Genomic DNA, 72,089 nt, shown 5'->3' with positions numbered 1-72,089 from the left:
ATGGTAGGGCAGGTATTGGAAAGTCACAAGATCACTTTTCATGAAGATGAGTTGCCACCAGAAGGGTGAGTCACAACAAAACGTTGCACATCACCGTGCAATGCGAAGATTATTTTATCACTAGGGTCCTGATTGATGGAGGGTCCAGCCTCAATATTTATCCGTTGGTAACACTCAGAACATTGGGAAAGGATCTGCATAAGATCAAGGACGGGGCCATCAATGTCAAAGCTTTCGACCGTTCCTAAAGATCCATCATTAGGGAAATCAGCCTGTGTTTGCAAATAGGGCCTACTTGGTTCGATGTTGATTTTCAAGTTATAGACGTGCCGACATCTTACAACTTGCTATTGGGACGGTCGTGGATTCATGCCATTGGAGCCGTAGCATCGACACTGCATCAGGCAGTGAAATTTGAGTGGAACCACCAAGAGGTGATCATTCACGGCGACGGTAGCAATCCCATATACATTCGCCAAACCATCCCAACGATCGGCAGAAGAAGAAAGATAGGCGGGAAAACCTATCACCACATCGAGCGAGTCAATTCCGTTGATAAAGACAAATGGTGGGACAACAAAATTGAAAGCATATTGAACTAGAGCGGATTTGAACCTGTCAAGGGACTTGGCAAGAGCCTCCAAGGAATCACCAAGCCTATCAATTTGAAGAAACATGGCACCACTTTCGGTCTAGGATACGAGTATACTTGGGAGGAATTCAACAACTGGTCGCCACCATGGCGCGGTCTATACTACCCGCTAGAGCAGCCAATACCACATTTGGAGAAGACTTTCCAGCCGGCCGATGTTATCTATGGGTCGGAAGAAGAGGAAGCACTGGCAGCAGTGAGGAATTTGTTCCTAGAAGATGATGACATGGATTGTTGTGTCATCTTCGAGGAGGAGGGGGAGGAAGGCCCTTCCATACAGGCCGTAAGCCGAGGGGCATGCCTCGACAATTGGACCATCAGAACCACCAGAGCCCGGAAAGCCTCGGGGTAGAAAGGCTGAACAAAGCATCATGCACTATCTTTTATTTTACTAGTTGATTTTCCTTTCGCATTTTTGAATTTTCTCAATAAGATCTTCCAATGTTCAAAACAGTTATGAAATTTATCAAAGCATTTCGGTTTCCTAACAAATCTTACTCTTATTATTTTCTCTCATTACTTTACTTATACAGCATTACTATTACCTATCTTGATGAACCAATGGGTGTGACATGCAATGAGACAACGCAACAAACGGACATAGATTCAAAGGAAGATGATATACCAGAAGATATTGTTAAAGAGGTTGAAAATTTTGAGAACAGACCTAAGTCCAACCTGGACAAGACCGAGATTGTTAACCTGGGAGATGCAGAAAATATCAAAGAAACTCGGATCAACGTTCTTTTGTCACCGACAGAAATGGAAGAATACACAAAATTTCTGAAGGAATATGAAGACATGTTCTCCTGGTCATATGATGACATGAATGGTCTAAGTACATCTATTGTGGCCCATAAACTACCAACTGATCCAACATGTCCACCGATAAAACAAAAGCTCAAAAAGTTTAAACCCAACATGAGTTTGAAAATCAAGGAAGAAGTCACTAAGCAGGTCAAAGCTAAGGTCCTCAGGGTAGTAGAATATCCGACATGGTTAGCCAATATTGTGTCGGTGCCAAAGAAGGATGGGAAGGTCAGAGTCTGTGTCGACTACCAGGATCTCAATCGGGCCAATCCAAAGGACAACTTCCCCTTGCCGAACATACACATCCTGATCGATAATTGCGCCAAGCATGAGTTGCAATCATTTGTAAATTGCTTTGTTGGATATCATCAGATCTGGATGAACGAAGAATATGCTGAAAAAACGACTTTCATTATGCCGTGGGGGATGTACTGCTACAAGATGATGCCATTCGGGTTAAAGAATGCAGGGGCCACCTACATAAGGGCCATGACTACTATCTTCCATGATATGATACACAAGGAGATTGAGGTGTATGTAGACGATGTCATCATAAAGTCCAAGAAAGCCACTGACCACATGGAAGATTTGAGGAAGTTCTTCAACAGACTAAGAAGATACAACCTGAAACTGAATCCCGCAAAATGTGCATTTGGTGTTCATGCCGGAAAACTACTTGGATTCATTATGAGTCACCGAAGGATAGAACTAGATCCATCTAAGGTCAAAGCTATTCAAGAACTGCCACTGCCAAAGAACAAGAAGGATGTAATAAGCTTCCTAGGAAGACTTAACTAGATCAGTCGGTTCATAACACAATCTACGGTCATCTATGAGCCGATCTTTAAGATGTTAAAGAAGGAAGTTGCTACCACATGTACTGATGATTGCCAAAAAGCTTTCGACAGAATCAAGGAGTACCTATCAACGCCACCAGTCTTAGTTCCGCTTGAGCCGGGTAGACCTTTATTACTCTATCTTGTAGTACTGGATGGAGCGTTCGGTTGTGTTATGGGGTAGCATGATGAAACAGGGAGGAAGGAGCAGGCCATCTATTACCTCAGTAAGAATTTCACCTCGTACGAGGCTCGGTATTCTCTATTAGAGTGCATCTGTTGTGCTTTGACTTGGGTAACTCAGAAGTTGAGGCACTACTTCTGTGCCTATACTACATATCTCATATCAAGAATGGATCCCTTGAAGTACATCTTTCAGAAGCCCATGCCCACTGGCAAGTTGGCCAAGTGGCAAATCTTGTTGAGTGAATTTGACATTGTCTATGTGACTCAGAAATCAATCAAAGGACAGGCACTAGCAGATCACCTTGCTGAAAATCCTGTGGACGGAGAATACGAACCCCTAAAAACATATTTTCCTGATGAAGAGGTATCATTCATAGGAGAAGACATTGTAGAATCCTATGATGGTTGGAGAATGTTTTTCAGTGGAGCGGTAAACTTCAAAGGAGTTGGCATAGGAGCAGTCTTAGTATCAGAAACCAGTCAGCATTATCCAGTGTCTGCCAAACTCAGGTTCCCCTGCACAAATAATATGGCAGAGTATAAAGCCTGCATCTTAGGGCTCAAGATGGCCATTGACATGAACATCCAAGAGTTGCTAGTAATTGGGGATTCAGACTTGCTTATACATCAGGTCCGAGAAGATTGGGTGACCAAGAACTCCAAGATACTCTCTTATCTGCATCATATGCAAGAGTTGAGAAAGAGGTTCACAAAGACAGAATTCCAGCATGTTCCCAGGGTCCAGAATGAATTCGCCGATGCACTGGCTACCCTATCATCCATGATATAACATCCAGACAAGAATTTTATTGATTCCATTCTGATAAAGATCTACGATCATCCCGCTTATTGTGCTTATGTCGAAGAAGAAGTAGACGGAAAGCCTTGGTTTCATGATATCAAGGAACACTTGGCAAAAGGAGAATACCTAGAGCTCTCAAACTCTATTCAGAAGCGCACGCTTCAGAGGTTATCCAACAATTTCTTTCACATCGGAGGAATAATGTACAGGAGGACTCCAGATTTGGGATTATTAAGGTGTGTCAACACAAAGGAAGCATCCAGGCTATTAGAGAAAATTCATGTAGGGACCTGCGGTCCACATATGAATGGCTTTGTTTTAGCAAAGAAAATACTCCGAGCTGGTTACTTTTGGATGACTATGGAAACAGAGTGCATCCAGTATGTCTAAAAGTGCCACCGCTGCCAGATATATGCAGACATGATAAAGGTGCCTCCAAATGAGCTTAATACAACAAGCTCGTTGTGGTCGTTCGCCGCCTGGGGAATGGATGTTATCGAACCAATCGAACCCGCCGCATCAAACGGGCACAGGTTTATCCTAGTAGAAATTGATTATTTCACCAAATGGGTTGAAGCAGCATCTTACAGGGCAGCGACTAAGAAAGTCATGGCGGATTTCGTCCGCGACCGTATCATGTGTCGGTTCGGAATTCTAGAGTCAATCATTATTGATAATGGCTCCAACCTCAACAGTGATTTGATGAAGTCCATATGTGAAACCTTCAAGATCAAACACAAGAATTCTACAGCCTGTAGAGCTAAGATGAATGGAGCCGTAGAGGCCGCCAACAAGAATATCAAGAAGATACAAAAAAATGATAGAGAAGCATAAGCAGTGGCACGAGAAGCTATCATTTGCTTTATTAGGATACCGCACCACAGTCTGCACATCAACAAGGGCAACCCCCTACATGCTAGTATATGGTACAGAAGTGGTCATTCCCGCTGAAGTGGAAGTCCCTTCCTTGAGGATCATACAGGAAGCAGAACTCGACGATGCAGAGTGGGTGAAGAATCGTTATGAGCAGCTGGCTCTTATAGATGGAAAAAGAATGAATGCAGTTTGCCATGGTCAGCTTTATCAGAACAGAATGTCCAGAGCCTTCAACAAAAGAGTCAAGCCAAGACAATTCACACCAGGGCAACTGGTATTAAAGAAGGTTTTCCCGCATCAAGATGAAGCCAAAGGGAAATTATCTCCCAACTAGCAGGGTTCGTACATGGTTCACTAGGTTCTAACAGAAGGAGCCCTCATACTTGCAAAAATGGACTGAGAAGTCTGGCCAAAGCCGATCAATTCAAACGCAGTCAAGCGATACTATGTGTAACCTTTATGCTTTCTTTTATGATGTAATTTGAACTACGCTTGACCTGATTCCTGTTTAAGAGGGGATACGTAGGCAGCCCTATGGGTTCGGTCACAATTCAATAAAATTTCTATTTCCCCCGCTATTGGAAACTGCGGCAGAATTTTGAGGAGGACCCTCGAAATTCCAAAGTCAATTCCAGACATTTATCATTAACATTCATCACGAGCAGCATCCCAGTAAACTGGGGTAGAATTTTGAGGACCCTTAAAATTCCGGAGCAAGCGAAGTTGCAGTCTTGAACCACGTCATAGTCGTCGATTCATCTAAAGAAAATTATTTTTAATTATGAATTTATGTTATGCTTTTACTAAACCATGCATGTTTATTACTAAAATTTCCTTGTTTAGCAACGCTACCCCAATGATACGTACAATATCACTAGATCAAAGCCGAGCAGGTCAAGCAAAGCCATCGAGGATACGAACTAACCTTTCCCCCTTTACAAACTCACGATTTTTCTTTGGATGCAATCACTTGAGTTTCAAAATCATCAAATATACTATACGTTCACTCACAAAGTTCAGGAATACAACTCTCCGAACCGTTTCACTTGCTCGCAACTGCTATCCGCACAACAGTGTCCCCAACAGGCACAATATCCCTAGCAATCACGATGCCGCAATCCGCTATCAACTAAGAAAACTCTATTGCCATTTGCCATTTTTACTTCCTACATAAGGTTACCATTCTGCCTTCCGAGACTAAGCTGTATCTCCATCTGCATTCTCTGCATTGCATAAGGCTACCATTCTGCTTTCCGAGGTTAAGCTTTACCTCCAACTGCATTTCTCTGTATTGCATAAGGCTACCATTCTTCCTTCCAAGGTTAAGCTTTACCTCCATCTGCATTCTCTGCATTGCATAAGGCTACTATTTGCCTTCCGAGATTAAGCTCTACCTCCATCTGCATTCTCTGCATTGCATAAGGCTACCATTCTACCTTCCGAGACTAAGCTCTGTCTCCATCTGCATTCTCTGCATTACATAAGGCTACCATTCTGCCTTCCAAGGTTAAGCTCTACCTCCATCTGCATTCTCTGCATTGCATAAGGCTACCATTCTACCTTCCGAGGTTAAGCTCTACCTCCATCTGCATTCTCTACATTGCATAAGGCTACCATTCTGCCTTCCGAGACTAAGCTCTGTCTCCATCTACATTATCTGCATTGCATAAGGCAACCATTCTGCCTTCCGAGGTTAAGCTCTACCTCCACCTTGCATGGATGAAAGATCGCCACTTCATTTACATCTTGCATCGACTGAAAGATCGCCACATTATTTACATCTTGCATCGACTGAAAGGTCTCCACTTTATTTACATCTTACATGGCTGAAAGATTGCCACTTCATTTATATCTTGCATGGATGAAAGATCGCCATTTTATTTATATCTTGCATCGGCTGAAAGATCACCACTTTATTTACATCTTGCATTGGCTGAAAAATCGCCACCTACTGCATCTCATAGTTTGAAAGATCCCCAAATCATCTGAAGGCGTCATTGTTCGGAGGCACCATTTTGAAGGAAAAATACTTGGTCGCCCCAAGCTTTTGCATATCATCATTCAAAAGCGTCATAGTTCGGAGGCATCATTCTCATAGCCCGAGAGCACCATTTCATGGCCTGCGAATCCTTATTATACGCTTCATGGCCCAGGACGTCATGGTCTGAGGATGTCATCCTAACCGTCCAAAGACAACATTCATGGTCCGACGGGAACTTGCATCACGTTTAAATTTCCGCACAATATACACTTGTATTGCTTATTTGCAGGTAAATAGGCAAGCAACGGCCTTCTCAGCAGGAGCTGTCCTGCTTCAATTCCCGCAAGCCCTATTAGACCTTAACCGCTCATCCCATTGCGTTCGTCCTTGAAAAACCTCCATCGGCATACCTCGTCGACGGATCCTGAACTGCATATGGCCTGATTCATGTAAGGCCAGGGATATGTAGGTAGCTCAGGAACTAGGGCCTGGTCAACCTTTTTAAACCATTTCGTTCGGTCAAAATTGGTCATCATATCTTTACCCGACAACTCTTTCATCCTTTCCGGGTAAAGAGGGCCATCTGTTGATACCTAATTTTTTTCTATATATTTTTCATATGCAAAATACTTTCAAAATAGCATATGTATGCATATATAACCACGTCCAAGTGTTTCATTATTTTTCCAATTTTTAAAAAGATTTTTAAATCAATTTATCGCCTTATTTTATCAGAAAAAAACCAATAATTATTTCTCACATTATCATTTTTGGTAACTCCTTTATTTAATTCTCATATTTATACCAAAATATAGTTAATGTAATTTTTTTCACAGATTTTACAAATTTATTTAGTATTTTAAAGTTAAATTGCATATAATTACAATTTTAGCCTATTTTAAGATTTAATTGCGTTTATAATTACAAAATTGGCTCCAGTATTTTTAGTCTAATATTTATATATTATTAATTAATTTAGTACCTTTAATTTATTTCCAGAAATTATTTTACTATTTTTCATAAAATAAATAAGGGAAAATGGCTATTTAAATGTTAGCCTGTTTTTATTTTGATTTTGGCCAGATTTGGCACCCCTAATCCAACAAAATTTCAATTTCAATGGACCGGCCCAATTCCTAAACTACACGCCCCTGATCCAATTAAGTTAACCCGTCCGGCCCCCCATTAAATCCAGGTCATTGATCAAAATGATCAACGGCCACAAACCCTCCTTTCCGTTTTTAATTTACCAATACCCCCAACCCTAAATCATTTTCACCTACTAGCAGCCTCTGAATCCTCCACTCTCTCAAACTCTCTCGAATCTTCTCAAACTCTAGCCACCTCATACCACCTCCGCCTTGAAAGCCACCGGAATCTATGGCTTCCAAGGCTATCGGAGTCCTACACCGTCCTCCTATGACTCCCACACACCTGATCTCTGAAGATTCAAGGCCTGACCTTGAAAGTTTGCACCCAGACCTCTGCCGATTCAAGATTCTAGAGTTATCGCTGGCATTGCTCCGGCATACCATGGTGGTTTGAGCCTGATTCCGACCTTTCCGACTCAGATCGGTGACCTTTCAAAGCCTATCTCACTTCTAGGGTTCTTCTAGAACCCTAACCCTTCGAGGTTTTCTCCGATTTCTTTAGATCCGTTGTGTATCTGTGCTCTCCTTGAGTTTTCAAATGATTTCCATAACTTTTCTTTCAAAAATTACTTTCAAAACTCCTTCATTTCCGATCTAGGGTTTTCTGAAAATGTTTAAGTGTTTCTCTGACTTTCTCTCCTTTTTCTTTTATGTGTATTTGCCTCTACTGTGTTCTTATATTTTCCTTTTACCACATATGTTCTTCTACTGTGTTTTCTATACCCCGTTCTTATATGTTCTTCTACTGTGTTTTCTATACTATGTTCTCGTATGCTCTTCTACTATGTTCTATTATGTTCTGCCTACTATATTTTTCGACTGTATTCTTAAGTATTTTTACTATTTTTTCCTTCTACTAAGCCTTGTTTAAGTTTCTTCTAGAAAACCTCTTAAGCATGCTTCTTCTACTGTTCTTATCAGTATTTTCCATTATGTTCTTTGAATCCTTCTACTATGTTTGTATGTTACTTTGCTATCATGTTTTCTCATGAGTTTCTATTGATGAAAGAAGCATGCAAGAGGTTTCAATTCTAAAACCTCTGAGTCTATTTCGACTACTTGCCTTCTTTTCTCTGTACTTGATTCAAGGTGGAAACCTTAGAATTTGGGGGTTCCGCCAAGTTTGATTTTACGATTTGCCTGAACTAGGGGTCTTATTTCAAAAACCCCAATGCTATTAGACCAATTCCTTGTTTTCATATGATTCTGACCTATTTACTAAACCCTTCTACTCTGGATTTTTCTATTAATATTAAAGTGACATGACAATCTTTTCTTTCATGCTTAACATGTCCGTGTGCTCCTTATATATGATAGACTTCCCTTTAAAGTGGCTTTTAAATTTGTGACTAGTTCATACTTCCCTCTGAATATGGTCTGATTGATTCCCTTTCCATTGTTTGCTGATTTCCCTTAAGTTAAAAACCTTTCCTATCTTTTTGACTCGGTTCATTCATACAAAATCCCTGACTGTTGATTTACTTGCTGTAAATTGATTTCCTTACCTTATTTATACAAACCATGTATTTCAAAATTTTGTTTTAAATAAAACTTTTATGTATTCACCCCTAATTGCCTACTTTGCACAAAGTGTTTGGTTAATTTCTTTCCTTAATTGGTTTCACCCGTTTGAATATGAATCCCTTAATTAAGGGAAACCTTGTGTAATTGATTGACAATCAGTTTTCAAACTATTTTCTTACCTTATTTCTGCCTGCTTTCTACGCTATAAAAGGGAACGACCTTTCTGCACTTCAGACTACACAATTCACAATCTCTTCTAAACTCTTACTCACATAATAGAACTCTCTCTTCTTGTCTGCACTGAGGTTTTTATCAAACTACTGCATTTTTCTCTACTTGTTTCTTTGAAACTAGTATGTCCTAATTTCAAATTTCAGCATCCCCACAATGTGTTTACTTACAGCTTTCTACATCTATGTCTATTTTACTACTTCTGCAGAGTTAAATACTTAAACTAGCATGTTGATTCCCTTTTGCTTGTTTCTGCTATGAATCCCTATTCCCTATTTCCTTTCTGTACTTTGAGTTACAGTTTAAAACATGGCAATATACAAGTTATTGTCTATGGATTGAACTTGATCCCTTAGGGGATCCTAACCTCTAAACAATGTGTTCTAGTAGGCTTATGGGTGTGCCAACATCTCCCATTGTTGGGTTATGCCCACTAGCCTGCTTTTTTACCACTTGTAACTCCTCATTCCCTATATCCCTATGAGTGTTGTTTCCCTTTCCCTTTCCCTCTTTCAGAATTCTGCACTTACACTCTCTTTTAGTTCCTAAGTTCTGCCTCCCTCTTGTGAGCCTTGCCTTGGGACCTTGAGTTCCCTCTGAACTTGGACACTCGAGGGCTCGACCTTCCACACTGCACTTTAGCTTAATATGGTGATACATTTGGGTCTAAGCACTGCCCGGCGTTCTTATGAAACTCTTAGGAAACTCTGATACACCCAAGTAGGAGAAAGGCTTTGAAGCATGATCTTTGGAGTTGGTTTACTTCATACTACAGACAGGAAGTCTAAATCAGGCTCTCATTGGTTGTAATTTTCAATTTCTGATGTATTTTTCTTAATTATATTTGGACTGTAATAACTTGTAATAACTTTTAGGGATGGTTAGTAAAAAGGAAAGGGTAACCATGCATGTAAAAAAGGGTAGATAACTTGCCTGTAAGATTCCTGCATTTTTCATATAGCTACCATGCCTATAAGATTTCTACATTTTTTCATATAGATAACTTGCCTATAAGATTCCTGCATTTTTCATATAGCTACCATGCCTATAAGATTTCTACATTTTTCATATAGCTACCATGCCTATAAGATTTTTGCATTTTTCATATAGCTACCATGCCTATAAGATTTCTGCATTCTCATTTAGTTACCACGTCTATAGGAACTTCAGCATTCTCATTCAGATACCATGAATATAGGGACCCTGCACTTTCATATAGATATCGTGACTTCTGCATATGCATGTAGAGAATATGTCTATAGGTTCTGAAAATCAACTACAATTAGATGTCATGCCTATAGGGTTTATGCATTCTTATTATGTCCAAAAGGTTGTTTTTTTTTTAAAATCAGCAACGCATATAAAGCATGCCTATAGGAACTATCAACCAAGTCTGAAACATTCCACTCGCTTATAAGTTTAAAACCAGTAGCAACAATGTCTAATGTCTACAGAATTTATGATCTTTTGTCAAAACTCGTCTTTCCTGAATAACTGACAACCTTTTCTAAAACCAGTAAACTTTATCTTTTCTGAAATCAGTAGACATCATGCCTATAGGTTTTCATCTAACACTTAGGCAAGCCATAGGACAGTTTATAAACTAAATCGGATTTTATTAAATACAACCAGCAGGCAGGCCTGATTCGGGCTTCTTATCTGAAATATGCAATAAATCAGTCTGCCCCAACCGTTAAATTAGACTATAATCAGTACGTGTAAGACATGCTAAACTATATGCTTTTCTTTGATTTAAGGAGGTCTGTTTGAGCCTTATTTGTTTATGTGCTTCCCCAAACTTGCTATATATATGTTTTTGCTTGTTGCCTTGTATTTTTACCTTTGAAACCACAAATAAACCCGACTTCTCCTTCCTTTTAGGAATATTAGTCCCAAGTACCTCCGGGACTGATAGGATTGAGGCGGGTAATATCATGCAATAAGTAAGCGAGACCATTCCGCGCTTTAATACCTCAACAGGGCGGAAAATGGTAGATATGGATATGATGACCACGCGATAACATTACGTGCAGCCCCTCACTGAGGAGTGATTACCGGATGTTTTGTGGGGTGATCCATATTATTTATAAACCTAGGACCCTCTTCCCTTTATTTGTTTATTTCATTGTTTACTTTCAAATTTCAAACTAACTCAAAATTTCAGCTTTTCTTTCGTTTCTTTTAACTTCATCTATTTGCAACCATTATGTGAAAACCCCCCTTATTTGAAAGCCTTACTTGCCTACATGTTATTTGTACTTAAGTCATAACAATAGTTTGGCTGGGAACCACACTTGTGGATCCTGAGGGGTGCCTAACACCTTCTCCTTGGGATAATTTCAAGCGCTTACCCAATCTCTGGTTGTTCAAATCAAACCTTTCTAGCTACAAAAGCTTGATTCTTAACCGTACCTATAGGCTCGAAATCATTAGGCACCACATTTTAACCCTTTGAATCCACTAGGGCCGTTGTTGAGAGCCACCCGCTCTGACTTAGCCCCGAATATAATCAACTCTACTAACTTTCTAGCACATGAATACCTTCACGGGGAAGCACCCGACAGAATCACTTCCCTTGAAACCCACATCTATACAAGGCATAAATCCTGAACCCTTCCCCAAGTCCGAACATGAGCCAATAAGGCCAACCATCGCACACCTTTAACAATTCCTTTGCTTAAATTACCACTTATGTTCTCTTCCCATAGCTAAAATAACCTATCAATATGCTACTACCCAGAAACCTCGCAGGTAGTTAACCATGCAACCCATCATAGTCGGTGGGACTCTCCCACTTAGCTTGAAGCCACCATTAGACAACTCTGGAATTCACCAGGATTCTTTATCTCTTATTGACATAACCTTGCGCAATCAATCGCCCAAATTCTCGGAATATTTCTGTATAACCCCTTATTTATACTCTAAAAAATCAACCACATTCGCACGACCGATCTCTCTTTTGTATAACCAATAGAATTCTTCGCAGAAGCTTCGCCAACCCTGCGACCGCCGATCTGCTCACTGGAGATAACCCACCTATGAAAATCACTTTCTGACATCTTCCAACGCTAATGCACGGGGTACAATCACTACGACATCAATAACCCATCCTGAGTCCGAGCTCACTCTCTAGCTGCACAAATCCATTCACCCCTCGTGGACATCAATTAGATGTGTGGCAACATCCTTCCAATTAAAAGTTATGTCGTATCCTTCTTCATATGAAGCAGCTCCTTTCCGTTATATCAAATCTCCTTCCACATAATAGCCCATGCTCAAAATTAAATCTGTAGGCCCCAATCACCAATCTCTAGAATTCCCAATTCATTCCAAACTCTCCTCAAGGTGTGTGGTCATCCTACCATAGAGCACATATGCAACTCCGCCACTCTCCCACTTTGGCGGAACTTACCCCTTTAATCGACTGCTCGACCTTTGCTTCTTATACTTGGCGCTCTAGAAATTTTAGCCACCGCCTGACACTTCCCACATGTTCTTCCTCATCCTTTGATGCTCAGTTGTTGCCTTAAATAAAATCTATCTTCGTAGCACTTGAACCCACAATCACTACTAACTTTAAACCTTTCTGAAGATCATCTTTCTCGAGAGGTCAACATTAGAAACACCGATTCGATCTGAACCACCGCACCTCGTGATCTCTGACAAACGTTTCTCCAATATTATTTTACAATATCTTACCCTAAAGGTGAATTGCAGAAGACCATAACATCGGCAAACTTAACACATACAATAGAGGATGACGGCACTACATCGCAGATGAAAATTCCACCATGCTCTAAAATACCAAGTCACGTTACCTCCTCTACCCAAATATGGACATTCATAGGCCAATTGTTTTTCCTTTACCGGAAAAAAAATATCAGATCTCTGAATTGTGCACTGAGTAGACTTCCCTTCAAATCATTCACCGCCCTGATACATAGGCAAGTACCCTACCATCAAGTCAATACTGTGCGATAATCAATCGTGAGCATCATAGCAACCTGTGCATAGCCTCCAAACTCTTAGAAGCATAACTACCGAGCCAAAATGATAGAAAAATCCTTCCGCAAGGCGACAACAATAGCCCAACCAACTATACCGGGAGAACAACCCGCACCACATTTGTAGTACCATTACGATTCTTCAATTCTTGATTTATACAAGCACTTTGCGTCGCATAAGATTGAGTTGGAAAGAAACAAAGGCATAAGCCTCAAAGTAATCAAATCTCACGATGAGGAATCAGTAAGGGAAGTGCTCCTAACAGCCCTGTAGCCTCCCGAAGATAAGTACAGACGTCTCTGTACCGATCCGCGAGACTCTACTAGAATTGCTCATGACTCGTGAGACCTAAGTGAACCTAGTGCTCTGATACTATGTTGTCACGACCCAAAATCCACTAAGGGTCGTGATGGCGCCAGACACCATTGTGAGGCAAGCCAACAACAAATAATTAGAAACTTCTAGTTTTAAAACTTATTGAAATTGTTCCTATTATACATTTAAACGACAAGTAATGAAATTCATTGAAAAAAAGAAAATGTCTTTAACCAATTTAATATTGAACAATCCTATAACCATCCCAGAACCCGGTGTCACAAGTGCATGAGCTACCTCTAGGAAGCAATATAATACAACAATCGTCTGGAATACAAATTGGACAGAAAGTAAATACAATAATCTGAAAGAGACTCTGCCGGCTGCGGGTCATCTCGAAAAGTGCAGCTCACCTAAGTCTATGTATCAACAATGCAGCTACGCCCACTAGGCCACTAGAAATGCATGTTCATGTGCAACAAAAATGCACAATAAGTGTAGCATGAGTACGAAAATAACGTGTACTAACAAGTATCCCGCCTAATCTCGAAGAAGTAGAGACGAGAGGTCAACTTCGACACTTGCTAGTGGTCTAATAATATATAGTAAATATGTTAGGGAATCATGAATTTATATAGCAATTATAACTCATAAAGCTGGAAAGCATGTAAACACTTTCTCAAATAATAAAGGATTTCCAAGATTTACTTTTCATTATCTTTATCATTTTATATCGGGCCAGGAAAGGCAAATATCAACATTTAAAATTCTCAGGCAAGCAATACAAGCATGCGTATATCATGTCGAGGACATACGCCCCGGTCCAACAATATTTAAACTGTACACTACCAGAGGGTCAAATGACACGAACCATAGGTGCATCTATTTAATCCACCGAGGCGTTCGGTTCCAAAACTAAACACACACAGACAGTCAACAGGGAACAACTATCCAAAGAAAGGCCAATTCTTTTTTAAAGATTTTAGAAAAATGAAGTTAATCTTTTTAGAAATTCATTTATTAATTCGATGTGGTTTAAGCAATTCAAACTGACAATAAGATATAAATATTCCAAGTATAGCATACTTTTGGGTCCTAGACTACCCGAACTTAAGCATAATAATAGCTATGCATAGACTCTCGTCACCTCGTGCGTACGTAGCCCCCACAAATAGGAGCACATAATCAATTATTTCACCTATGGGGATAATTCTCTCTTACAAGGTTAGAAAGGAGACTCACCTCGCTTCGAAGATCCATAATCGACATTCCACGCTCTTCCGAAGACTCGAATCGATGAACAAAACTCCAAAGCTAGAAATAATAATACCACTCATTCAATATATACTCAATTACCCCTAATGATCCAATTTATAACAATTCCTAACCCCGATCGAAAAGTTGACAAATACGCCCTCAGGCCCACGTGCCGAGATTCCAAAATTATTCGAAGATAAACTTTACCCATAACCTCACAAACTCAAATATGTAATTTACTGTCAATTTTATACCCAAAATCGTGGTCAAATTCCAAGAATATCAATTTTCTAGCTTTTCCCTCAAACCCCAAGTTTCTACAAATTTCATGCTCAAATCCGTACATAATCAATGTATTTAACTCAAGATAGGTGGGGATAGCTTACCTTATCGTTGATAATGAAAATCCCCTCTTGAAGCTCTCCAAAATCACCCCAAAGTAGAGAAAAATGGGTGAAATGAACTCAATCCCGCTTTTTAAAACATTCTGCCCAGCGACTTCCGCACCTGCGGACTCCTCGCCGCATCTGCGAGTCCACATATGCATAGCCCTAATCGCTCCTGCACCAATCACTACTTCTATGGTCTTCCCCCTCGTTTCTGCACTTGCGCAGATGCGGCCAACGCCCCGCTTTTGCAGTTCTTCCCTTGGCTGCCCCTTTTTCGCTCCAACAACTCCCAGACCGCTTTTACAGCTCCGCACCTGCGGCCACAACCTTGCAGGTGCGGTTACACCAGATACCAACAGCTGAAGTCTTTCCTCAAACTCCAAATTTGATCCGTTAATCATCCAGAATCCACCCGAGGCCCCCGGGACCCAAACTAATCACACCAACCAGTCCCAAAACACATTACGGACTTGCTCGAGGTCTCAAATCATATCAAACAATGCTAAAACCATGAATCACGCTCCAATTCAAGCTTTTTGAACTTTACATTTTCAAACTTCTACATTCGATGCGGAAACCCATCAAATCACGCCCGATTGACCTCAAATTTTGCACACAAGTCATATTTGACATTACGGACCTACTCTAACTTCCGAAATCAGAATCCGATCCTTATATCAAAAGGTCCACTTCCGGTCAAACTTCTCAAAACCCTTCTAATTTCTATCATTAGCCAAATGACTCCAAAATGACCTACGGACCTCCGAATTCACTTCCGATCGCGCTCCCAACTCCAAAATCACCATACGGAGCTACTCCCAGGCTCGGAATCCCAAAAGGACATTGATAACACTGAAATGCACTTCCACCCAAACTTATGAAATTTTCTTTCAAAATGCTAACTTCCACAATAAGCGCCAAAACGCTCCCGGGTCATCCAAAACCCGATCCAGGCATACGCCCAAGTCCGAAATCCTCATACGAACCTACTGGAACCTTCAGATCCCGATTCCGAGGTCGTTTACTCTGAAATCCAATCTTAGTTAATTCTTTCAACTTAAAGCTTCCGAAATGAGAATTCTCTTTCCAAATCAACTCCGAACTGCCCGAAATGCAATTCCGACTATGCGTACAAGTCATAATACCTGAAGTGAAGCTGCTCATGGCCCCAAACTGCTGAACGACATGCTAGAGCTCAAAACGACCAGTCGGATCGTTACATTCTCTCCCACTTAAACATACGTTTGTCCTCGAACATGCTAAGAACTATGTTAGGGTTGTTCGAAATCACTGTTTAACACCTCGAGCACCTACCCGTGCTACCACAACTCAGCTAGGGCACACTAGCTCGATCAATGTAAAGATATCCTTTTTCACTTAAGCAAATAAGCCTTAGAGCCCAATTCCTACATCCGGAATTCTCTGCCAGGCCTGTTCCAACATACGCTCACTGTATCAATAACTACCCGCATCACCAAAACATGACTGCATACCTCAGCTGAATTCACACCTTGCACCACTTTACTCACATGACCACAATAACATTCTCTCATCAAATTAGTCAAAATTCCACGAATCTGCTGCTCCCATTGCACCTCATGACCTACATAGGTCTTGCTCTAACTCTTACAATACTGCCAAGATGGAAGAGGTGTGTAGAAATTCATACCCAACTACCGAATCAACATATCATTGGGTTTATACTCCTGACAAGAACCATCACCTCATTTTCAACCAAATAATGGTCTTAGCTCCTTAATATACTTCATATAATCAGATTGCACTGATCCTAAGTCCAATGATCTCGTCTCACCCAGTACGAACTGCTCAGGCAATAAGCCACCCAGACATGATCAAAAGTCTTATATGATGCCACAATGTGCCAATAGGTTATGAACTCGAACGTGACAAAAGGAAAACGAACTCTGGAAGGAACTACTCAACTCACGCACTAATATGGACTTTCCTTAGAAAATAGGAAACCAGGCATACAAAAATAGCATATAGAAAACTATACTCAACATTAGACTGTTGCGGTGTACAACTCGATCCAAATAACATACCCATGGAGGCGTGCCACCCGATCCACACATAAAATTCACATAAGGAGATATACATCGAGCTAAATTGCTCATTGAAACAAAATACTGAATATCGGTCACAAGCACGCTAAGTGCATAATACCATCCCTGGGGAGACATATAGTGCCATAGGCTACAAAACTCAAGCACAACTAAGGTGCCATATATGATCTGAATCTCGAGAGCCATCTTGCACATATAACATCATCTCTACGTGGACCCTCAACACATAAGAAATTCACCAAGTCGTCTCACAACTCATACGACGCAATATATCATTACATGAAATAGCTGACGAGGAAATAGTACCCCGACTATTTGTCCAAAGGAGCGCATTGTTGAAATGAACACATCTGGCCTGATATATAGTCCATATTCATATTTAGATCCATCCACAGACCTCAAGCTGATTCTGATCACACTAAACTAGGCTAATAACCTTTCGAGGTCCATAATAACTCCTTTTTTCTCATAACACACGAGAACTACCATCATAATCGGGGTAATCCTCCACGGTCCACAACCCAATTAGTCGAGTGCCCACCAAGCATAAATTCTCAAATTAATGATATCACCACCGTCTTCATACTTGGTTTAAATTTTCAATCAATCAAGTGACTACATGTCACACTTATACAATCATCCTGTGGGCACGCTCCCACAACTTTTCGTAACAAACAACAAGTATGCGTATCCATACCACCAGCCACACTAATGCTGAGAAAGCGTTCAAGAATCCATAACCAGGATGTAAGGCCTTTTTCACAAAACACCGATCTCAGGTGACGCTGAAGACGATACTCACTTACTTTAAACATTGAAACTCCTTTACTGCTCATCCGAGCTCGTGACATCCTTGTCAACACCAAACTTCAACCTTGATCCTCACTTTAAATTCCATACCACCCACTGCATCCAACATGCCAATATATGATAGAACACGATTTTCGACATAACTCCGGAACCACTAATAGATTGATACTTCATCATATAGAAACTTTTCACTTAACTCATTTCAGGAGAACCATAGCAACACACAAGTGAATTCCCATAATCGTAGAATATGCAAATCTCTAAGTAGTGGTCTCAGCCACCATAGTCCTTCCGGGATTCACCTACACATAATAGGACATAACAGAAGAATACTCCTGAATAACATCAATTACGACGGCCAACCGGCCTCACACGTACCGTCACAAATCACTTGCATAACTTGGTCCCACTGCAGGAACTGATCACTACCACCAATATGCCAATTCAACTATGGCTAATCAATCCATCTACTTCAAATTTATCCTTGATTGCCTTAGAAATAATAATAACTCTATTCAACACATCACACCCTATCCACACTCATCCCGAGTGACCTTGAATCATAAGACCACACTGTCTCCAATCCCACAAACCGTTTTATACCTCCCTTGTGTGCACATTTCCATCCTCAACCAGTATGCCCATTCTGATAATCCCTCTATGAATCTGAAGTCTTTTCTTATTTTCCTCCCAAATGCTACACTGCGAGTCAAAACATCATAGAACATTCTGAGCCTCTTCTCATAAGCTGCTACAAAAACTTGATTCTTAACCGTACCTATAGACTCGAAATCATTAGGCACCACACTTTAACCCTTTGAATCCACTAGGGCCGTTTTTGAGAGCCACCCGCTCTGACTTAGCCCCGAATATAATCAACTCTACTAACCTTCTAGCACATGAATACCCTCACGTGGAAGCACTCGACAGAATCACTTCCTTTGAAAACCGCATCTATACAAGGCATAAATCCTGAACCCTTCCCCAAGTCCGAACATGAGCCAATAAGGCCAAGCATCGCACACCTTGAAAAATTCCTTTGCTTAAATTACCACTTATGTTCTCTTCCCGTAGCTGAAATAATCTATCAATATGCTACTACCCAGAAACCTCGCAAGTAGTTAACCATGCAACCCATCATAGTCGGTGGGACTCTCCCACTTAGCTTGAAGCCACCATTAGACAACTCTGGAATTCACCAGGATTCTTTATCTCTTATTGACATAACCTTGCGCAATCAATCGCCTAAATTCTCGAAAACTTTCTGTATAACCCCCTTTTATACTCTGAAACATCAACCACATTCGCACGACCGATCACTTTATTGTATAACCAATAGAATTCTTCGCAGAAGCTTCGCCAACCCTACGACCGCCGATATGCTCACTGGAGATAACCCACCTATGGAAATCACTTTCCGACATATCCAACGCTGCTGCACGAGGTACAATCACTACGACATCAATAACCCATCCATAGTCCAAGCTCACTCTCTAGCTGTACAAGTCCATTCACCCTTCGTGGACATCAATTAGATGTATGGCAACATCCTTTCAATTAAAAGTTATGTTGTATCCTTCTTCATATCAAGCCCATGCTCCAAATTAAATCTGTAGGCCCCAATCACCAATCTCTAGAATTCCCAATTCATTCCAAACTCTCCTCAAGGTGTGTTGTCATCCTACCACCGAGCATATATTCAATTGTGCCACTCTCCCACTTTGGCGGAACTCACCCCTTTAATCGACTGCTCGACCTTTGCTTCTTATACTTGGCCTTCTAGAAATTTTAGCCACCGCCTAACACTTCCCACATGTTCTTCCTCATCCTTTGATGCTCAGTTGTTGCCTTAAATAAAATCTATCTTCGTAGCACTTGAACCCACAATCACTACTAATTTTAAACCTTTCTGAAGATCATCTTTCTCGAGCGGTCAACATTGGAAACACCGATTCGATCTGAACCACCGCACCTCATGATCTCTGACAAACGTTTCTCCAATATTATTTTACAATATCTTACCCTAAAGGCGAATTGCAGAAGACCATAACACCGGCAAACTTAACACATACAATCGAGGATGACGACACTACATCGCAGATGAAAATTCCACCATGCTCGAAAATACCAAGTCACGTTACCTCCTCTACCCAAATCTGGACATTCATAGGCCAATTGTTTTTCCTCCGCCGGAAATAAAATATCAGATCTCTGAATCGTGCACTGAGTAGACTTCCCTTCAAATCATTCACTGCCCTGATACATAGGCAAGTACCTTACCATCAAGTCAACACTGTGCGATAATCAATCGTGAGCATCATAGCAACCTGTGCATAGCCTCCAAGCTCTTAGAAGCACAACTACCGAGCCGAAACGATAGAAAAATCCTTCCGCAAGGCGACAACAATAGCCCAACCAATTATACCGGGAGAACAACCCGCACCACATTTGTAGTACCATTACGATTCTTCAATTCTCGATTTATAACAAGCACTTTGCGTCGCATAAGATTGAGTAGGAAAGAAACAAAGGCATAAGCCTCAAAGGAATCAAATCTCACGATGAGGAATCAAGAAGGGAAGTGCTCCTAACAGCCCTGTAGCCTCCCGAAGATAAGTAAAAAACGTCTCTGTACCGATCCGTGAGACTCCACTAGAATTGCTCATGATTCGTGAGACCTAAGGGAACCTAGTGCTCTGATACCATGTTGTTACGACCCAAAATCCACTAAGGGTCGTGATGGCGCCGGACACCATTGTCAGGCAAGCCAACAACAAATAACTAGAAACTTGTTGTTTTAAAACTTATTGAAATCGTTCCTTTTATACATTTAAACGACAAGTAATGAAATTCATTGAAAAAAAGGAAATATCTTTAACCAATTTAATATTGAACAATCCTATAACCATCCCAAAACCCGGTGTCACAAGTGCATGAGCTACCTCTAGGAAGCAATATAATACAATAACCATCCGGAATAGAAATTGGACAGAAAGTAAATACAATAATCTGAAAGAGACTCTGCCGGTTGCGGGTCATCTCGAGAAGTGCAGCTCACCTAAGTCTCCGTATCAACCATGCAGCTATGCCCACTAGGCCACTAGAAATGCATGTTCATGTGCAACAAAAATGCACAACAAGTGTAGCATGAGTACGAAAACAACATGTACTCAAAAAGTATCCCGCCTAATCTCGAATAAGTAGAGACGAGAGGTCAACTTCGACACTTGCTAGTGGTCCAATAATGTATAGTAAAAATGTGAGGAAATCATGAATTTATATGGCAATTATAACTCATAAAGCTAGAAAGCAGTTAAACTCCTTCTCAAATAATAAAGGATTTCCAAGATTTACTTTTCATTATCTTTATAAATTTATATCGTGCCAGGAAAGGCAAATATCAACATTTAAAATTCTCAGGCAAGCAATACAAGCATGCGCATATCTTACCGAGGACGTACGACCCGATCCAACAATATTTAAACTGTACACTGTCAGAGGGTTGAATGCCGTGAACCATAGATGAATCTATTTAAACTACCGAGGCGTTCGGCCTATTCCGAAGTTAAACACACACAGACAGTCAATCAGTAGTCAATAGGGAACAACTATCCAAAGAAAGGCCAATTCTCTTTTAAAGATTTTAGAAAAATGAAGTTAATCTTTTTAGAAAGTCATTTATTAATTCGTTGTGGTTTAAGCAATTCAAACTGACAATAAGATACAAATATTCCACGTATAGCATGCTTTTGGGTCCTAAACTACCCGAACTTAAACATAATAGTAGCTATGCACGGACTCTCGTCACCTCGTGCGTATGTAGCCCCTACAAATAGGAGCACATAATCAATTATTTCACCTATGGAGACAATTTCCTCTTACAAGGTTAGAAAGGAGACTCGCCTTGCTCCGAAGATCCGTAATCGACATTCCACACTCTTCCAAAGACTCGAATCGATGAACAAAACTTCAAAGCTAGCCAATAATAATACCAATCCATCAATATATACTCAATTACCCCTAATGATCCAATTTATAACAATTCCGAACCCCGATCGAAAAGTTGACAAATACACCCTCGGGCCCACATGCCCGGATTCCAAAAAATTTCGAAGATAAACTTTACCCATAACCTCACGAACTCAAATATGTAATTTACTGTCAATTTCATACCCAAAATCGTGGTCAAATTCCAAAAATATCAATTTTCTAGGTTTTTCCTCAAACCCCAAGTTTCTACAAATTTCATGCTCAAATCCGTACATAATCAAGGTATTTAACTCACGATAGGTGGGGATAGCTTACCTTATCGTTGATGATGAAAATCCCCTCTTGAACCTCTCCAAAATCACCCCAAAGTTGAGAAAAATGGGTGAAATGAACTCAACCCCGCTTTTTAAAACATTTTGCCTAGCGACTTCCGCACCTGCGGACTCCTCGCCGCATCTACGAGTCCACATCTGCGGATCCCGCATCGCACTTGCGCCAATCACCGCTTCTGCGGTCTTCCCTCTCGCTTCTGCGCTTGCGCAGATGCGGCCAATGTCCCGCTTCTGGGGTTCTTCCCTTGGCTGCCTCTTTTTCGCTCCTGCGACTCCCAGGCCGATTCTGCGGCTCTGCACCTGCAGCCACAACCTCGCAGGGACGGTCACACCAGATACCAGCAGTTGCAGCCTTTCCCCAAATTCCAAATTTGATCTGTTAATCATTCGGAATCCACCCGAGGCCCCTGGGACCCAAACCAATCATGCCAATAAGTTTCAAAACACATTACGGACTTGCTCGAGGCCTCAAATCATATCAAACAACGCTAAAACCATGAATCACGCTCCAATTCAAGCTTTATGAACTTTCCATTTTCAAACTTCTACATTCGATGCTGAAACTCGTCAAATCACGCCCGATTGACCTTAAATTTTGCACACAAGTCATATTTGGCATTACGAACTTACTCTAACTTCCGGAATCGGAATCCGACCCCGATATCAAAAGGTCCACTTCCGGTCAAACTTCTCAAAAACCTTCAAATTTCTATCTTTAGCCAAAATGACTCCAAAATGACCTACGGACCTCCGAATTCACTTCCGATCGCGCTCCCTACACCAGAATCACCATATGGAGCTACTCCCAGGCTCGGAATCCCAAACGGACATTGATAACACTGAATTGCACTTCCACCCAAACTTATGAAATTTTCTTTCAAAATGCTAACTTCCACAATAAGCGCCAAAACGCTCCCGGATCATCCAAAACCCGATCCAGGCATACGCTCAAGTCCGAAATCCTCATACGAACCTACTGGAACCTTCAGATCCCGATTCCGAGGTCGTTTACTCTGAAATCTAATCTTAGTTAATTCTTTCAACTTAAAGCTTCCGAAACGAGAATTCTCTTTCCAAATCAACTCTGAACTACCCGAAATGCAATTCTAACTATGCGTACAAGTCATAATACCTAAAGTGAAGCTGCTCATGGCCCCAAATTGTTGAACGATGCGCTAGAGCTCAAAACAACCGGTTAGGTCGTTACAGAACTGACCTATTCTCCTTTAGCATAAGGAACCTTTGGTTTAACAGGAACAATAATCAGTAATACAACAATAACTTCTCCAATCACCTAGCAACGATAACAGTCCTCATGCAGGTATCAGGGTTCATATCCTTACTAGCAAGGAAGTGAATAAATATGATATGCTTCTCAAACCATTCACATCAAATGACATTCCCTTCACTTAGGCTTAATATTAATGGAGCTTCATCAAAAGACAAAGAAGGTATCAACGGCGTCACTAGAAACAGCAAAGCAGATTGTGTTGTCACGTGTAGTTATTCAATTTCGAGTTTGTAACACAAAAATCATTTTCTTATTTTTGGTCACACAAAAATCATTCAACTTAAAGTTTATCACACAAAAATCACTTTTTTTTGTCACATAAAAGTCACCTAACTTTAACTAAGTTAACTAAAAATAAATCCCACCTCAATTTTTATATTTTATATCAAATATTATGACATGACATTCCAAGATAGTTGGTTAGCTTAATAAACTATAGTATAAACGGTTTAATTTTAGAGACCTTCCCTATGTTTCCTCTTTGCAACACTAATCTCCTTTGTAGTTTACGAAATTATGCTTATTTTTTTGTTTTGATTATTTTGTAACAATTCAAAGGCATGAGACATATCAAACTTGTAAATTTGGAGTTTGATATTGAACTGTTTGAAGCTGTTACAACGAATTTTCTGCTAATTTAAAAGGTGTTTATAAAATTCACTAAACACATGAGTGTATTACCAAGGGAGAAATAGTCAAATCATATTTTTTTGCATTAATAATGAGTTAAAATATTATTACAAAGAAATCAAAACAAGAAAAGTAAACTTAATATCATTGGAGATTAATTCCAAATGTTATTTATTTATTTATTTTGGAGTGCCATGTCATATAAAAATTCAAGTGAAATTTGCTTTTAACTTGTAGTCAACGAGATATGCATGTCATGTTACCATGTAAGTTTCATTTCTTATTTTTAATGACAACTCAAACTGAATAGAATATGTGCTGCTTTGAACCTTTAGAGCACTCCTGGAAATCTGCGAACTTTAACCCATTATTAATTATTTAAGTGTGTGCACACAAAAAAAAAAGAAGATTCACATTGGTATAAAATAAAAGCAGTGCAGTAAAATGTAAATAAGAAGAGATAGAAAAAAAGGAAAAATGTTTTCTTCTTTCACTTTGGTGTATCTTTCCATTGCAATTACATGGCCTTTTATAGGCATAAAAAGTAAAGATGATGGACATAAAGTAGGAGATTTAATCATTAAGTTATTCACAACATGAACATCTAATGTAGCATCCAATGTACAAACTATTCATAACACTCCCTTTTGAATGTCCATGTAAGATAATGTGCCTCATTAAGAACTTACAAAAAAAAATATTGGGATGTACATAGTTATTAATAATATGCATTGCTTGCTGCCTCATTAAAAACCTTACCAGGAAAACCCAGTGGGACAAAACCTTGGTTAAGGAAAAGAGTGCAGCGTGTAGTTACTCCCCCTGATGAAAAATCACTTAATGTCTCGAAGACGACGCATTCCAATCTTATATATCAGCTTTTCAAATATTGAGGTTGGTAATGCCTTAGTGAACAGATCAGCCAAATTATCACTTGAACGAACTTGTTGTACATCTATTTCACCATTCTTCTGAAGATCATGAGTGAAAAAGAATTTCGGTGAAATGTGTTTTGTTCTATCTCCTTTGATATATCCTCCTTTCAATTGAGCTATGCATGCAGCATTGTCTTCATACAATATTGTTGGAATATTCTCTTTCGAAGAAAGACCACATGTTTGCTGAATGTGTTGAGTTATAGATCTCAACCAAACGCATTCTCGACTTGCTTCGTGAATGACTATTATCTCTGCATGATTTGAAGAAGTAGCAACCATAGTTTGTTTTGTCGAACGCCATGATATGGCTGTACCTCCACTTGTAAATAAATAGCCTGTCTGAGATCGACCTTTGTGTGGATCAGACAAATATCCTGCATCTGCATAATCAATCATTGATGGCTTGGATTCATTTGAATAAAATAAACCCATATCAATGGTCCCTTGGAGGTATCTGAATATATGTTTAATACCATTCCAGTGTCTTTGTGTTGGCGACGAGCTAAATCTTGCCAATAAACTTACTAAGAAAGCTATATCTGGTCGGGAATTATTAGCAAGATACATTAATGCCCCAATTGCACTAAGATATGGTACTTCGGCACCAAGAAGCTCTTCATCATTTTCATGAGGTCGGAATGGATCTTTCTTTATATCAAGTGATCTCATAACCATCGGGGTACTCAATGGATATGCTTTATCCATATAGAATTGCTTTAAAATCTTTTCGGTGTATGTTGATTGATGGACAAATATCCATCTTTCATATACTCAATTTGTAGACCAAGACAAAATTTTGTCTTTCCAAGATCTTTCATTTCAAATTCTTTCTTCAAACAGTCTACTGTTTTTGGAAGCTCCTCGGGAGTTCCAATGATATTTAAATCATCAACATACACGGTGATTATAACAAATTCAGATCCAGACCTTTTTATAAAGACACAAGGACAAATTGGATCATTCTTGTACCCTTCTTTCAACAGGTATTCACTCAGGCGATTGTACCACATACAACCTGATTGTTTCAATCCGTATAAAGATTTCTGAAGCTTTATTGAACAAGTTTCTCGAAAACTTTTATATGCTTCTGGCACTTTAAATCCTCAGGTACTTTCATAAAAATTTCGTTGTCTAATGATCCATACAAATAGGTTGTAACAACATCCATTAGATGCATATCAAGTTTTTCTTGCACTGCCATATTTATGAGATACCTGAAGGTGATAGCATCCACTACAGGAGAATATATCTCCATATAATCAATTCCAGGCCTTTGGGAAAACCCTTGTGCCACAAGTCGCGCTTTATATCTAATGACTTCATTTTTATCATTTTGTTTTCGTACAAAAATCCATTTATACCCTACTGGCTTTATGCCTTCAGGTGTTCGAACTATGAGTCAGAAGACTTCGCGTTTTACAAGTGAAGTTAACTCTGCCTGGATATCGTCTTTCCATTTTGGCCAATCATTTCTCTGTCTACATTCATTAACAAATTTTGGTTCAAGATCCTCATCTTGTTGCATTATTTCAACAGCAACATTATAAGCAAAAATGTTATCGATAACAATATTATTTCGGCTCCATCTTTTCCCGGTTAAGACGTAACTTATTGATATCTCTTCATTCTCATTATTTTCAGGTACCTGGACCTCCCCTAAGGTCTTATCATTTGTTACGTCTTGGGGCTCTTCTTGAGCTACTACCTTTGTGTTATGTTTACTTTGATCACTTGCTCATTTTCTTCTTCGAGGATTTTTATCTTTAGAACCGATTGGTCTACCACATTTTAAGCATGGATTAGACTCATTTGCTTTAATTAATTGTCCTGCCGGGATATCAACTCGAATTGGAGCATTAGCAGCTGGAATATGTGACTTAGTCACCCTTGGTAGGTCAGTGAATGCATCTGACAATTGATTTGTAATATTTTTAAATGAATAATCTTTTGAACCTCTTGTTCACATTGATTTGTTCGAGGATCTAAATGAGACAGTCATAATGCATTCCAATCTATCTTCTTTTTCAGTTGCTTATTTTCTCCCCCTAATGTTGGATATACTGATTCATCAAAATGGCAATCAGAAAATCTTGCCGTAAATAAATCTCCAGTCATTGGCTCTAGATATTTTATAATAGAAGGAGATTCAAATCCAACATATATCCCCAACCTTCTTTGAGGACCCATCTTTATGCGTTGTGGTGGAGCAATTGGAACATATATCGCACAACCAAAGATCATAAGATAGGAAATATTTGGCTCCTGACCAAAAGCCAATTGCAATGGGGAGACTTTATGATAACTTGTGGGTCTTATCCGCACAAGCGCTGCTGCGTGCAAAATAGCATGACCCCATACTGAATGGGAAGTCTTGTTCTCCCAAGAATTGGTCTAGCAATTAATTGGAGGCGTTTGATCAATGATTCTGCTAGACCATTTTGTGTATGAACATGAGCAACCGAATGCTCAATTGTTATCTCAGTTGAAATACAATAATCATTAAAGGCTTGGGATGTAAACTCACCAGCATTATCAAGATGAATTGTCTTAATTGCATAATCTGGAAATTGTGTTTTTAGCTTTATTATTTGAGCCAACAATCTCGCAAATGCCATATTGCGAGTTGATAGTAAGCACACATGTGACCATCTTGTAGATGCATCTACCAAAACCATATAATATTTGAATGGTCCGCATGGAGGGTAAATGGGCCCACATATATCACCCTGTATACGTTCCAGAAATGCAGGGGATTCCATCCTAACTTTAATAGTTGATGGTCTAATAATTAATTTTCCTTGAGAACATGCAGCACAAGAGAATTCCTTAAATTGAAGAGTCTTCTGATTCTTCATTGCAGGTCCATGTGAATTCTCAATTATTTTACACATCATATTAGAACCAGGATGGCCCAACCGGTCATGCCAAATAATGAAATTATCTTGATTAGTAAACTTCTCGTTTACTAAGGCATGTGTTTCAATCCTGCTAATACTTGTGCAGTATAAGCTGGAGGAAAGAGCATGTAACATTTCAAGTACATATTTCTTACCGGACATTATTGTAGTAATATAAAGATATTCAATCTTTTCACCATTTGTAGTCTCAGTATGATAGCCATTTTGGCGAATATCTTTGAAACTTAATAAGTTTCTTTGAGATTTACTACAATATAGTGCTTCACCAATAGCCAAATTTGTTCCTTTTGGTAGTAATAAATTGGCTCTTCTAGAACCTTCAATTAATCTTGTACTACCGGATATTGTATTAACATTCGCTTCTTTCATTACCAAATAAGAGAAATATCTCTTATCTTTTAAAATAATGTGTGTTGTAGCACTATCCAGAAGACATATATCATCTTTATTAATCTTGAGTCCAATTGAAGACCGGGGAATTTTCATATTCTTCATAAAAAAAAGACAAATAATACATCATAAGAAATATGAAAGACAAGCAGAAAAAAATATTAAGAAATACATTAGGAATATAGAAACTAGCAACACGTGATGCATTAGGAAAATACACTCAAGAAAAATAAACTAGTTGCAAACATAAAAATAACAACTTTTATAGCTTCATTCCCCAGTAAGATGATTAGTTCTTCAGTCAATATCCTCAAAGAAGTCTCCAGCTTCTAAATGAGTAATATTTGTTAGGCCTTCAAAATCATCATCTTTATATGCAAGATGTGCCTTAGAATCATATTTGTTTGAGGGACCTGCTTCATCATCATTATTTTGAAAGGTCAAGTGTGCCTCCACATTATTTTTTTTCTGAGGGAGGCTTGATAAAGTTTGACAAAATGTTCGGGCGTATGACAAATGCGTGCCCAATGACCTCTCATATCACATCGGTGACCCATACTAGTTTTACCTTTTGAATGATTAATTTGAGAACCCTTATTGTTCTCCAATTTATTTCCACCATAATGACGATAATTGTTTCGCCCCCTGCCGCGTCCACGTTTACGACCATGTCCACGACCACGGTAATTATTTTGTTTTCTTTCAAACTTATCATATGCTGCTACAACATTCACTTCCGAAAATGGAGCTGACCCAGTGGGACGGGCTTCATGATTTTTCATTAATAGAGTATTATTCTGCTCTGCCACAAGTAGGCATGTGATTAACTCAGAATATTTCTTAAAACCTTTTTCACGGTATTGTTGTTGTAGCATCACATTTGAAGCGTGAAAAGTAGAAAATGTTTTTTCCAATAAGTCCTCATCTGTGATAGTGTCTCCACATAATTTTAATAGAGAACTTACTTTAAAGATAGCAAAGTTATACTCACTTACGGTTTTAAAGTCTTGCAACCTTAAATGTATCCACTCATACCGAGCTTTCGGTAATACCGTAAGTTTTAGGTGGTCATACCGATCCTTCAAATTAATCCATAATTCAAGTGGATCTTTTACGGTTAAATATTCAGTTTTTAACCCTTCATGTAGATGATGACAAAGGAAAATCATGGCCTTCGCTTTATCCTGATTTGATGCTTCATTTCCTTGTATAATAGTATTTCCAAGACCTTTAGCGTCAAGGTGAATTTCAGCATCAAGGACCCATGATAAATAGTTTCTCCCGGTGATGTCAAGTGCCACAAGTTTTGATAAATTTGACATAGTGAAAACTATCATAAAAGATGAATAAGTTAGAGAAATAATTATAATAATAAACAATTAATGAAAACAAAACGATTAAGGTAAAAGAATAAAAATAGAGCTATATCTGTTAACAATCTACTATTTCATTTTATTCTTGCCATAAAGTAGAAATTACATATTTGTTTCATTTCACTTTATATTATTGATATATATGTGTTAATAGAATCGAACGTGACTAACATTATTTATATGTTCCAATAAATATAAAGTAATTAAACTATAAAATTATTGCTTGTCAATTCATTTCTCACAGTTCTTCAAAATGCCTTAAAGATGTGTTTTGATCGAGGGAGTCCATGAATATTATAAGTATGACATTAGTGCATAGCTAGTTTGATGACTTTGAGGTCCTCTAAGAGTTGAGCACAGAAGGAAATAGTTATTTTATCACTGCAATGTACTTAAACTATTTAAGATGCTCAAGCGCACAAGTAATTTGCAAACAGTGAGCATATGATATGTACTGCCATAAATAAAATGATTATAATGATACATACCTTAATAAAATATGGCTCAACTTAGCGGGAGTTAAGAATAAAATTAGAGCTTCGTGCTGATAACGTATTATAAAATAAAAGCAATACAATAAAATGTAAATAAGAAGAGATAGAAAGAAGGGAGAAGTATTTTCTTCTTTCACTTTGGTGTATCTTTCCATTGCAATTACATGGCCTTTTATAGGCATAAAAAGTAAAGATGATGGACATAAAGTAGGAGATTAATCTTTAAGTTATTCACAACATGAGCATCCAATGTAGTATCTAATGTACAAACTATTCATAACACACATAATCTTTTTGAGCTGGAGATTATAAATTATTTGATTAATCAATTTAAATCGTTAAGTAAACAGGGAGAAAAACAACTTGGCCAAATAGACTCTTAATAGGTGTTCAAATGTATTTGGCCTATTTTTAGTGAGAAGTCAAAATGTATCATGTGCTATCAACTGATGGAATGCGTATTCTTATAAATCATTAGAAACTTGGCCAAATAAGCTCTTAGTAGGGTTCAAATGTATTTGGCCTATTTTTAATAAGAGCCTGCTTGGCCAAGCTTCTAGGAGGCCAAACGTAGAATTCCCCGCAAAAGAGTACTTTTCTTTAAAAATTTAAGTTGTTTGGCCAAGATAAAGAAGTACTTTTGGCCAACAGCAAAAGTAGTTTTTCTGCTTTTGGGAAGAAGCAGAAAATTCTAGCTTCTTCCAAAAAGCAGAAGTAGAAAATTAATTTATTCAAGACAAAAACTATCCCCACCTTAAAATTTATACTTTTCAAATTATCCACTACTAATTTAAGTTTTTTTTTCATATTTGTTTTTATTTTTATCATTCTCTTAAATTTAAAAATATCATATACATGAATCATATTGTAACTTTCTAAATTCTTTATTGACTTTTCTTGTTTTTGACTTTTTTTGGGTGTAATGTCTTGTAACTTTTCAAATTATCTTCTTCTTTCTTAACACTAAAGCAAATTATGTACCTCCTTCTTTGGATTATCAATTTTTTTCCTACAAATAATCATTTATAATTTTTTCTGTTATAAGCTATTGTTCTCGGATCTTTAAAATAGTTATCAAATCTAATTTGTGAAAATTACCTACAAATAGATAATAAATTTATAATTTCATCACATAATCTCTCTATATATTATTAAAAGATGAAGAAAAAAATATCCACATTAATCCAAGTAGCAGTCTCACAATAGGCCGCTAGGCAATTATGACAAAGTTGGTTAGGTTAGGTAATAATTAGTTTCTAATTTAAATTTTAAAAAAAAAAAATTATACATTATGTGTTGCTAATAATCAGTTACTTTTTAAAATTATTTTTATTTTACGCTCAATGCCATATTTCAAGTTTGTCACTCAGAATCATCTAGTTACAACTACCATGGCTACACATAATTTCATCCAACGATATTTTTCTACTGATAAGTAATTCAATTATTATGTTATGAAGACACTACTGCAAAGATTGAGGAAGGAGATGGTTCTTCTAATATTCCTTTAGAAATGCAAGACAAATTTTCTACTAATATGGAGGTGTTGTGTGGTAGAAGCAGAGATGAAATTGTTGAAAAATATTATCATGTGTGAGTGACTTTATTTATTATTTCATGGTGGATTTTCAGTATATAGTAATTTGTGGAATAGACTTCTAATTCATGAGAAATGACGTATTTTGATTATTCAAATCATTGTGTAACAATAAGTAATTATACTAGATAATATTATATACTTTGGTATAACTATATATGCAAAGTTGAGTTAAATCTTTATTATGTTTGTTTACTTTATATTTTATATTTTAATTAAATAAAATAAAAAATAATGAAAGTCTCTTACAATAAATATTTAAGTTTATTTTTCTTTTAAAATAATTATAAGACCTTGATACTATCCTTTTTGGTAATTTGACACTCAAAAGCACTTTTTAGAAACATTGGCCAAATACAATTTGTTTAACAAATATTGCAAAAATTACTTCTTAAATGAATTGGCCAAACACAAACTGTTTTTTTCAAAAGTACTTCCGGAAAAAGTAATTCTGAAAAAAAATACTTTTTAAAATAAGCAGATTTTGACAGCTTGGCCAAACAGGCTCTAAGAAGTCAAACTGTATCGTGTGCTATCAACTGATGGAATGCGTATCTATATTTATTTAAAAGGAAAGAAGTCATCCCTCATATTTTGCTAAATGTTGTGTCCATAAAATGTCATGTGACAACTTTAGGACAAATTAGTTATTTTAGGTAAAATTAATTTCTCTTTTTAAACAAACCTTAGCAAATCTCGGGATTTTGTAAAACTTAAAACAAAATCCACTAATTTATCATACAATGTATCCACATATTAGAAAATGAAATTCATTTTTTTTTTACTCTTTTAATTGTATAGATAACAATCAGAAACTCAATCTTTGAACTAAAAGTTTTTTAAAAAAATTAAAGAAAATAGCAAAAGATTCAACAAAGCACCGTATCACAAAGACAAGCAATAAGAAAAAATTTCAGCCCAAATTCTCACAGAACCTAAAAAAGAGAACAAAAAAAAAAATAGCAATATACTAAAAACAAATAGAATTGATTCTTGAAAATTAATATATATATTTAAAAGGAAAGAAGTCATCCCTGATATTTTGCTAAATGTTGTGTCCATAAAATGCATGTGGCAACTTTAGGACAAATTAGTTATTTTAGGTAAAATTAATTTCTCTTTTTAAACAAACCTTAGCAAATCTCGGGATTTTGTAAAACTTAAAACAAAATCCACTAATTTATCATACAATGTATCCACATATTAGAAAATGATTTTTTTCTTTTTTACTTTTTGAATTGTATAGATAACAATCAGAAACTCAATCTTTGAACTAAAAGTTTTTAAAAAAAATTAAAGAAAATAGCAAAAGATTCCACAAAGCACCGTATCACAAAGACAAGCAATAAGAAAAAAAATTCAGCCCAAATTCTCACAGCACAGAACCTAAAAAAGAGAACAAAAAAAAAAATAGCAATATACTAAAAACAAATAGAATTGATTCTTGAAAATTAATATATATATTTAAAAGGAAAGAAGTCATCCCTGATATTTTGCTAAATGTTGTGTCCATAAAATGCATGTGGCAACTTTAGGACAAATTAGTTATTTTAGGTAAACATTCCTACGCCTATTTGCCCTAAAAATACCAATCCCCCTAAGTTTGGGCTTCAATCCCACGATCTCTTTCAACTCCTCGCCCACGAATTTTTCTGCGTTGGATTCCAGTCCTGCAAATTTGGCGCTTCAACCACGTTCTCTCACCACGATTTCATCTCCTCATCCACGATTTTTTCTGCCCTGGATTCTCAGTACCATGATTTCACAGTTCTGTCAAATCAGTTTTCTACTTTTACGATTTATAGTTCTATTTTTTCTCCCTTGTGTGCATATAAAACAGCAACTCTGGACTATAAAAGGTGATTGATATGATTTCTATTTCACGAACAATCTTTATTCCAGTTGAGATTGTATTGATAATTTCTGTGAAGTTTGTTGACGGATTTTGTTATATAAAAAACCCAGTATCTATGGAAACTGCTGTTTACCAATCTTGGGGTTTACCACAGATTCTTGCTCATGTGCCATCATTGCCTTTCACATGCATTTTTCGGAGAATCATCAGCAACAAGTCAATTATTTCAGATGATCTATTGCCTTATATGTGTTTTTAGAAGCATTTTGTTGGAGTTTTTACTTATATTTATAAATACCTCTGCCTATTCCAGGACTTAATGGCGGCTGAAATCAATTTTGTTAGCGAAATTAATATCAAGTTAATGAATTGGAAATTAAAGGTTCGTATTGTCGGAATATGGGAAAATCCGGATCGTCACAGACCTGATAGCCCTTTTTCAATTGAGATTATTCTAATGGATGAAAAGATATTGTTTAAAACTTATAATTACTTTCTATTTATCATTGTTTACATATGCGTAAATATCATTGTGTGATATTTATTTCATTTGGCATCTAAATATATGGTCATACTATTTTCTTGGCTTGTGGCTCAGTCTTTTCAGTTAGCCAAAGGCCATAAAGGAACCTATTATGTGTATGACCAAAATTTATACAATTCACTATTGTTACAATTTTTAAGGTCTAGTTGTTCAAGCAAATGAGTTTCTATTTCAGATACATACAATATTACAAGACCAATTCCCATCCCTGACTATCGAATTCTCAAGCCTCAGTATTGCGGAAAAGTTATGTTAAAATTAAGAAGGTAACTATATCAATAAGCTCATAGTGACTTAAATTTAATTTTTACCAATTTTTTAGGATAAATTTAATTTTACCGTTAAATATTTGGGAGGAACTGATGTTTGGTTTTATAAGGTGGACTTCACTGCATATATTGAAAAGCATGAGTTCTGTTTTGATGTTGTTCTGCTCAGGTATGTTTTTGTCACATACATAGAAGATTAAGCTATAAAGACCATTGCTTTATATAAAGGTTGTATGAAAAAATTTCATAACTGATTTCAGACTACCTTTATTTTTTTTCAATACAAGATTTAGTTACAACAACTGTTGCTTTATACAAAGGTTGTGCAGAAAGAAAATTTTCATAACTGATTTTGACTACTTTTTCCCCCTTCTCAATACAAGATGATTTACCACATGTTAGTTCATTCTGGGTAATTTTTCTTCATAGGAAATGTCCCAAGGAGTGCAGAGAAGTTGTATCATCTTTGATTTTTGCAGCAGCAAGACTCGCCGACGTGCCAGAATTACGCCAACTAAGAAGTGTATTTACTGATATATATAGAAATTCCCTTGAATGTTATCTCAATAAAGAGGTACTCAGTCATCTTTCAACTTTAGTTTTTCCCTCTAGCTCTAAAAAACATAACAAATTTTCTTTCTTGAAAGTTTGTTCAAAACTTAAACTCAGTAGCTACAAATGAGATGAAGCTCAATTGATGGAAGACATAGCATTAGAATTTAGTATAGAATGGAATTCCAAGGCTTTAGAGCAGAAGCTTTACAATCCACTTGTATCAGAATAAGTAAGCATTGAATAGAACCTCATAATCTCTTCTATTCTTGCATCTAAGCCAACTTGAATTGTTGTTTAAAAGTAAATTTGACCAGTAAATAATTGTAAGCAGTTTTAATTTTAACATTCTCTTATCCTTTCTAATTAGAGTTTCCAGTTTTCATAAATATACCATTCTATTTCTCTGTGGCTTGGCTATACACATTTTAAATACGTTTGCCTATGCCTACCTATTTCTCGCACAACTTCTACTTTTGCTAGACTTGAGCACTCCAATGATTAAGAAGATATTAATAGATCAAATTACATGAGAAGAAGAAACATCTAATACTTCATCTTTGTACCTTGTGAGGAGCAAAACTGGTTGTTCCGACTTTTATTGTAAGATCACTAGAAACATCAGATATTGACCTGCAATAGAAGATATTGTCAATGATCAACAGTCGAAAACAAGAAATGTGTCGAGAAAAGCCATGAAAAATATCTGTGCTTATATTATTAACCTAAGGTTTCACCAAAAGTACTACTTACATCTCCAGATTCAAATGCTTGATATATGGAGTCTTAGAGCTATGTAAATTCAAGTGGATGAAACCTTAAAGCTTCGGGGAGCATAAGTCATCGTGCTCTAGCACTTGTACATATGGCCACAATTTACAACCAAATCTATCATAAGATACTATGAGTGGAAAGGCTCAAAACAAATATTTTGAATGGATACAGAGATTACTCAATGTGTCTAGATCCAACATAGCAAGTGGTAGTCATATTCTGGTTTCTTTGAAATTTGTACCTGGTCGTGATTTATCTTGTGGTCTGCAGTAATCTAATAGATAATTGCAGGACTCATCTGTACTTGCTAGAGGGCCATCTTAAGATACATATGTTAAAAACTAGCGAAATAATATAGTTGTGTACACCATTCACACCACATGTTGAAACAAGAAACGTGAACACAATGGAATCAGGGCCACTATCATTTGGCGTAGGTGGTAAAAATGCGTTTATTTGATTTATCATTTTCAATGATTGCAGCCTTAGAAACTGCTCATGTATGGTCATCTTTATTGTTTCCTTTAAGATCTGATGGAACCTTTAGATTCATAGAGTTTAAGGTAAGTTCCATCACAAATTCACAATCAATTTCTAAGCTATAAGTATATTGCCATCTTAACTTAGTCAGCACCTAAATATGGCCTGTCATAAATGCATTTATTTGGAAGCTAAAGTCTGTGCTAACTCATAAATTCAGATACTTTGGTGTTTGTTGAGTTTAGTTCTTTTTCTTGCATTAAATTATTCTATGATCCATATAGTAAGAAATATAAACTTCTTCCTCCAAGTGGAAATTTTTTTTTGTGATACGCTGTAGAAACTCCCCTTTTATAATCTGATAGAATTAATATCTGCGTGAATAAAGCTCACAAAAAGTTATAAACTCCAATGTGAAGCTTAATTTTTTGTATCAATGTGCTGCAAAGGGAACCAAGTAATGCAAAATTTGTGTGCGATATTGAGCTGCAACTTTGGCTACTCTGGTTCGATATGGAGTGTGAAGATCAGCACTTTGTGTCATTGAGTGCGACACATTGTGCGAGATGCAGCATTTGACACAAAAGTTAATGAGAATATTGGCTCTTACCAACAGGAGCACCAACACCAGCCTAAAATTGCAAATAAGCAATAAAATGAGCTATCAAACAACAACAACAACAACAACAACAACCCAGTATAATCCCACAAGTGGGGTCTGGGGAGGGTAATATGTACGCAGACCTTACCCCTACCCCGAAGGGTAGAGAGGCTGTTTCCAGGAGACCCTCGGCTCAAAAAAGCAACAGGAGCCGATATATTAGTACCATAAAAATGCATAATACAATAACAGCAATATAAGAGATATGAAATACAGAATACGAAATACGAAATAAATGGCTAGTATAGTAAAACTAGCATTTAAAGCCCTGCATCAATAGACGACCAATTATATTCTTAGTCTAACTCCTAACTAGCTATTCTCACTCTATTGTGCTGTAGAAATATTCACAACTTTCCCTTAACCTACAACCTTAATGCTCGACCTCCACAATTCCCTGTCAAGGGCCATGTCCTCAGTAATCCTAAGTCGCGTCATGTCCTGTCTGATCACCTCTCCCCAATACTTCTTAGGTCGCCCTCTACCTCTCCGCGTGCCCACTACAGCCAGTCGCTCACACCTCCTCACCGGTGCATCAGTGCTCCTCCTTTGAATGTGCCCGAACCATCTGAGTCTTACTTCCCGCATCTTGTCCTCCATGGGGGCCACGCCCACCTTCTCTCGAATATCTTCATTCCTAATCTTATCCATCCTTGTATGCCCGCACATCCACCTCAACATCCTCATCTCTGCTACTTTCATCTTCTGGGTGTGTGAGTTCTTTACCGGCCAACATTCAGTTCCATATAACATGGCAGGCCTAACCACTGCTCTATAAAACTTACCTTTTAGTAATGGTGGCACTTTCTTGTCACACAAGACTCCCGACGCTAACCTCCACTTCATCCACCCCACCCATATACGGTGTGTGACATCCTCGTCAATCTCCCCGATCCCCTGAATAACCGATCCAAGGTACTTGAAACTACCCCTCTTGGGAATGACTTGAGAGTCAAGCCTCACTTCAACTCCCGCTTCCGTCGGCTCAACTCCAAATTTGCACTCGAGGTATTCCGTCTTCGTCCTACTCAACTTGAAACCTTTAGACTCAAGAGCATGTCTCCAAATCTCTAACCTCTCGTTGACGCCGCCTCGTGTCTCGTCAATCAGAATAATGTCATCAGCAAATAGCATGCACCATGACACCTCCCCTTGAATATGATGAGTCAGTGCATCCATCACTAGGGCAAATAGGAATGGGCTGAGCGCAGACCCTTGGTGCAACCCCGTAATAACTGGAAAGTGTTCAGAGTCGCCTCCTACTGTCCTAACCCGAGTCTTAGCTCCAGCATACATGTCCTTAATCACCCTAATATAGTCAACCGGGACCCCTTTATCCTCTAAGCAGCTCCATAAGACCTTCCTAGGAACCCTATCGTACGCTTTCTCCAGATCAATAAACACCATGTGGAGATCCTTCTTCCTATCCCTGTACTGTTCCACCATCCTCCTAATAAGGTGGATAGCTTCTGTGGTAGATCGCCCCGGCATGAACCCGAACTGGTTGTCTGAAATAGACACCGTCCTTCGCACTCTCATTTCTACCACTCTCTCCCAAACTTTCATGGTATGACTTAGTAATTTGATGCCCCTATAGTTGTTACAGCTCTGGAGAAAGCGTACGATAGGGTTCCTAGGAAGATCTTATGGAGCTGCTTAGAGGATAAAGGGGTCCCGGTTGACTATATTAGGGTGATTAAGGACATGTATGCTGGAGCTATCAAAGTGAAAAAGAAAAGGGAATTTCTCATAGCTATAAAAACTCAGATAAAGGACAAAGATCAGAGCAAACGGTGTAAGTTTTTTTTTTCGCTATGCAGTCTAAACAAACCTAAGGATTTTTTCTTCTTCTTGATTTTCCTGCAACAAACAAAAATACAGACAATAAACCTTATATCATTGTTTCTACTCGACACATTGGAATATGGGTGTCACTACGTGCTAATGCTCAAGTATCAAGTGTAGCAACACGGTTTGCTCGAGATGCTTTGCGGGTTCTTTTTTTTTTTACTTCTCAAAATAATGTCAACAGGAGCAATACTAAGGTCCTTTGTTATATAAATTCGCTTGAGATGTTTCTGATGTAGATAGTTGTTCGTGCTGATGGACTTTCAACATCAGTAGTCGTTAGGATGGTTGTAGTAAGTGTTGCCATATTTTTATGCAACTATGTATGTGTGGTTGGAGTGAATTCATCTGGAGCAATAAAGGCAACATATTGTTCGTAAAATCTTCTAATATTTCACATTCTTTTGTTTCACTAAGAGTACCAAATGTTCTACTTATTATTTAATCTAATATTCTGCAACATACATTTGTTTCTACAGGTAAGAAAAGTTACCTCAAGTATGCAACAAAGAACTTTGCCTTGGCTGTAAAGGAATATGTAGCTTCTGATGAAGGTGTTTTCGATTGGAACAACAACATCACTACAATGTTTGTAAGTGACCTAAATTCTCGATGAGAATTAATGTTTTTAATGTATGCATTACATCTAAGACTTAAAACTGTTATATAGATTATGCTAAAAAGGATTGAGTATTTCCAAGATCTTAGTAATCCATGTGAGTCGTCGTGTATATCATCAACCAACATGACTGACTTGCTCATGTTCTCATATACTTCTGATCCAAAGTACACCACAATAAAAAAGGCGATGTCTTAATTACTGTGAATTACACATATGTATAATTGTTCTTTGTTTTTTTTGATCATAACTTGAAACAAAAATTTCTGCTTTTTTAGGTGGACTAATCCTTTTTAAAGTCGAGTACTTCTGTAGCATTACTCCAGTATGTTGTAACAGCTAAGCTATCCAAATCTACACAGAAATTGCTAATTTAGTTTAGAAATGTTGTAACTAATAGTAAAAATTGAACGATGATGCCTTCTATCGCATGTATGTTCTCTTGAATTTGGTGCTTATCGAAAATTGATTATAACAGAACTATAGGTTATTATACATCTACTATGAATATATGTTTGATTATTGGTTGAGATTTTGTGTCATTATTTTATGTTCCTTGCAATTATGGACGATGTGTATATGAATTGAAAGTGAATTTTGTGAAATCTACTTTAGCTTTTGGCTTATTACAGTTACCCAACCTTCTCTGCTAATCATGTTTCCGTGCATAAATATTGGTGGTCCCTAGCATAGATACAGTCCTATGAAATTCATATATTTGCTTTTTGATTTAATTCTTTTGAATGTGATCGCTAAATTTAGTCTACAATAAAGACCTGTTTCTACTATATCATTTCTACTACAATAATCCGCGCATCGCGCGGGTACGTATACTAGTTCTTATGAATAGGGATTCGTCACTCCATATTTGTGCTATTATTGGAACCTGCAGGGCATCTCCTTGAGATCTGCAAACTCTAAGACGCGAAATGAAAAGGATTCACATAATCTTTTTGAGCTGGAGATTACAAATTAAATTATTTGATTAATCAATTTAAATCGTTAAATATCCTTCTCAAACCATTCACATCAAATGGCATTCCCTCCACATAGGCCATTAATTATAAGCTTAAATGCTTAATATCAATTGAGCTTCGTGAAAAGACAAAGAAGGTATCTACGGCGTCTTTAGAAACAGCAACGCAAAATTGGTTGTCAGCTTCTACGATGGTCAAATCAATACAAATCATTTAAGAACTGAACTGATCATGGCTTTATTAATTACGTGGTTTTGAAGATACCCCGTGTAGTTTTCCAGCAGGGGCGGATCCAGTCCTTCGATACCGGATTTAATTGATCACAGTACTTTTGCCCCAGAGTACAAATTTATGTAAAAAATTCATTACAGTTGCAACAAATAGAAGATATGAACTCATAACTTTAAAAATATAATGGATTAAATGCTAAAAATCTTAAAGGTTGAACCCATCAAATTTAAATCCTGGATCCGTCTCTGTAATACCCAGCCTCCCACTATTATTAACTTGTAGTCAACGGGAGATACATGTTCCTGTTACCGTGTGATTTTCATTTCTTATTTTAAATGACAACTCAAACTTTATAGAGTATGTGCTATCTACGGCTGGATTGCGTATTCTGATGAATAGGAATTCATCAAAATATTTGCTCTAATGTCGTGCTTATTACTCTATTTGGAACCTCTACTGGAGATATGCGATCTGTTAATCCATTGTTAATTATTCAAGTGTGTGCATACCGAAACGAAGAAGATTCATGTAATCTTTTTGAGTTGGAAATTATTAATTTTTTTTTATTAATAGATTGATATCTTTAAGTAATCGGGGAGAAAATTCCATTCCAGATCGAGACAATTTCAATAATTTTGAGTCAACGATTAAGTTCTCTACACGTCTCACTTCCAGTTTTGCTCTTTTTTGATAAAACACTCACAGAAATATACATATTTTATCTTCAGGTTGTGGAGAAGTCGCCAAGAGCTTCTTCTAAAATAATCAGAGTAAATAAGAATGACAAAGAGAATGCTAGAAGCTGATGTGAATTAAATGCCGTCACGAAAGATAAATTAAATAAATAGCATATCTAAATCTACAGATCAGATTGTTGGTTAATCCATCAGCAGAATATTAATTAAATCTTATACTTCTATGCTGATTATTTAATCAACGTATATTTCATATCTCTCACTTTATATTTATATACATATATCCATAGGACACAGCTCTTTCTGAAAACGTCCAGAGCAGGGGCGGCTCAAATATATGCGGGGCCTAAAGCCAAAATTTAATATGAGACCTAAATTTTTAAAAGAAAGTTATACGATATGGTTTTATTTAAAGTCTATTTTTCTAGCTTTCTGAGTACAAAGTGTTAATAATCCTTTTTATAGTCGATTTTCCCTAATAAGTCATTTTCAATTGATAATATAGCCAACTAATTTGATCTTTCTTGAGATATTATTAATTTTTGATAAGATTTTATAGAACAATAAAAGTATATAACTATTGGAAGCTTAAATTTCTTGGAGAAAGAAGGTGAATAAGAATATTAAAGAGAGACAAAAAATATATAGAGGTTTTTGAAATACGAAGAGATCGGGAAAAGAAAGATTGATTTGGACAAATTAAGAAAGGGAGAATAAATTTTTTATACGTTATCTAATGAAGGAGTAAGAAGTGAAAAATTGAAATATTGGGAAAACTATTCATCTACCCATGTTTAATTATTCAAGTGTACGTGTGCATACCGTAACGAAGAAGATTCACATAATCTTTTTGAGCTGGAGATCGGTTTGCAAATGATTTGATTAATAGTTTGAAATCTGTAAGTAAGCAGGGAGAAAATTCCATTCCAGTTGGCCCATGCTTCAAATTATGAAAGCGGATACAGATCGAGATAGTTTCAATAACTTTGAGTCAACGATATATTGATACCACATGATTCTCAGTTTTGATTTATTATTAAAATCATAATGGTACCCCATCTCCCGTAGACTAATATAGAGAAAAACAAACACTTGATAGATCACTATAATATATAAGCAGATGAAAGTACTTAATGTTTGCATAATTGAGTGCCAGAAATGTAACTAAAGTAATTAGCCATGGAAAGAAAGATTGAGATAGTTTCTGTGGAGCTCATTAAACCTCTTTCTCCTACTCCCAATCACCTTAGATGCTACGAATTTTCTCTTCTGGACCAAATGGCTGTAGACATGTCTGTTCCCTTAGCTCTATTCTATCCTCCTCCCTTAGATGGCGGCGAATCATCAAGATTACTCCTTTTGAAGAAATCTTTGTCTGAAATTCTTGCTCGGTTTTACCCTTTTGCTGGCCGAATTAAGGATAACTCAGTTGAATGCAACGACGATGGAGTACCCTTTTACGAGGCTTTTGCTCATAACTATCAGTTGGAAGATGTTCTTAGAAAGCCTGCATATGTCAATGAAAGGTTCCTCCCAACTACTGTAGAAGAGGGATCATTGATGCCTGATTCAGCCTTATATCCCCTACTTGTTCAAGTCACTATTTTTGAGTGCGGAGGTATGGCTATTGGTATACGTGCTTCTCACAAAGTTGCTGATTGTGCCACATTGTGCACTCTCATCAATGCCTGGTCAACAATTGCTCGAGGTAACATTGAAGTCGTTGTGCCAGAATTCGTTGCGGCTGCAAAATTCCCCATGTTCAATCCAAGCCTATGAAATTTGACGTACCCAAAATTCTTTTTGATAAGAAACTTGTCGCTAAATTTATTGCCTTTGATGCTTCTACTATAACATCCCTCAAGGCTAAGGCTGTCAGTGATTCTGTACAAATGCCTACTCGCGTTGAAGTTGTATCAGCTGTGATATGGAAATGTGCCATGGTTGCTTCAGGGAATGAGACAAGGTTATCTAAATTGGGGCACAATGTAAATATACGAAAGCGTCTTGTCCCTCCATTACCAAACCATTGTGTAGGAAACGTTGTTACACCTGCCACAGCACGTAAAGGCGAGAATGATGTCTCTGACTTGCCCACTTTGGTCGCTTGTATAAGAAAAGCATTATCAGAAATAAGTTCCAAATATATGGATTATAAACAGAGTCGAGATGAGGCAATATTGGCTATTCCCTATGACACCGCAGAGTTCTTTGCAGCACGTTTCCGAGGCGAGATAGATACACATATTATTAGTTTGTGTAGCTACCAATTTTACGATGTTGATTTTGGCTGGGGAAAACCTTCATGGGTAAGTCTAATTCGAGATTTTGGCATAGGTACTGTTGTATTGATGGATTCAAGAGATAGTGGCGGAGTAGACGCATGGGTATACTTGAAAGATGAAGACAATATGTTAGTGTTTGAGCAAGAGCTGCAGCTACTAGCATTTGGATCTGCCAAATAATTAAAGAGCTTGCTGCATCATCTCTTTCTTTGAATTTTCATAGTTCTGGACTTGATCATAGATCCAAGTGACACCTGTTGCAGAAGCCAAATGTATATAGTGTGAATAAGTCACAACTACTATACCAAAAATTATGACAGCCACCAAATAATAAATAAGACAATAAAACAACAATAAAGGGAACACTAGAATTTACGAGGTTCGGCTAATTTTGCCTACTCCTCGGACACAACCAATATTTTATTTCACTCCAAAAATACAAGTGAAATAATACTAAAGAGAGAAGATACAAATGCCTTAAACAGATGAGAAGGCAAATGAGAGGTGTGTTTAAATCCTAAACATTAAGCCTTCTTTTATAGGAGGAAAATCTCCCCAACCATTCTTTTCCCACTGATGTGGGACAAAAGATTTCTGCCAAACTTAACAAATCTCCACCTTGGCAAAATTCCACATCTTCAATTTTCTCTCAATAACAAATTTTGGTTGTGTCTTCATCTTCAATCTTTAGTGTTCAACAATGTTGATCAAATCCAAACAATGTTGAAACTTGATCGCAGTCACCACCTTAGTTAGCATATCAGCAGGATTCTCCGTAGTATGAATTTTCTTCAATGTGACTTCTCCTTCTTCTATGATTTCTCGTACGAAATGATACCGAACATCAATATGCTTCGTCCTTGCATGATAAACTTGGTTCTTCGCTAATTGAATAGCACTTTGACTATCACAAAAAATTGTGATACTTTTTTGTTCAACACCAAGCTCCTTTAGCAATCCTTGAAGCCAAATTGCCTCCTTCACAGCCTCTGTAATAGCCATGTACTCTGCCTCTGTTGTAGACAAAGCAACTGGTGACTGCAAAGTAGACTTCCAACTAACTGGTGCCTTTGCAAAAGTAAACACATAACCAGTAGTTGATCTTCGTTTGTCCAGATCACCTGCAAAATCTGAGTCACAATATCCAACTACAGACTGATTGTCTTCCTGCTCAAAAACTAACCCGACATCTACAGTATTATGAATATACCGTAGAATCCACTTCACAGCTTGCCAATGCTCCTTCCTGGATTGTGCATATATCTGCTAATAACTCCAACAGCTTGTGAAATGTCAGGCCTTGTGCAAACCATTGCATACATCAAGCTACCAACAACATTTGCGTATGGTACCTTTGACATATACTCTCGTTCAGCTTCATCCATTGGCGACATAGTAGTACTTAGCTTAAAATGGGAGCAAGTGGAGTACTAACTGGCTTAGTCTTGTCATCTATGCCAAAACGTTGTAGTACTCTCTTCAAATATTCTTTCTGAGATAAACAGAGTTTCTTTGAACGTCTATCTCTAATTATCTCCATGCCAAGAATTTTCTTTGCCTCACCCAGATCCTTCATCTCGAACTCCTTCTTCAGTTGAATCTTCAACTTATCAATTTCTTCCGAATTCTTGGAAGCTATCAACATATCATCAACATATAGGAGAAGATATACAAAGGAACTATCTTTAAGCTTGTGCAAATACACACAATGATCGTATTTGCTTCTCTTGTACCCTTGCCGCAACATAAACTCGTCAAATCGCTTGTACCATTGTCTAGAAGATTGTTTCAATCCGTACAACGATTTTTCAAGTTTGCACACCATATTTTCTTTTCCAGCAACTTTGAATCCTTCTGGCTGAGTCATGTAGATTTCCTCCTCCAAGTTTCCATGTAAAAACGCAGTTTTTACATCCATCTGAACTAGTTCCAAATCCAATTGTGCTACCAAAGCCAACATAATTCTAATGGAGGAATGTTTTACAACTGGAGAAAATACTTCATTGTAATCAATTCCCTCCTTTTGAGCATATCCTTTAGCCACCAATCTTGCTTTGTAGCGAACATCTACTTGGTTAGGAAATCCTTCCTTCTTTGCAAATACCCATTTGCACCCAATTGCTTTCTTTCCCTTAAGGAGATTGGCCAATCTCCATGTATGATTCTGATGAAGGGACTGTATTTCATCATTCATGGCAATCCTCCACTTATCTTCTTCTGAACTTTGGACAACATCTTTATAAGTGGTAGGAACATCATCAGCTACAATTGAGGTTGCACAAGCAACCGTCTCTATGAGACGAACAAGTTTCGTTATTGTTCTTTTTGTCCTGCTGGTTGCTATTGATTCAAGTTGTTGTTGAGGTTCCTGAGTTGGAATCTCCTCTACTGGATCTTCTTCCAGAGGGTAATCTTCATTTGTTTCCTCCTCTGCTTCTTGTGTAGGAAAAATAAATTTTCCCTCAAACTCCACCTGCTTAGAAGCACCTTCATTTTGTTTGGTATCTTCTGTTACCTTATTTACCATAGCAGATTCATCAAAAGTAACATCCCTGCTGAATATTACTTTCTTTGTCATAGGACACCATAAGCGGTATCCTTTGACTCCAGAAGTAATTCCCATAAAAATAGTCTTCTTTGCCCTTGGATCCAATTTTGACTCCGTCACATGATAATATGCAGTTGAGCCAAACACGTGCAAAGATTTATAATCTACAGCAGGTTTTCCATACCATTTTTCAAACAGTGTCTTGCCATCAATAGCAGCAGATGATAGACGATTAATGAGGTAGCATGCATATGTAATTGCCTCAGCCCAAAATTCTTTGCCCAAGCCAGCATTGGACAACATACACCGTACCTTCTCCAGCAAGGTCCGGTTCATACGTTCTGCCACTCCATTCTGTTGTGGTGTATGTCTAACAGTGAAGTGTCGGACGATGCCATCATTTTCACAGACCTTATTGAAATGATCATTTTTGTATTCACCTCCATTGTCTGTGCGAATACACTTGATCCTCCTGCCTGTTTGATTCTCCACCATCGTCTTCCATTTGAGAAAAATTCCCAGCACTTCATCTTTGTTTTTCATTGTATACACCCACACTCTTCGAGAAAAATCATCAACAAAGGTTACAAAATAGTGCTTCCCACCCAATGAAGGTGTTTTGGAAGGACCCCAAACATTAGAGTGTACATAATCCAAAATGCCTTTAGTATTATGGATCGCTGTACCAAATTTAACCCTTGTCTGTTTTCCTTTGACACAATGCTCACAAAACTCCAAGTTGCAAGCCTTTACTCCTTTTAACAATCCTTGATCTGATAGAGTTTTCAAGGATTTTCCTCCAGCATGTCCCAAGCGCATGTGCCATAGCTTGGTTGTTTCTGCCTCTTTGTCGTCACTGGATGTCACTGTCGTTGTACCAATAACTGTATTGCCATGATAGCGGTACATATTATTATTCTTCCGATTAGCCTTCATTACCACTTGTGCACCGGAGCATACTCTCATCACTCCATTTTCTGCAATGATTTTGAACCCTTTTGATTCTAGGGCTCCCACAGAGATGAGATTCTTCTTCAAATCCGGTACATATCGAACATCTGTTAATGTTCTGATCATTCCATCATGGTTCCTTAATCGTATTGAACCAATGTCATATGAGGTAAGAGGGCTATTATCCGCTGTGTGGACGACTCCATATTCTCCTTCTTGAAATTCCACAAACCAGTCCCTGTTGGGACGCATATGATAGCTACAAGCCGAGTCCATCAACCATATGTCTGATGATGTTGATGACTCTATTGTAACCAATGAGAAGTCTGAATCATCACAATCAGCTACATTTGAATCCATAATGGCCTTTCCATTGTTATGTTTGGCCTTATTCTTCAACTTCGGATAGTCTTTCTTCCAGTGCCCTTTTTCTCGACAAAAGGCACATTCATCTTTACTGGGTCTGGATCTTGACTTGGATCTTCCCTTCTTTGTCCTCGTTTGACTTTGAGGACGACCCCTCACAAATAGTGCTTCTCCTTCTCCGTCCTTCTGTTTTTCTCGTTTTCTTTGTTCATAGCTGTACAAAGCCGAACAAACTTCTCTGAGAGAAACTTCGTCATTTCCATGGAGTAGAGTAGTTTCAAGGTGCTCGTACTCATCAGGAAGTGACGCCAACAACATCAAGGCCAAGTCACCATCATCATAAGTTGTATCCATATTTTGCAAATCTGTGACCAACTTATTGAAACTGGTGATATGTTCATTCATCGCGGTACCAGGAACATAGGTGAAGTGAAACAGTCTCTTCTTCATGTACAATTTATTTTGACTGTTTTTCTTCAAAAATTTATCCTCCAGTGCTTTCCATAATCTACTTGCAGAAGTTTCCTTTGTGTATGGATATTTCTGCTCTCTAGCAAGGTAGATCGAATGGTACCGCAAGCAACACGATTGATAATTCTCCAATCTTCTTCTCCAATAGCATCTGGTCTCTTTTCTTCAATAGCAAGATCTAGCCCTTGTTGAAAAAGGACATCTAGAACCTCGCCTTGCCACATCCCAAAATGTCCGGACCCGTCAAATATTTCTACCGCAAATTTCGCATTTGACACAATTCTTGTCATAAGCGAAGATGCCAATGATGACGTATTGTTGACACTTGATGTAGATTCTTCTTGTTTATTGTCTCCCATCTTTGACACAAATATTATTTAATAGCTGACGACACAAATCAAGATTATTTCCTTTCTGGTGTGGAAGATCAGACTAAGCTGCAACCAGAGAGCATACTAAGACAGAATCTTGACACAGTTACCAAGATAAATCTTTTCTGATGTGGAAGATCAGACTATGCTGCAACCACAGAGCATACTAAAACAGTACCTTGGCTCTGGTACCAATTGTTGCGGAAGCCAAATGTATATAGTGTGAATAAGTCACAACTACTATACCAAAAATTATGACAGCCACCAAATAATAAATAAGACAATAAAGCAACAATAAAGGGAACACTAGAATTTACGAGGTTCGGCTAATTTTGCCTACTCCTCGGACACAACCAATATTTTATTTCACTCCAAAAATACAAGTGAAATAATACTAAAGAGAGAAGATACAAATGCCTTAAATAGATGAGAAGGCAAATGAGAGGTGTGTTTAAATCCTAAACATTAAGCCTTATTTTATAGGGGGAAAATCCCCCCAACCATTCTTTTCCCACCGATGTGGGACAAAAGATTTCTGCCAAACTTAACATTATATTCGTATTTTGGTATTCGCATTTCCGGTTTTATTTTGCTTATGTTTTTTAAATATAATGCATGTGTAAGAAAGTACAGCATCTGTGGCACATCATTGAATGTTATTCTGGTAAGATTCAACCTACTAAATGAAGTTGGGGGGGGGGGGGGGAGGGGCTAATGAACAGATCGAACTTATTAAGGAAATTAAGGTGGATCGTACAAATAGGAACTGATCGCAGTGTAAAAGTTCCATAGAAGCCTGCGCGAAACTGAAATAAAGCATAAAGAGGAGGATAATCAGATAACATGATATTGTTCTCACCTAAGCTATAAGAACCATAGGTTTTTCCATAGCTTGCAAATATGTCCACCTCAGTATATACGGCGCACTGATGGTGGAGTGCCCATGGAATCAAGTAAGAAGTTCTACTTTCTTGATTCATCCAATACAGAAGGAATCTATTTATAGGCAAATTAAAAGAACTTGCTTTTTTAGAAAGTTAAAGACAACTCGTGCATAAAGCACCTCATATTCACACAAGGTAATGACCTTTTAGTGATCGACTAACCACCTTCAGAAAAGAAAATAACTTGCTAAACTTGATGATTTCGTCATATTGTAGCATAATAAGATGCACATGGGGTAGTTATATTACTAATTTCCAAAAAAAAAAAATAGTCATTTATTGATTCTTGTAATTTGTATAATTATGACATTGTCAAAGTTCAATTACTATGATACAATTGTGAAAAAATAAAGTTGATTTTTTGGAAGAGTAAAAATTATAATTAGAAGAAGTTAATTTCTAGAAAGTTATGGTGTAATATCTTGGATATTTGTTGTACTTAAGAAATATTTTGATATTCTAGTATCTTGGTTATTTAAGGAAGATATTAGTAGAAAGTGATAGAATTGTCTAGATTATTTTTGTATCTAAAATCATCCCTAGACAAGTATAAATAAGAGTAGTCTTAGGCATTTCTAATGAAGCCAAATTCAAGAAATTCTTCTTCAATAACAAAGTTCTCCTTTCAAAAATCTGTCTTCTCTTTTCAAGCTTCCTCTTCTTTAATCGAATCATGTCTCCGAATAATAGTCTTCTTCTGCTATTCTTTACATGGTATCAAAGCCATAAGTCGGCTTCTGGATTTCAAGGTCGGGTTAGTAGTTGATTCAACTGATTTCTCTAAATGGATTTGGATGGTCGTGCTAATGGATTGTGGATGGAGTTATTGAACCAGTCCAACTACAAGGTATGGAAAGACTTGTATGGAGTCATACCTTGTTGGTGAGGATTTGTGGAAAGTTGTCAATGGAAGTAACACAAGTCCTCCTACTGACGCACCGCAAAATATCATTGCACGTAAGAAGTGGAAGCATATTAATGTTAAGGCAGAGTTTAACTTAAAGAGGTCTATCTCTCCTAATTTATTTGATCATATTATAAGGTTTAAATTAGCTCATGAAATATGGAGGACCTTCGATCGTCTGTTCAACAAGAAGGATGAAGCTCGGCTACAGATTTTGGAGAATCAGTTAGCTAACACCACTTAAGGTAATCTCTCTATCATCGAGTATTTTTTGAAGGTTAAAAATTTGTGATCCGAAATTTCTCTATTGAATCCGACGAAGCTATCTCTGAAGCACGAATAAAAAGAATTATTATTCGTGGTTTAAAGTCAGAATATATTCCCTTTGTTGCATCGATTCAAGGATGGGTTCAACAACCATCTTTGGAAGAATTTGAGAATTTACTGTCATCACAAGAGCTACTAGCCAAACAGATGGCTGGTGTATCTATCAAAGAAGGGGAAGGAAATGCTCTTGTCACCGATAAGAGGAATTTTAAAGGGAAATCAAGAGATAGAATGCACTTTCAATCCTCAAGTGGTTCATGCTCGCCAGGAAAGAAGGGGGAGTTTTCTAGTAGCAGTAGAAAACTTTTAAAATGTTAGCGTTGTGGCAAAGTCGGACACATAAAAAGATATTGTCGAGCCAAAGAGAGCAATATTCTCAAACCAAGAAAGCTGCTGAAAAAAGAAGAAAAAAAAAGAAGAAGACTGGGGAAAGTGCTTCACAACGGAGACTCGGCAATAAATGCCATGGCTTTCATAAATTTTGAAAGAGACTGGATCGTGGATTCGGGAGATCAATCCAAATTCTCCACCTTTCGCGAATACAACAGACATGATGTTATTGTTACAGTAGATAATACAATCCATAATGTGGAGAAGGAAGGCATTGTTGTGATCAACGAGAAGCAAAAAGACACTATCACTCTCAACAGTGTCTTTCATGTTCCACGTATGAAGAAAATTCTATTTTCAGTTGCAAATGTTGTAGATGCTGAAAACTATTTGCTATTTGGCTCACGTGAGGTGAAGTTCCTCCGATATATCAAGGTGCTCAAGGCAGATATCGTTCACTCAGGTAAGAGAGTTAACGATTTATAAGTCTTATCTGCCTCTAATTCATATATTGAGAAGATGAGTGGCAATGATAATACACATCTTTGGCATGCTAGACTTGGAAATCTAAGCAAGGATAAATTAAAAGCTATGGTAAAGTTGTATCTAGTAAAAAGCTTGCTTAACTTAAGAAATTTTGGTGGAGGAGAGGTTTGTGAAGGATGTCAATATGGAAAGGCACACTGTCTTTCATTTGACAGATCCTTGTCAAGGCGCAATGCCCCACTAAAACTTATTCACAGTGACTTGATGGGGCCAACGAGAACTCCTTCATTCTTAGGCTATTCTTATATGTTAATTTTCATTGATGATTTACTAGATTCACTTGGGTTTATTTTGTGAAGCACAAGTCAGAAGTTTTTAGTAAGTTTGTGGAGTTCAAAGAAATAGTTGAAGGTGAACTCGATTCCAGAATAAGGCGGTTGCGAACTGATAATTGTAGTGAGTTCACGTCAGATAAGTTTCTTTCCTTTATCGTCAGTATGGCATTAAAATAGAGCTGACATGCGCTGATACGCCACAACAAAATGGAGTGACTAAAAGGAAGATCCGACACTTAACTGAGACATGTAAGAGTTGGCTTCATGCCAAGAATTTACCTAGAGCCTTGTGGGCTGAAGGTATTAAATGTGCAGCGTATGTGATTAATAGGATGCCGCTTTCTCCAAACAATATGAAGTCTCCTTATGAATTAATGTGTGGAGAAAAGCCTAGCGTGAAACATCTCAGGGTTTTTGGCTCTATTTGTTATGTTCACATTCCGGATTCTCAATGAAGCAAGTTGGATGCCAAGGCAAGGAAATGCATCTTTATCGGATATGATGAAAGAAAAAAGGGATGGAAGTGTATGGATCCTAAAACTCATCTCTTTGCTGTCTCAAGGGATGTCATATTCGATGAAATCTCTTTGTATTATGGAGTTGCACAAGAAGGGGTAGGTTATAAACCCTTGAACCCTGAAGCATCAAATCTGCCCATTACAAGTACTTCTTTAGATAACACAGTTGTCGAGGAGCTAAGAGAAAGGGGAAGTCTGAGACTTAACGACATGAAACTCAACAAGGAGATGATTTAAATGTTTCAGGAAGGCCAAAAAGAACTATTGTCAAGCCATCTCGTTTTAGAGATGAAAATTTCATCAGCACATACTCATGTTTCTATGCAGGACCAATTGAAAAACCTTTAGTCTTTGTGGAAGCAAGACAAGCCAGAAAAATAGTGCTGAGATCTTTACCGAGACACGTCCTAAAGCATCGGTTGAGTTCTTCCGCGACAAGCTTGGGATAGCTTCCAAAAAATCACTTTAAGGGGGAGCGTGAAGAAATAAAGTTGATTTTTTGGAAGAGTAAAAATTATAATTAGAAGAAGTTTCTAGAAAGTTATGGAGTGTTATCTTGGATATTTGTTGTACTTAAGAAATATCTAGATATTCTAGAATCTTGGATATTTAAGGAAGATATTAGTATATGGTGATAGAATTGTCTAGATTATTTTTGTATCTAGAATCATCCCTAGACAAGTATAAATGGGAGTAGTCTTAAGCACTTGTAATGAAACCAAATTCAATAAAGTCTTTTTCAATAACAAAGTTCTCCTTTCAAAAATCTTTCTTCTCTTTTCAAGTTTCATCTTCTTTAGTTGAATCCTCCAATCTTAGTTAACTATCTTGGGCTAGCAGAAGGTCTATGACTAATAGTCTTCTTATGCTATTCTTTACAATAATTATTTTTATAAAGATCATGCTAAGCACGATGGGAAGTTGCAAGGAATAGAGCCCAATTAAATTTAATGAAAGTATATCTCTCCAGTTGACTTAGAGGATCTCTTGTTTGTATTAGTATAATAAAAGTAAACCTCTCCTTAGTTTTAAGAATGAAACACCAAGGAGCTAATTAACAGGCAAAAAAATGGCTTCTTTTCATGTTGTTAGTTTTAAGAATGAAACACCAAGGAGCTAATTAACTGCTACAACTCATGTTGTTATGTTCCCTTTCATGTCGAAAGGGCATACCATTCCATTCTTTGACCTTGCTCGCCTTCTTCTCAATCGCGGAATAATTTCTATGATCACCATGTTCACCACTCCAGCAAATCATCCTTTCTTCTCCAGCTCCCTTTCTGATACAAACATTAATATCATCAACATCCTTTCATGATCACTGATAGTTTTCTCGGCTGGACTTTAGACTCTGCAAACAAATTTGGTATCCCAAGACTCTCCTATCATACAATTAGCCCATTTGCCACGTGCATGGGACGTTCCTCCAGTTCACTTCTTCGGACAGAATTGTCCGACAATGAGCGTTTTACAGACCCCGACATTTCCTGGATTAAAATCACTAGAAACGATTTTGATTCACCCCTCAGAGAGCGTGAACAAAAGGGCCCCTTTTTCCAGTTTGTCATGGAGTCAATCATAGCCACCTCTAAAAGTTATGGTGTTCTTTTTAACAGCTTTTATGAGCTCGAATGTATTTCTGTAGACTACTTTAATATTAGATGTAGTCCTAGAGCATGGTGCATTGGACCATCTTGTGAGCAACAAAAAGCACATCTAGTTAAATGCTTAGAGAAACCATATTCGCACATCATGAAGTGGCTTGACGGAATGCTACAACAGAGAAAGCCAGTTTTGTACGTTGCATTTGGGACCCAAGCACAGATATCACCTGAACAATTCAAGGAAATTAAAATTGGGTTGGAGAAATCCCAATTCAATTTCTTGTGGGTTGTAAGGAGAAATACTATAGCTGATGACAATGGCATAGGGTTTGAGTTTGAAGATAGAGTGAAGAACAAGGGATTGGTGGTGACAGAGTGGGTTGATCAAAGAGAAATCCTGAGTCACGAGAGCGTTCAAGGGTTTTTAAGCCATTGTGGTTGGAACTCGATAATAGAGAGCATATGCGCAAAGGTTCCAATTCTGGCATGGCATATGATGGCGGAACAACATCTAAATGCTAGACTGGTGGTGGAGGAAATCAAGATTGGGATAAGAGTTGAGACGTGATGAGTCAGTGAGAGGGTTCGTGAATTGGGAAGGTTTGGAAAAGTCGGCAAGGGAGTTGATGGAAGGAGAGAAAGGTAAAGAGGTAAGGAACAAAGTGAAGGAAATCGGGGAAGCTGCCACTAATGTTGTCAAACAAGGTGGATCATCCTGGAAAGCATTGAGTGACTTGATTCTTGAGTTAACACGGGTTTGATCAGTTGTCATGTTTTGCTTGTTGAATTTCTTAACAAATAAATTTATGTTGTACCAATTTCATTTTGATTTTTTTATTACATGTGCCCATTTTATAACTAGTTGGACTTGTAACTATAATCAACGTTATGTGTTATTTACTAAAATAAAAAAATAATTTCACTCCGTACTCTTACATAATTTATAAGTAACAAAAGGGATGGAGTCGATCACTTTAGTAAGTTTTCTGCAACATATTTCAGTACGTGGATTCAAAACTGGCATTTGCGTTTTTTTAAGCCTCCAACAATTCTGCAAAGTCATCAAACATAGAGAAGGTATATATCTAGAAAATATAACTTTGAAACATCTTAATCATATAATTATACATAGATAAAGTTGTTGTACTAAGCTCTCGTTGTGTTTGATGACTTTGCAAAATTGTTGGAGGCTTAAAAAAAGGCAAATGCCAGTTTTGAATCCACGTACTGAAATATGTTGCAGAAAACTTACTAAAGTGATCGACTCCATCCCTTTTGTTACTTATAAATTATGTAAGAGTACAGAGTGAAATTATTTTGTTACTTATAAATTATTTTGCATAAAATTTATGCGTGAGGTATAAGGATTCTTTACAAAGTATTTTTTGTATTTTTTTGCACATTGTATAGGAACATATGGTAGGCTTTTAGTTGACCTAACATCGAGGGCGTATCCAACCATAAAGTATCAAGTTCATCCGAACTTAATATTTTTGATACGGAACATAAATTTATGTATAAGAATTCACTAGAATTACAATAAACTGTAGACATGAACCCATAATTTCAAATATATTATGAGTTAATGCTTTAAACACCTTAAATGTTGAACCCATAAAATTTAAATCTTAGATTCGCATCTGCTAATAGTGAAAAAGAAGAGGGTAAAACAAAATATTACTCATTTGCCGCTGCTATAAAATGGCGATGAGTAGAGTTAAGAAGCAAACGATATTGAAAGATGGGAGTTAGCAATGAACACATCACAGTACATGATTATACCCCATACCATATTTCCGAATAAAGGGCTCGAAAGAGCTATGAAACTCAATTAATTAGCATATCAAAACTGTAAAATGTTATGTTCTCTTTTCTTTCAATGATTTGGCCAAACCAGTCATATGCCTCTTTTTCATTGATGGTGGCCAACACTTTAGGAAGTAGGCGCTTCACCACATTTAAAAATTTTGAAGAAACAATCAACCTCTATTGAACCAGTCATGTAACGAGTCATTTTGAAGATAAAATTAGGTAAATAAAAGCATATTCTTTTAAATAGGTAAAATTTTTAGATGAGATGGTCACACAATTTAATATTACTAATTTCTGGATACGAGAGTTGCGCGTATATGTCACGACCCAAACCGATGGGCTGCGACGGGCACCCGGTACCTTACTCGACCGAGTACCAACGTAACGTATCTTTCATATCATTCTGTAATAGGTAAATAAACTGGAGTAAAGCATGGGGGAATACAAACTTATACATATGAAGTACGGGCTTATAAGACCAAAATAACCACTCGTGTACTGAACATGGGCAGACAAGGCCATACAATCTTTTACGTACATGACATTTGTCTACAGGCCTCTAAGAATACATAATTTTCATAAAGGTCGGGACAGAGTCCCGCCATACCAAACAATGCACGTCTAAATCATACTAACCAAACAAGTAACTCCAAAGTTAATGGAGCGCACCAACAACTTCCGCTGAGCTAATAGCCTACTTGGAGGGCTCTCGACCTGTCTATCGACACCTGCGGGCATGAAACGCAGCATCCCCAGGCAAAAGGGATGTCAGTACGAATAATGTACCGAGTATGTAAGGCACATAAATAAGTACATAATAGACATGGAAGAAATATAGAGTGAATAACTCAACCTGTAAGTATGGAAAACTTTGTAAATCATGAAATACTTAATAGTGTCATGCATATACATATTAATGTCATGTCGTGCATAGGTACATGTTTCATAACATCATCCACTGTGGGCAAAATCACCAACATATACCAGCTGATCCGGTGGTGGTGCGAATATAACGCTATAACCTTTCTCTCTATATATATATATATATATATATATATATATATATATATATATATATATATATATATATATATATATACATATACACATATATAACGCCGTTTGAGTCATGGGTCAATGTACCTGTATAAATGCATAAGAAATACATTAATAAGATTTTCTCGGAATGTTAGAAAACTCAATATGCCTTTCGGATAAACTTTATCAAATATGTATTTTTTAAGACCCATGAATAGATGATAGAGTAATATGACACATGGGGAATCAAGAACATAAGCACTTCTAGTACTTCTATGAATAGAATCATTTATGAAAGCTGTGCATTTACTTGTTTCGTTTGTATCGTATGGATCATGCCAAAAGAAAGAAGGGATAGCCTTAATATACCTGAACCGATTTTCTTGAGAAAAATTGCACTGTACTTCCTTAAAATTGGAAAATCTTATGTTGCTAAGGTGCTAAGAAATTTTGTTGGAATCTCGTTGGATTCACGTTGCTAACGTTGGATCACTGTATGAATTGGAGAAGTCTTTTGAAATTCCTCACATTACTTTAAGTTGGAGAAGTCTTATGAAATTTCTCAAAGTTGTGAGCTTTTCCAGCAGTAACCTTGATTTCTTGATTCAAACATCCATTTCTTAATTCTTTGAAATGTCTTTACTAAGTGGGTGTGGGCCCCACATCTTTGATGACTAAGTCCCATGATTTACCTAAATAAGCGACCTTGGCATGTGACTAATGAGTCAATTATTCAAGACCTCTATGGCTGCCACCTTTTAGCTTATCCATCCTCAACCAATCAACCACCAACATCTTAGTTAATTATTAATCCTCCATTAACCAATAATGACCCAATTATCTATATAATTAAGAATTATCTCAAATTACTTAAAATACTACTCACTTTTAACACACCTTATACACCTTACTATCATGGTCATGTAGTACCTTATATGACAGTGGTCTATAAATACCGGGTATTAACGCTCGGCCCGTATATTATCTCAACACTCCAAACTTGGACGAAAATTCATTTTCTTTGACTTTCTTCCGCTTTCATCTTTACGAATTTACTCATCACTTGTGAAATAGCATAATCCTTATAAAATCCGAATAATCTTTTCCTTGGACCGATGTTAATTACCTTACGACAAATTCAAAGTGCAATACTATAGGGTGCAACATCGTCGTAATTTAATACTGCGAAGCGTAACATCATCGTAATGTAATACTGCAAGGCGTAACAACATCGTAATATAATACTGCATGATGTAACATCATCGTAATATAATATAGCAGGATGTAATATTATCGTAATATAATACGTAACTTATTACTGCAAGACGTAATATTGCGGGGCATAACATCATTCCCCCCTTTGGAATATTCGTCCTCGAATGTTGACTGATGCTCTTATCATTTTCATAACTTATAGCTCTTGTGAATACCTTAATACTCTCCTTGCCATTTAGGCAGTTGTTCTATGAATAAATCCAAAGGCCAGGGCATTCCCCCATTTAGGTCTCTTTCTCATGCCACAACTTGTGGCCCGAATCCTTCCAATCTCGTAACTGTTGCTACCTTCTTTCATGCAGCCTGTACGACTCTAACCTTATAAGTACGCCCATGCGATCCTCTTTCCTTTTTCCTCCATCTTTTAGCCAATCTTTAGGCCTCACTTTGTGAACATATACAGAGCTTGGTGAGATGTCCGTCTGGGCATCTATAAGTATACTGAAGTTCTTTGCTCGATATTTTATCGAATTTACGAATATTGCTATATCAAGCTGTCCCTCTGGCGTCATTAGCTTTACTACCTCTAAGTTGGTCATACTATACCATAACTTTTACTTCGATTTATCGTTACTGAGGTCTGCGACCAAACTCCAGGTTACTTTCGTTGCTTATCCTATATGCATAAGGCTAAGTCCTTTAATGCATTCTCATTACTGTTCATCTTAAGAATGACGACCTAATCTCAGCTCATACTTTGTGACTTTTTTCCATCCATTATGATTCGCCTCAATATTGATCTACAATATACCATTGATAACTTGAAACTTCTTACGTAATACCTTGCCACTAGGGCTTACGTCGCATCGACAAATATTTGAAGTGATTTCCATAATCGTATTTCATTGCATCCCGATGTGATTCACCCTATGTGGGTATTTTAATCCTGTGCAACTCATGAAATCCCCCTCTTCTATTTTTTTTTTTTTGTTTTGTTTTCAAATCATTACTCAATCGAAGGCCCAAATGTTATCCTTTACTTATCACAATTACACCCTCATTCCATTAACAAGGCAATATTCCATTTTTCTAAATGCTATTAGTCTTAGACTCCTTTAAGTTCATTCAGGCTATACTGAACTTTCTATAACTTAGATAAACCATTAGCTCTCTTATTTTCATGAACATAATCCCGAGCACTTATCCATTCTCGCCCCCTTTTCATTTGCCTTTCCTTATCCTTACTTATGTCTTCTTAAAACTTTGTCGCTCTACCATACTTCAGCTTGCGACTTATACATATCCATTTATCCTACTGGCAACCTTTCTTCAACTTGCTTGCACCATACACTTTCTTATGTTATTCTGGAATGTCAAGCGAGACATCATATCATCTCTAACTCTTCTCTACTATCTTAACTAGACCTCTTGGTACTTAGAAACTATAGTCTGGAAGACATGCCGCTGATGATGCCGCTATAATTCTCGGTTATTGAATCCTTGCGCTTCTAGCCTTCTATCCGAAGTATAGACTATTCACAACCTTCTGCATTTGAGTATCTCATACGTTGTTCACATTTACCTTACTTACTTAAAATCTCGCATCATATCTTCTCTCTCCTTCATAACCTCCCCTCCACATAGGTATGATTCACATCACAACTTGAAGCTCTATTATAATACTACAATCCGGTAGGAGCTTCGAAACGACTTATTATGAGGCTATTACTTTTTTAACTGGCTTTATCGTAGAGCTATTATAGAATATGGCTACTGTACTATCTCTCGTGTACCTCTGATATCTAAAAGGTAATCCTGCAGTGTTCTCAATCACGAGATCTATAATATTTTGGGTCCAATAGTCAGATTCCTGATTTACTTCGTTGATGTAACTCTTTAGTTTTCTCCTCCTTCTGATCGGCCTTTACGTCGGCTTAAGTTATCTCCCGATATGTGGTTCATGGTATTAGTTATTCTATTTAGCCTTTCATGGGCAATGAGGAATATGTATGATACAATCCTTTAACAATTTAATCGTTCATTTATGACCTAGCTCAATTCCTTCCTTTAACGTATACCAGAATCTTCTACGGCTATATATGCTACATGTATAAAACTCCGAAGCCTTAAGTGCGTTCATAATGTAATCGACTCTGGATCATTGATTGAATAATTTCTTTCGTTCCATCTTAGCTCTCTTTCAGCGTAAGCTATTACTTTTCCTTGTATTTCTGCCCCTTTGTTGCGTGCATACTTAGCTTATCTTAGTGCCCACACATATTGGAATTTCATACAACCCATATGATCTTGAACTTCATCCTTTGATTCTTTTCTTCTTCCTGTTTATTTGCCATGATAGGTGCCACTTTCTTATAGAGTACATACAATGTTGTTGTGGGATTGTCATTATAAGACCATTTCCTTTTCAGGACATTGTGCTTAGGTTGAAGCCTTCTTCCTTAGTTCCTCAGCTTAGTCTTTCATTGTAGTACTTAGGGAGGATGCTCCAACTCTTGTAAAGCTGTGAGCTTATTATATTGTAAATTTAACGGACCTTATGATGTCCTTCCTTGCCTATATTTATCCATAGTTACTTATCTTTATGCCCTTGTGCTTGTGGGGTTGCTTCTAAATTGACATTTGGACTGTCTTCCCAGTGGAACTCTCTTTTTTATTCCCGTAACACTCATACGGTACCTTTACGAGGCTGATGACATTACTACGAGGCTGAATTCTCCATGTTGGGGTTTACTATATTTATCTTGCATGATCTGCTAATTTGTCTGCAACTTCTTGTCTAGTCATGACTAGGTTCTTCCTGAATCAACTACTAAGTACTCGTTGGCCCATTCCCATATCCATATTCCACGTAATCTTTCTTGGGTTATTTCCTTGTCTTAACTTATCTCACGTACTGGCTCCTTATCTATCAATAACATCCCAGGCAGGAACCCTTACTTCCTCCTTTTTTTGACGTCGTGCTTACATAACGTTGTAGAATCATAGCATATCTGTAACATTTGGATAAGTATAATCTCATCGCTTTATCATTTTTATCGCATTCTTTCTTTATCATTCCATATTCCCCCCTTTAGTGGAGTACTATGACTTGGAGCTGTGACGACCCGCATATAGATATTTTTCATCTTTATCTTTGGCATCCTTTCACATCATCCATGACCCTTATTCGCCTTCCGGTAATCCTTCTGTACCAAAGATTACAAAATTCCTCACTCGCGATAGTGACACTTAGTGTAACTGGCACATACAGTCCCTTAAGCTTAACTTTGCTCATATTGCTTGTTTTAGGGAAGCGTCTCCCTGAATGACCATTCTCTGAATTCATCATGGATCTTCTTCTATTGTCCATTCTATTATTGCCGGAATGCAATATGAAATTCTCATGATGCTGACTATCATCAAATCACTCAGTTCCTAATTCATGTTTAGTTTATCTTGTTCATCAATCCATACTGATCTCTATTACTCTGGGATCTAACTTTTCCTTCTGTTAATCACGTTAGAGTTGCAAACTTATTTCTCGAAATGAGGATACGACTTTATGGCTTATATGCTTTTATTGTCTCAAGGCCTGTCATCTTTCATCTTTTTCTTCACTTAACTGTAGACTCTTAATAATGTCATCATTTTTTTTGACATACCGTTGTCATCCATGTATCACATCTTACTAATAATGCTTCATTAATTCTCTTCTTATCTCCCCCTAATTATCTATGTCTACTGCTTTACTCTGAAAACTCGAACAAAACATTCTTTTGCTTTTGGCTCCCCTTGCTCCATCCCTTGGCTCTTCGAGTTGCCTAACATTCTTTCTTTGGGTACGGGAGCCACACTAAGGTAATATTGATTCATGAAAGGCTTCTAGTGCTCATATCTAGCTTTACTATTTTAGGGTGCACCATCCCGGTGTCTCACTAGGAGATCTATTAGTGCATTTGCAATATCCTTCGGAAATGTCAACTAAAGCAAACAATCCATTCACTATTTTGCGCCACTCTAACCCCACTCGGATCGTAATATCCCATCCTCTTCTTAATCTACACTTGTTAGCCCCCAATATGGTATACTGAGATGGGTGTGGCCAATTATACATACCTCTTTACTGTTGAGGGTAACTCACAATGCTTATATTTTTCTACCAAAACTGTAATACTGATAATCTTCATTAAATGGGTACCTCGTACCCTTCTTCACCTTGCTCCTTTTACTTGCTAAAACTTATGTCTCCCCCCTTATTCTTTTTTACTGTAAGAGTGGATAGGCATTCTTGCCTCAAGGATCCTTATCAAGAAGCTTACAGATCTTAGTATACACACGATTTGCTGAATACCTCATATTTATCCATTATAAGCACGATGCAAAAATTGAGTTCCTTTGACTCAACTTTTCCACAGCTATACCTCTTACCAACCGTCTTTCTAGATGTAGGTATCGTCGTACTATATGTAAGATAGAGTTTACGAAATTGAGTTCTTACAACTGAGCTCTACCACACGATCTAGAGTAGGAAGAAAGAGTGACAATCCTAAATGCCCTGTAGCCTCCTACTTATAAGTGTGGTGCACGACACACCCATAAACAAGACTCTACTAGACACGACTTGTAGACTCCCTACGACAAAACTGCTCTGATACCACTTTTGTCATGACCCAAAATGATGGGTTGCGATGGGCACCCGGTACCTTACTCGACCGAGTACCAACGTAACGTATCTTTCATATCATTCTATAATAGATAAATGAACCGGAGTAAAGCATGAGGGAATAAAAACTTATACATATGAAGTACAAGCTTATAAGACCAAAATAATCACTCGTGTACTGAACATGGGCCGACAAGGCCATACAATCTTTTACATACATGACATTTGTCTACAAGTCTCTAAGAATACATAATTTTCATAAAGGTTGGTACTGAGTCCCGCCATAGAAAACAATATACGTCTAAATCATACTAACCAAACAAGCAACTCCGAAGCAAATGGAGCGCACCAACATCTTCCGCTGAGCTGATAGCCTACTTGGAGGGCTCTCGATCTGTCTCTCGGGGCTTGCAGGCATGAAACACAACGTCCCCAGGCAAAAGGGACGTCAGTACGAATAATGTACCGAGTATGTAAGACACATAAATAAGTAAACAAACATAGAAGAAATATAGAGTAAATAACTCAAATTGTAAGTATGGAAAACTTTGTAAATCATGAAATACTTATAGTGTCATGCATATACGTATGAATTTCATGTCGTGCATAGGTACATGTTTCATAACATCATCAGCCTCTGAGGGCATCCCATTATATCATCTCGACCACTGTGGGTAAAATCACCAACGTATACCAGTTGATCAGGTGATGGTGCGTATATAATACCGTAACCTTTTCTCATATCCCATATACATGTATATATACATCTATACGCGTATATAATGCCGTCTGAGTCATGGATCAATGTACATGTATAAATGCATGAAATGCATAAGAAATACATTAATAAGATTTTCTCGGAATGCCATAAAACACAATATGCTTTTCGGATAAACATTATCAAATACGTATTTTTTGAGACCCATGAACAGATGATAGAGTAATATGACACATGGGTAATCAAGAACATAAGCACTTTAGTACTTTTATGAATAGAATCATTTATGAAAGCTGTGCATTTGCTCGTTTCATTCGCATCGTATGGATCATGCCAAAAGAAAGAAGGGATAGCCTGAACATATTTGAACCGATTTTCTTGAGAGAGATTGCACTGTACTTCCTTAAAATTGGAAAATTTAATGTTGCTAAGGTGCTAAGAAATTTCGTTGGATTCATGTTGCTAACGTTGGATCATTGTATGAATTGGAGAAGTCTTATGAAATTCCTCACGTTACTTTGAGTTGGAGAAATCTTATGAAATTTCTCAAAGTTGTGAGCTTCTCCAGTAGTAACCTTAAGTTCTTATTTCAAACATCCCTTTCTTAATTCCTTGAAATGTCTTTACTAAGTGGGTATGGGCCCCATAACTTTGATGACTAAGTACCATAATTTACCTAAATAAGCCACCTTAACATGTGACTAATGAGTCATTTATTCAAGACCTGTATGGCTGCCACCTTTTAGCTTATCCATCCTCAACCAATCAACCACCAACATCTTAGTTAATTATTAATCCCCCAATAACCAATAATTACCCAATGATCCATATAATTAAGAATTATCTTAAATTACTTAAAATACTACTCACTTTTAACACACCTTATACACCTTACTATCATGGCCATGTAGTACCTTGTATGACATTAGTCCATAAATACCGAGTATTAATGCTCGCCCCGTATATTATTCCAACATTCCAAACTTGGACAAAAATTTATTTTCTTTGACTTGCTTCCCCTCTCATCCTTACGAATTTACTCATCACTTGTGAAATAACATAATCCTTATAAACTCCGAATAATCTTTTCCTTGGACTGATGTCAATTACCTTATGACAAATTCAACGTACAATACTATATGGTGCAACATCATCGTAATTTAATACTGCGAAGCATAACATTATCGTAATGTAATACTGCAAGGCGTAACAACATCGTAATATAATACTGCAGGATGTAATATTATAGTAATATAATACTGTGAGACATAATATCACCGTAATTTTGCGGGGCGTAACAATATACCTCTTATCAATGAGTTAAAAAATTACTTCAAAAATTGTGTGTGCAAGTTATAAAATAAAATCAACGGAAAGTGAACTAAGTTCTTGAAAATAATGAATTTTGGTCATATTTAGCTAATTCAATAAAGAAAGTAATTATTCCATGTTATGACCCAAAATCTACTATAAGTCGTGATAGCGCCTAACGCCGCCATCAGGAAAGCCAACGTTGATTTATCAATTTTTTGCCCGTTTTATCACTTTCAAAATCACAATCTTCATTAATTCAATGATATAAAATAAAATTTACAGGGTGAATGATGATAATTATGTGATCTATGATAACAAGAAACTTGTAGGAACTCCAAAAATCCGCTATCACAATTGCATGAGCATTTTTCTAAGGAGTACAATAATAATACAACATATGTCCCAAATGTGATAAGACAAAATAAAATAAATAATACAATGGAGACCTAGTGAACTGCGGAGCATAGCCTGGAATGCAGCTCACATAAAATCTCCTCAACAGGTGCATCCACGTGCCAAGATGATCACCAAATGACCTGTCAGATCTTGCACATTTAATGCAGAAGTGTAGCGTGAGTACGTAAATCAACGTTCACCCAGTAAGTAACTAGCCTAACCCTGAAAAAGTAGTAACGAGGGGTCTACAAATCGACAATTACTAGAGGTCGAAGTAAATAATATGATAATTCATAACAGATATGAAGTGCAGAAACAATAATGAGGTAAAATCTAAAATTTCATAATGTTCTGATTATTCTTTTTTAAAGCATAAGTTTCTTGATCTTGCATTGTACCTTAATATCTTAGAAAATTCCAAGGGTCAATAATAAATAAGAAATACTGTAAAGTGTCTGGCATCAGTAAGAAGATTAGCTCGTGAATATTCGGATTACTAGCGATATAACGCACGATTCTGCCAAGGTCGTTCGACCCAATCCAGAATAACATGTACACTGCCAAGGGTCGAGAGGCATGAATCATAGATGCATCTATATATTGTCGAGGCATTCGGTCGGCTCCACAAAAAGGAGGGAAGTTACCGAATTACAAGACACGTGTCCACAATACAGTACACGAGCACAATAATAGGTACACCTCTATACATTTATCAAATATCTTAGCAACAACTCAAGGTGATAAAGCTTCGCCATATATATATTTATTTTCTAAATCAACTTCAGGTATAACTTTAATTAATTAAGCCACCAGAACAAATTTAAATAATTCAAATATTACATGATAAAGTCCTTAGTCTACCCGAACATAAACATGCTTTAGCTACATACGGACTCTCGTCACCTCATCCGTACGTAGCATACACAACTAGTTGCACATAACAATAAATATCATCTAGGGGTAGTTTCCCCCTCACAAAGTTAGATAGAAGACTTACCTCGCTCCGAAGTTCCATAACCGGCTCCAATGCCTCTCTAACTCTTCAATCCCAAGCCAAACGATCCGAAACTAGTCAAACAAATGGTCAAACAATAAAAATACACTCCAATACTCATAATAACTCAATTCATAACAATTCCCAACTCGCTTGAAAAGTCAATAAAGTCAACCTTCGAGATCACTTGCCCGGATTTCAAAATTTTTCGAAGATAAACATTATCCATAATATTACGAACTCAAATATATAACTTATTCCAAATTCTATGTCCAGTTTCGTGGTGAAATTTCAAAAATACCAATTTCTAGGTTTTTCTTTAAAATCCCATAAATTCTAAAAAATTTCATGTTTAAATCCTTATAGAATCCATGTATTTAACTCACAATAAGTGGGGATAACTTACCTTGCCATTGATGATGAAAACCTCCACTTAAAGCTCTCTAAGGATCGCCCAAACCAAGAGAGAATGAAAGAAAATGGGCCAAATCCCGTTCTTAAAGAACACACTGCCCAGCGACCTCTCGCACTTGCGGTCACTTGACCGCTTCTGCAGTTCTGCAGGTGCGGCCAAAATACCACTTTTGCGGTCCTCCTTCAGGCCCCTCAACTCTGCATCTGCGGCCATATCCGCTCTTTTGCGGCTCCACATGTGCAGGCGCGGTCCCACTTCTGTGAAACTCGATCGCATCTGCGATCCCAGCATTCCCCAGCCAGAACCGCTTCTGCGACCCTCTTGGTCACTTCTGTGTCTCCGCACCTGCGTCCAAAACCTCACAGGTGTGGTTACACCAGATGACAATTGCTTCAGCATTTCCCCAAGCTCAAACTCGATCCGTTTACCATCTGGAATCCACCCGAGGCACTCGGGACCTTAATCAAATGTACCAACACGTCACAAAATATGATACGAACTTAGTCGAAGCTTCAAACCACGTCAAACAACATCAAAACTACAAATTACGCATCGATTCAAGCATAATGAACTGTTGAACTTCTAACTTCCACATTCAATGTCGAAACCTATCAAATCATGTCCGATTGACCTCAAAATTTGTACACAAGTCACATTCGACATTACGACCCTACATCCCAAAATTCGAGCCCAATATCCAAAAGTCCACTCCCTATCAAACTTCCCAAAAATCTTCAAGCCAAATGATACCGAAATGACCTATAGACCTCCAAATCCACATCCGGACGCGCTCATAAGACTAGAATCATGATACAGAGCTATTCCCAGGCTCGGAATCCCAAACAAACATTGATAACATTAAAATCTACTCAAACCCAAACTTATGAAATTCATCCAAAGTGCCAACTTTCCACAATAAGCGCCGAAACACTCCGGCAATTCAAAATCCGATCCGGACGTATGCCCAAGTCCAAAATCATCATACGAACCTATTGGAACCTTAAAATCCTGATTCTGAGGTCGTTTACTCAAAAGTCAAACCTTAGTTAATTCTTCCAGCTTAAAGCGTCTAGAATTAGAATTTTCTTCCCAAATCAACTCCGAACTTTCCAAAATTCAATTCCGACCACAAGTACAAGTCATAATACCTGAAGTGAAGCCACTCAAGGCCTCAAACTGCTAAACGACACGCTAGAGCTCAAAACAATCGATCGGGTCGTTACATTCGACATAACTTCTCGGATGCCTTATATTAATTTCGATACAGAGGTTTGTATTTGATTTAGAAGTCCAAACAAAATAGCAAAATGTGTTAACTTGTATTTACTTTGCTCGATTGAATTCACAATTCTTTGAGGATATAACTTGAAGAGGCAAGCTTGAGTGTTGCAAGCTTCAAGTTTTAAGAAGATGAAAAAATATCTTATTAGGAACGTCACAATTATGAAAATATGGAATAATTTCTCTACTTATCTTCTATGTAGTGAAAATATAAATACCAACAAAGTAATGTTTAATATGACCATGTTCGTTAGCATTTGAGGTAGAAATTCAACTACTTTGCAAAATAGGCCTTTGATAATCAGCCTGAATACCTATTTTATAGCCATAAAATACCAAAAAAGAGGAACGGTCACGGCGGAGAAATGGCTATTATTCATTAGGTCATTTCTGATGGGCCCACAAAAGTTTTAGCGATTCGGAGCCCTTTGCCCGAATTCATGAAGAAGGCGTGGACATTAGCATACTAAAAATCAAAATCATCATGAATTCCTGTTTTATGGCCCTAAAACACCATAAAATAAAGAACAATCATTGGTGAAGCAACGACTATTATTCAGTAGATCATTTTTGATGACCCACAAAATTTTAGGCGATTCGGATCCCATCACCCAAATTCATAAAGATGGTGTGGACATAAACAAGTGAAAAATAAAAAATCATCCTTAATTCTTATTTTATGGCCCTAAAATGCCCAAAAACGAGGAACTATCAAGTACAAGCAATAAGTATTATTTATTAGGTCATTTTTGATGGGCTCACAAAATTATAAGCAATTCGAAGCTCGTCCCGAATTCATGATGATGTCTTGGTGTTAGCACATGAAAAATTAAAAATCATCTTGAATTCCTGTTTTATGGTCCTAAATGCCAAAATATGAAGACGTAACTATTGTTCATTAGGTCGTTTTTTATTCCCATATAATTTTAGATGATTCGGAGCCCATCGCCGAATTCATGAAGATGGTGTGGACATTAGCACACAAAAAATTGAAAATCGACTTAAATTCCTGTTTCATGGCCCTGAAATGCCAAAAATGAGAAATTGTCATGGGGAAGCTATGACTATTGTTCATTAAGTCATTTCTGATGGTCCCACAAAATTTTAAGCGATTCATAGCCTGTCACCCGAATTCATGAAGATTGCATGGACATTAGTAAATGAAAAATTTGAAATCGTCCTTAATTCTTGATTTATGACCCTAAAATGCCAAAAAAAAAAACGAGACCAGTCACGGCGAAGCAATGAATATTCTTTAATAGGTTGTTTCTAATGGGCCTACAAAATTTTAGGCGATTAATTTTATGCCAATCAGAGTCCGTTAAATTTTTTTTTACAAATTAACATGTGCTAATACACACGAAAAAGTGGATATAGTTATAAATTCGTGTTGCATGACTCAAAATACAACAAATAAACCCAAAATGCCAAAAACAAAATGTAAGCCATGTCCAAAAAAATTTGTATTGATCACTAGGTGTAACGATCCGGCCGGTCGTTTCGAGAGTTATAGCCTCATTCCCCTATTTTTTTGCTTCTTTTGTGTTCTACAGTTGTATTATGACTTACCAGGTTAGTTGGTTCAAGTTTGGAGTGATTTCGGAGTGAATTGAGACACTTAGTCTCTTAATTGAAAGCTTAAGTTGGAAAAGTCGACAGGATGTCAACTTATATGTAAACGACCTCGAATTTGAATTTAGATGGTTTTGTTAGCTCAATTAGGTGATATTTGACTTAGGAGCGCATCCAGAATGTGGTTTGGAGGTCCGTAGTAGAATTAGGCTCGAATTGGCAAAAGTTGGAATTTTGAAAAGTTTGACTGGGAGTGGACTTTATTATATCGGGGTCGGATGGGATTTTTGGAAGTTGGAGTAGGTTTGTGGTGTCATTTATGAATTGTGTGCAAAATTTGAGGTCAATCGGATGTGATTTGATAGGTTCGGCATCATTTGTAGAATTTTGAAATTTCAAAGTTCATTTAGGCATGAATCCATGTGTAATTCATGTTTTTGATGTTGTTTGAGGTGTTTTAAGAATTAAACTAAGTTCGTATGATGTTTTGGGACTTGTTGGTATGATTGGTTGAGGTCTCGAGGGCCTCGGGTGAGTTTCGGATGGTTGACGGATCATTTTTGGCCTTTGAATGATAACTGTTGGTTTTTGCTGCTGCTGGTTTCCTCTTAAGCGTTCGCGAGGCAGGTCTAGCATTCATGAAGTGTACCTGGAGGTTGAGGAGGATTTATTCTTCACGTTCGCAAAGAAGAGGACGCATTCACGAAGGTTTGGGAGTAGAGTGCATGGCGGACGCGAGATAAGGAACGCATCCGCGAAGAAGAGAAGAGGCAACTGGGGAACCCATTCATTTGATTTATGCGTTAGCGGAGGTGAGGTTGCGTTCGCAATGAGAGGGGTTAGTAAAGGTTCACGTTCACGAAAGGTTGATCGCGTTCGCGTAGAAGGGTTTTTGGTCAGAAGCAATTTGTGCTTCACGAATGCGAGGGTGCTTCCGCGTTCGCGAAGGAGGCGTACCTGGGCAGAATAAGAGATTCAAAAACGAGGGTTTTGAGTTCATATCACAAAATTGAATTGGGAGCTCGGTAGAAGGCAATTTTTGGAGAGGTCCTTGCGTGGGTGTTTGGGGTAAGTGATTCCTATCTAATTTTGGTCACATTCCATGATTATGTATTTAATTCCACCATTTAATATGTGATTTGGGGTGGAAAATTGGAAAAAAGAGGAAGTGTTCTTGAGATAGATTTTGAATTTTGGGATTTTGTTATTGGATTTGAGTAAATTTGGTATGGTTAGACTCGTGAGTGAATGGGCTTTCGGGTTTTATGACTTTTGTCGGATTTTGGGACGTGGGCCCGGGGGGCCGGGTTAAGCCAATTTCGGATTTTTGGTTCTAATTTAGTAGTTTTCTTGTGGAATTAATCCCTTTAGCCTATATTAATTATATTGTACTGCTTGTGGCTAGATTTGGGACATTTGGAGGCCGCCTCGCGAGGCATGGGCATTTTGGAGTAGAGTTTTGCTTGGACTGAGGTAAGTAACAATTATAAATCTGGTCCTAAGGGTATGAAACCCTGTATTTCTATGTCGTGTGATTATTTTGGAGGTGACGCATATGCTAGGTGACGGGCGTGTGGGCGTGCACCAAAGGGATTGTGACTTGGTCCATCCCGTGAGACTGTAAAGTCGAATAACTTACTGTTAACTACATGTTCCCTCCGTTCTATAGAAATTTGACTACAATTCATGTTAGAAATCATGCTTAGGCCATATGATATCACTGTTGGGACCCGCATAGGTCGTGCACTTGTTGATTTAGCTACTATTTGCTATCTTGTACTTAGTCATGACTTTAATTGCTTATCATACCTGCATCTCTTCTTAATACTTGTTGATACATGTTATTATCTCTGTTTGGGCTGATTTATATGATTTTTGAGAGCCCGAGAGACTAGAGAGGTTGATGATTGAGTGAGGCCGAGGGCCTGAGAGTGAGGTATTGACCTTGAAGCACGTGAGTTGTCCATGCAGATCCTGATAAGATGCTGTAGCACGTGAGTTGTCCGTACGGGTATTGATATAATATTATAGCATGTGCGTTGTCCATGCATCACATGAGTTGTCCATGAGAATTATAGCGCATGGGCTGTAAGAGCCCCTATGGAGTCTGCACACCCCCAGTGAGCGCAAGTACCTATTGAGTGTGAGTACTCAGGGCTGAGAGCCGAGTGATTGAGCTATTGAGATGAGTTGAGTGACTGTTGTCTTGAGAGGTTGTACTTGCTTTCATTTGTTGTTGCACTTAGTTGGTATCTCTCCTTGTTGTGAGATTTCTTGAAGACTTTATATCCGGTTTACTTGAACTTGAACTGTATAAACTGGTTTGATTTAAACTGTCGGATTTAAAAGCATGTCCATTCTTTGCTGAAATATCTGAAATGAACCATATTTGTATAACTCGTCAGTGCTTCTTAGTTCCTTATTTGTTTCTGTTACTTACTGAGTTGGTTGTACTCACGCTAAACCATGCGCTTCATGTGCAGATTTAGGTGTGTCCAGTCACGGAGGATGTTGAGTTTGTGCGTGGTCGAGTATCAGAGATTTACGAGGTAGTTGTCGGCGTCCGCAACCCTTATCTCTCCTTTCTTACTATCCTTTTCTTTCTGTACTGACATTTTGACGCAGACTGTTGTAGACTCTATTTCTAGACTGGTTGTACTTGCTTATGACTTAGTGACATCCCGATGTCAGGTTATCATTTCGCACTTATGTTTTGGGTTTTACCCCATTGTTATGTAAACATCTAGTTATTTCAAATGTCTTAACTCATTTCTGTTATATGTTGAAAGTGTTTTTGAAAATATCGTCTTGCCTAGTACTTCGATAGGCGCCATCATGACGGGTTAGGTATATGGGTCGTGATA

The 72,089-nt window shown here is 37.5% G+C and overlaps 3 protein-coding genes and 1 pseudogene across 6 annotated transcripts; all 4 read left to right on the top strand.

Moving 5' to 3' along the window:
- The first annotated feature begins 33,427 nt into the window (after positions 1 to 33,427).
- On the top strand, positions 33,428 to 39,963 carry LOC107804723 (uncharacterized). 4 transcript variants are annotated; one of them, XR_012709970.1, is made up of 5 exons: positions 33,428 to 33,721; positions 34,437 to 34,527; positions 34,960 to 35,104; positions 39,325 to 39,437; positions 39,743 to 39,963. XR_012709970.1 is itself a non-coding variant. In XM_075254288.1 (4 exons), the coding sequence occupies exons 1-4, from the start codon at positions 33,619 to 33,621 to the stop codon at positions 39,373 to 39,375; spliced, it is 390 nt and encodes a 129-aa protein (XP_075110389.1). In that variant the 5' UTR covers positions 33,428 to 33,618; the 3' UTR covers positions 39,376 to 39,736. The 4 variants fall into 4 exon arrangements, 1 of the variants encoding a protein (XP_075110389.1); XR_012709972.1 differs by lacking the exons at positions 39,325 to 39,437; positions 39,743 to 39,963 and adding exons at positions 34,031 to 34,099; positions 34,641 to 34,699 and having other exon boundaries at positions 34,960 to 35,400; XR_012709971.1 differs by lacking the exons at positions 39,325 to 39,437; positions 39,743 to 39,963 and adding an exon at positions 34,641 to 34,699 and having other exon boundaries at positions 34,960 to 35,400.
- A 2,583-nt stretch (positions 39,964 to 42,546) lies between these two features.
- LOC142181074 (vinorine synthase-like) lies at positions 42,547 to 43,146 on the top strand. The gene has a single exon (XM_075253205.1). It carries the CDS (start codon positions 42,547 to 42,549, stop codon positions 43,144 to 43,146), a length of 600 nt encoding a protein of 199 aa, XP_075109306.1.
- LOC107804712 (epi-neemfruitin B 7-O-acetyltransferse L7AT-like) lies at positions 43,143 to 43,832 on the top strand. The gene has a single exon (XM_016628648.2). The coding sequence runs from the start codon at positions 43,143 to 43,145 to the stop codon at positions 43,830 to 43,832; it is 690 nt and encodes a 229-aa protein (XP_016484134.2).
- A 9,080-nt stretch (positions 43,833 to 52,912) lies between these two features.
- LOC107764378 (UDP-glycosyltransferase 90A1-like) lies at positions 52,913 to 54,636 on the top strand (annotated as a pseudogene).
- Positions 54,637 to 72,089: the final 17,453 nt, after the last annotated feature.

Source organism: Nicotiana tabacum, chromosome 5 (assembly GCF_000715075.1).
Source record: "Nicotiana tabacum cultivar K326 chromosome 5, ASM71507v2, whole genome shotgun sequence".
Classification (NCBI taxonomy): domain Eukaryota; kingdom Viridiplantae; phylum Streptophyta; class Magnoliopsida; order Solanales; family Solanaceae; genus Nicotiana; species Nicotiana tabacum.
The sequence above is the reverse complement of the archived record's forward strand: the minus strand, read 5'-3'. Positions and strand labels throughout refer to the sequence as shown.

Excerpts from the sequence above, each read along its gene's own strand:
- LOC107804712 (XM_016628648.2), top strand. The coding sequence starts at position 43,143 with ATGAAATTTGACGTACCCAAAATTCTTTTTGATAAGAAACTTGTCGCT.
- LOC142181074 (XM_075253205.1), top strand. The coding sequence starts at position 42,547 with ATGGAAAGAAAGATTGAGATAGTTTCTGTGGAGCTCATTAAACCTCTT.
- LOC107804723 (XM_075254288.1), top strand. The coding sequence starts at position 33,619 with ATGATTTCACAGTTCTGTCAAATCAGTTTTCTACTTTTACGATTTATA. Across the intron at positions 33,722-34,436 it reads GCAACTCTGGACTATAAAAG|ATACATACAATATTACAAGA; the intron begins GTGATTGATATG and ends TTTCTATTTCAG. Across the intron at positions 34,528-34,959 it reads GTTATGTTAAAATTAAGAAG|GAAATGTCCCAAGGAGTGCA; the intron begins GTAACTATATCA and ends TTTTCTTCATAG.